Raw genomic sequence first — 71,148 nt, 5'->3', positions numbered from 1 at the left:
AAGCAAAGGAGGAACTGAAGTGAAGACCCTGGATGAAATTAGAAAACCCCACCCAAAATCAAGGGAAGCAAAAAAGGAAAAAAAAAACACCTTCTTCCTGAGCTGGTGGCAGGAGATGCCTGTCATTTCCAATCCTTCTTGTCCAGTCGTTCATATTTGTACTGAAAGGAGGTCAGAATGATAAGGAAATCAATCATTAACTTCATCATCCAGTATATACAACCAAAAAAATTAAAGGTTGTTAGCTACAAGTTCAATTGTTCATAACTTGAAACTCACTAGTTGGGACTGATAACAGAAACCTCAGTTTAAATACTATACTAAATGTCACTGCATACTTGCCGTTTCACACAACATGAACCGTTCTAACCAGAACCAATGAGTATTTTGTTGTAGTTGGGACTGATAAAAGGTTGTTTAACATGTGGGATATATAGAATACCTAATGGTTCTTCCAGTCCGAATTGATATTACATCTTTTGTGTAATTGTGGCAGACCGCGGCGAAGATGGGTATAATTAAATATTACTAAATAATATGATAAGGCAAAATCAGCTTCATAAGGTGATGATTAGTCATTGTTAAGTGTGACAGGTACCCTATCAATGCCGACAAAGTTTAACCGGAGAGATGTAATAATCACCATCATACACCAGAGTGTCATCAGTCATCACCCAACAGCTGGTCTTGATCTGCACCGGTACCACAAGAGGAGAAATGAATGATTAATTATTAGTACGTGTTCAATAATTCTGCAGGAAAAATAGTTCTTCGTTGACATCAAGGCAAATGAGAACAAAATGGGTGTGAAAATAGTTGTTATTGGAATTAAAATGGTGGAGGCTATTTTATATCTAATAAATATAACAAAACAATTGCACCAATCTTGTCATGATCATTGAGAAAATAAAATAACACGAACTAACCGTGGACTCTTCATGCACATGAAAGCTATATAGGAAAAATAGTTCTTTGTTGACATCAAGGCCAGATGAGAAGAAAATTGGGGAAAAAATATTAGCTGGTATTGAATTTAAATGGTGGAGGCTAATTCTATGTCTAATAAATATGAGAAAATAATTGCACGAATGCTGGCATGAATAGTCAAAAAAATAAAAGAAATAAACTGAACGTGAAGCTCTTATGTAAATGAAAAATGGTATATACCAGAAAAAGAAAAGGTAAGTATAATTATATTGAATCGTAGTCACAAATATATGAAGCTTATCTGCTAAAGCTGCTAGAGGGAACCTGAAAAGAACAATGGTTGGTAAATCAACTGCAAATGATACGAACAGAATATTCAGAACTGTAGCTTTATAGCGTTAGAACTAAATGAACCATGTAAGTCTATAAATGAATCACGTAAGCATCGCACGAGGTAAAAAAATACAAACAACCAAATATGAAGAGGAAATTATTGCGCCACAGTATTCAGAACTGCACTTTTATAGCGTTAGAACTAAACGAATAAATGGAAGTCTGAGATTGTGGTGAGAATTCCCAAAAATTCACAGGCCAATTATTGACAAGATAAATGGAGCAAAAACTAATCATTGATAGAATAAACGAAGACTACTTTAACCAAAATCAAAAGGGTGATATATTCACTGCTCAAATCAAAATATGGGTATACAGGCAGAATGTATGCATTAAGAGATGGATACAATAAAACATTGATATTGCCAATACAATGATGCAACCCAAACAATAGTATTATATGCAACATACCTTTGACCAGGGAAAAGTGTAGACAGAGTAAAAAGCTCAGCAAAAATCGCACCAACAGCCCACATATCTGAGGAAGTGCACTTGTGTCAGTTATATATTATTCAGCACTAAATGCATGCAATGAAAGTTGTATATGCATAACCACAAGTCAATATCATCTGTTTCTTGTTGAGATGGCATTAGTGTAGCACTGAAAATTAGTCATGACATCCAGACCAAGGAAATGGCAAATCAATATAGTAGTAAAATACAAGGTTGGGACAATAGGCATCACCAATACCAGGTGTCTAAGCTGACGACTGCAGAAGCACATGTGGAGCTCGATACCTTCATTTGACAATAATCCGGTCAAATTGCTGGATACATATTCACCAGTTAGAAAGAGAGAATTTTTGAACACAAAGTCAGCATCTGGTGGAAACATAGCCAGTATAATGAGAACTGGAAGAAACTTCTCTTGCCAACCCAAAATTAGCAATTTTAATAGTGCCATCTGTCACCAAGAGATTTTGTAGAGAGAGAGAAGAGTAGTTTTAACTTGCATGGTACATAGACAGCCTATAATGTAAAACAAAAATATAACAAAAGAATATACCAGGTTTGAGGTGGAATAACCATTGTTATGCATATATACAAGACCTTGCAGTATCTGCACCATAAAATTCCGAATATCCTCTTCTAAGAAAGCTGTTTGCCTTTCTCTTACGACATCATACAAGTTAAATTCCTGTGAAAAGAAACGCTCACACTTCAGTACATGCAGAAGCATCTTTGAGGAATCCATAGGGTTCAGTAGGAAAAAGTAGTTTGGATTTCATATGGATTTTAGAACATATGTAAATCAATGTGGTGTCACAACAAATGGCAGAAAGCATACAAACTATAGAACTAAAATAATTATAACTGCAAATATGTATGTAACTTCCAGAGCATATAATATGCATGGCAGTATGTTTTAGCAGAATCAACACAAAACTCTATAAGATCATAGCAGTGCAGGTTAGTAAAACATTATTAATTTAGCATTTTTTTTCTCATAAATAAAAATAGAGTATGATGTGAACGATTTCATACTAACCATGTTTTCAAAGATGAAGAAGAACTCGTGATTTTCCATCGTCACCTAGCTCCTTGAACTTCACAATATTGGGATGATTTAATTTTTGAACTGCCTACAGAAGGATGTTCCTCCTTTGAAGCTAACAACTTAAAAAACAATCACATTTGGTCGCACGTAACATATATCCATTACCAACAAGATAAACTACCTTCACTTCTCGCAGACTAATGCACTCTTCCCATTGGAAAAACTTTCCCTTCATCTTTTTAACTGCAACCTGGATAGAATTAAGGAAAATGTTAACATCATTACCCTGGTAAAATGTATATAGGTGCAAGCTTCAATAGTTAGTAATATGAAGTGAGCACCAGTCAACTTGTGCTCTTCATCAAGTTTTTTGAACAGTCCACAATATTCACTGTGTATACACGGAAGGACACTCATGCAAGTCAAGGTCTGATGGCTCCAATCTATCAATCTTCAGTAATCTCCAATGTGTTTTGGCAGTTTTAGTTCGAAAAATATAAAACCTCTGCAAAAAAATGTACTTGGTTAAGAATTGTGACCAGAAGCATAAGTTGCTGAAGAAGGAAACTAATCATGACCCTCAGTTTATGTTTTATTCGAGCACCTAAGCTGCAAAGATAGTGACTATCAGAGTGATTGTGTATACTGGTGAAATATTTAAAAAGAGATTGTGCGATAAGAATTGTGACCAGAAGCTTAAGTTACTGAAGAAGGGAACTAATCATGTCCCTCAGTTTATGTTTTATTTGAGCACCTAACCTGCAACGATAGTGACCATCAGAGTAATTGTGTATACTGGCGAAATATTTAAAAAGAGATGGTGACTGAGAATATTTTCACTGAACATCCAGAGCATAAGAGGACTACACACAAACGTAATTGCCCGTTTTGCTAATACTATGTTTTATCAGCAGTTTCATATGCCAACAAACTACCAGAGCTGCTAGGGATCCGATCATCACAAAAGTCCAAAAGAAGAAAAGCATGCAGAAACAGTCTGCCCTTCTGAAATGAAAGAGAAAAGGAACTGCACATTGCTCCATGCATTTGCCTTTCTCTAAAACTGTTTATTTGCCTTCTGGATCAGCAAGGATTCCAATATGATAGCTCGAAACTCCAAACCAAAGTAAGTAAGCATTAAAAAAAGCATCATAATACATGAAAGCTCCCCAAAATATCCCATGAAAACATCAAAGTCCAAATGTCCGCAAATTCCCTTAAATCCAATTAGCTAACTCTCTCTGTCCATCTCCCAAGTCACAACCATTAGAATTTCGAAATACTATTCACAAACAATTTTCAGAAACACTCCGTCAAGAGAGGAGAGGATGAGAGAGAGAGAGAGAGAGAGAGAGAGAGAGAGAGACCGAGGGGGGGAACTGATCGAGAGAGGAACGGACCTGAAGGTGGTGAGGGAGAAGTACTGGCTGTCGCCCATCGTCGCCGGCGGCTGCTCCTGCTCGGTTGGTCGGCTTCCGCCGCCGCGAGAGTGTGTGTCGGATGTGTGGGAGGAGAAGCCGAGAAGGTGGGTGGGAGAGAGAAGGACGAAGAGGCAAACGACGGCGATTACACCAGCCCGCAGAGACGGCTGGCTGAACGAACCCGGCCGAAGCGGCGAGGGATCCGGCCAGGGACGGTGCAGATCCGACCGGGCCAACGATTGCCGCGACCGCCCTCGCTGCCCCAGGCGGTCGGGCCGGCCGCCGGCTGCCGCAGCAGTTGGTCGGCACCGTCGGTAGGGCCGCCGCCGCCGCCGCCGCCACCCGCACCATCCGCCTCTATCGGCGCGGGCGCTGGCGACAGCACAGCGAGACGGCGCCGCTCTCGCCGGCCGCTGGGCGGGGGCCCGTCGTGCGTGCCGTTCGCCGCCGCAGGAGGCCGTCGAGGAAGTGGAGGGGGGCTAGGGTTTTGGGGGACAACCAACACAAGCGGAAAAACAGCGGCGGAGAGAGGTGCGCGGCGCCCAGAGCCAACACGCGGCCTCGGCAAACCCACAGGCTCGCAGCGGGCCTCGCGGAGGCCGCCCGGCCCGAGTAGTTAGGTGGAATGGAAAGGACGCAACAGACGGCGACGGCGGAACGGAAGGAAGAAAGCAGGACACAAAGCGAGCGAGCGAACGAACGACGTGAAAACAGTAACCAACGGCGCACTGTTCCAGGACACAGGGAATCGTGGACACCGCGAGCCTTAAAAGTATTTAAATTAAAATATAAATGATATCACTGGGTATGGAGAAGCTGGTGCCGGCACAGCAGTTTGTGCTTTTGGCATTCTGTAACCCAGCCAGCTACAACAACTGCAAGCTCGACCAACGAGTTCGTTCCAAGTTGCAAGGTTTTTGCGATCCCCAAACTTTAGTACAAGTGAGATTACTCCATATGCAAATTAATGGTCAAGTTACGGAATACCAAAAAGTGCACAAATGACTATACATGTTAGCTCGACCGAGCCAATAACACTAGTCACTCTTTGCATACTTTACGCCCCCATAGTATGCATGATTCTCTTTTGCTAGTATGATGATCAACTAGTATTACAAATCTTGTAAAGACTAGTATGAAACAAACGTATCCAAATTCTGCCATTCTATCTCACTTAAGATCTCGGGTTGAAATCTGTCTTCCTTAAGATTCATAGTTACTCCATCAAATACTACCTGCCATATCCAAATTCTGCCATTCTATCTTAGTACAGGTGAATTTTCGGCCACCTGACTATGAACAATAGACAGGATAACAGCTGAAAATTAAAGATCTAAAACTTTCACTTCAATTCATCATATCTCATTAACTATCCCTTTAGATACAATTCCAAGAACGCTTCGCTTCCTGCATATCGCCAATCTACTTCTGATTACCAACATTGAACAGGAGCTCTATGAATTATTACTGTATATGTGAGAATACAGTTGATTGTGCATGATTATAAAAGTCTAAGCATGCATGCACAGTTGAATCGTCTGGGATCATAGTTTGGCAAAACAGAAATGCAGATTTTTTTTCTGACACATTCAGAAAACAGCTACAATTATTTTGTTATGACAAGAGACCAAAGGCCATATCTCTATGTTGTAGATGACGGTTGAGCAAAGTTGGATAGCATTGAGCTATAATATTAATAGTATTATGCTAGCTCACTTCTGAAGCATATGAACTAAAATGGTGCCAGGCTTACTCTTAGGCCAATCAGTCTCTGAGAAATCCATGAAGGGAGGTAAAAAAAAAAAACTCACCAGTACACAACGTGAATACAAATCAACTTTGAGTTTGCCCAGAATAAGCACGATTACGGAATTTCAGGTCAATATGGACATCAAAAGTTATAAAGCCCCTTTAGACACATCTAAAGACAAGTTTGTCAACGACTACCTCCGCACAGCTAGGCATAAAACCATAAGTTCAACTGGTAGGCTAATTGTCATATCCCTTAACTCTGAAGTCAAAAACTGTCTGCGACTTGAATCTTCAATCCAACCGTCTGCCTGTGAACAGTGAACAGAATAGGTAAGAATGAACTGGTATGCTCATCTGCATCATGATTTGAGAAAAAAAAAATGCAGACTGACTGAGAGCACCTCCAAGAGATTTTAGATCACTAAAACCGACTAGAAAATATATCTCCAACAAGTTACCAAATACATTCCTAATATTTACTCATGTCTAAAGTTACCTCAATTGTATCCTAAATTTGGGGCAAAAATATGGGTTCCTAATACAAGTGATTCATTTTTAGATTTTTATTGGAGTGTGTAATTTTTATGCCTAATATTTTTTTAGATGAACCCAATACAAGTTTTTAGATAGCATAATATTAGCATTCTCTTGGAGATGCTCTGACACATTGAGAAAAGTTGTGTAAAACTAAGCCATCCTTTCCAGTGGCTCAGTTTTTAAGCATGATTGATACTAACACTCTTTCATAACGTAAGACTATAGAGTGTTGTCTAAATTCATATGGATGCTAATGAATCTACACATATATACAAACAATATATATTAATCAATACATAAATCTAGACATAACCAAAACATCTTACAATATAAATGCAGACTTAGCTTAGAATTCTCTGTGCTCAACCAAACTGACAAATGTGGTTAGCATACATGTAAGAAATCTGGTCATCTAGATAAGATAAGGCTGCTAAGTTACTACATAAACCATGTCAGTACTAGCAGGTAGCTTGAACAAAATGCAGCTTGTGTTCTTTTAGTAACATTAATGGGCCAGCCAACAAAAATCTGCAAGACAAACCCTAAATTCACTGCACTAAAGGACATCGCAGCTTTGAAAACTGAAGCATAACTTCAAACCTTATATGAACCTAAAGCTAAAATTAACAAGCAAAACCACCAAATACTTAAGAACAGTGTATTTCAATATTTAGTTCAGAAGTTGAAATTTTAGAAGGCACACAAACACTTTTACACGTTTACTTGTAACAGAACTTTACCTACAAATGGGAACATAATGCAAGTAAGATGAATGCATACCACACAAAATGCTTGTTAGCACCTCCATGTTTTAGCCCAGCAAACCCAAGAAAGCTTCGACTACTTCCTTCCTTGTGTCTGCACGACAGAGCTGCATCTTCACTTCATCTATCCTTTGTTTCTTGATCTTGGTTTCCAGGGTGCAAGCCTTATCATCACTAATTAACTCAAATGATCTCTTGAAGATTGACCCACGTTGATCCTGAACCTCCATTCTGTTCACAAAAGAAGCAAGGTTGGGATACAACCTCTCCAATTCAATAAACTCCCTACGTATGTTTGTTTCATTAGCTTCTCTGTGTAATACCTCTTCGTGATTTTCTCCTCCCTTACTATTAGTTGTAGCCTCCTTTGACATGACATTTTGTGTGTCCCCATCCAATCTCCCTCTATCGACCCTCCCCTTCTTAGTCACAACCGAAGTACCATCACCATGAGTGCCAATTGTGGTGGCCTCCGTTGGCATGGCATTCTGTGTCCTCCCATCCAATTTCCCTTTGTCAGCCTTCCTCTTCTTACTCACAATCAAAGTACCATCACCCTGAGTGGTAATTGTGGTGGCCTCCTTTGGCACAACAATCTCTATGTCCTCATACAGTGTATCTTTGTCAGCCTTCCCCATGTTAGTACCAACCAAAGTACCATCATCCTGAGTGGCAATTGTAGCTGTCTCCTTTGATTTACCACTCTTTGATTCTTCCTTCAATTTGTCTTTGTGATTTCCCTTCTTGCTTTTGGTTGGACTAGCAGTTGGAGCAGTCTCCTTAGATGATCCGATCTTTGCTTCTGCACCTGTTTTCTGCTTGGTGGCTTTCCCCTTCTTATTCTCTGCCAGAGTACCACCATTTTCATTCACAGCAGTAGCGTCTTCCTTTGAATCTCCATCCACCTTATCTTTCTTAGCCTGCACCTGCCCCTTCTTACTCTTTGTCGGGGTACCATTGTTCTGCGAGGCGAGAGCAGAAATAGCTTTCTTTGCATCCTTTCCCCAGATTTCCGATGATAGCTGATAAATCCTTAAGTCATCCTCTTCAGCCGGTAGGTTGCCGCTCTCTTCAAATTTCTTGGTTGTGGCCCAGTGACGATTCTTGAGACTCCGGACCTTCTCATATATGTGCGTATTCCTGATGTTCTTCCTATCAAGGTTATCACCAGCAGCGCCAATAATCTCATCAGCATTAGGCAGTGTGCCATGATTCTTAGAATGCGCCACATGTATCTCAAGAATCTTGATCGCGTCAGCTGTCGTCCACGGTGTTCTGGCCTTCCCAGACTTGCTTGACGGTGAGGGATCCAGCGCCGCATTCCCCGGCTCCACCTTGGACTTGGACTTCTTCGCCTTCCTGGACGGAGCGGTCTCCGCGTCAGCAGCTGCCGCCTTCCCCGCCTCAGCCTTGGCAGCCTTCTTGGACTTGACCGAGAGGGTGCGCTCAGGCGCTGCCGCCTTCTCCACCTTGGCCTTCTTGGCCTTGCCCGACGGCGCGGGCTCAGGCGACGCCGCCTCGGATTTGGCCTTCTTCGCCGCCTCCTTCCGCAAGGGCTCCGGGTTCTCGGGCTCCGACTCCGATGAGCCGCTGCCTGCCTCCCCCACCTCCTCCTCCTCGTGGGGGGCGCCTCCGAGCATCCGCAGCTGGAAACCTTGCACGTAGGTGTCCGTGTCGGAGTTGACCTCCGACGAGGCGGCGCCGTGGTCGCTGAGCTTCTGAGGCGCCGGGGCCGCGGGAGACTCCCCCTCCTCCTTCTCCTCCTCGCCGCTGGAGTCGTCGGAGGGCTCGGCCTCCGGAGGCGGCAGCGGAGGCGCGCGGCGCTTCCGAGCCATGGCTGGCTGGGGCTCGCTCACCGGCCGCTAGTGTTAGGGCTTTGGGGCGGCGGAGAAGGGGGATGGAATACGTGCGAAATCATTTGGATGATCATCTAAAACACTTTTATCTTTCATATCCATTTGTACTCCAACAGATCATCATATATCCTCTATATTTATTTGAAAGATTGGAGAGAGAAAATCTAAATATAGAGTTTCTCTCTCCAAATATGGATAACTTTTAGATGATGGGATAGATGTTCTGCTGGAGCTCAACTTTTACTCTCCATCCTCTATTTCTAAGATAGAGGATGGGATCCATCCTCTATTTCTAAGATAGAGGATGGGATGGAATGGATGAGCTGTTGGGGATGCTCTAAGCTAAGCTGGCTGGAGTGCTCGCTTTCACGTGGGCCAGTATGGCTAGGCATCAGCACAAGCGTTTTTAGTATAAAAAAAGATTTAGAAATAATTACACATATAAATACACAGTAGATCATTATTAAATATAGTTGCATGCGTAATTATATTTGACAATGAAATAATTAGCTCATTGCACAAATTTTATTTCTAGTATTCTAACAATAAATAAGCTTTATAAATCCTAAATAAAACATGTTACAAAGAATAACGACATATAAAATATTTCACATCCATGCATACTATTATTTAATAAATAAGTTAAAAAAACTCATATAATATAAACATATCTCATTTAATATAACAATAGTATTTCGTAGTAAAAGAACAATGGTACAACGAGATCTAAGTAGTTAGCACATGACAATATTCTTAGTATGCAGTTAATGATATTTTAAAAATAATTTATTTAATAATTGTTGTTCTAAGCTTTTTATAGCCATTTATTATATTTATTGGTACTGGCATTCATATAGTAGAAAATACATCCAACGTGTACTTTTCTTTTTTGATAAATAGTGTTGGTATTGCTCTATTTATAATTGATTGCCGTTTTTTAGTTTCCTAATAACATTTAATGCATCCCGTGTGAATAAAATTTAATTCTGATAGATACGGATAAAAAATAAAATACAACGAAAAACTCTAAAATCTACTCTAAATTTAAGATTAAAAATTTAAAATTTAGCTTATAAATATAAGAAAAAGTGAAGACATGGAATGTCCTACCATATTTTTGACGAAAATGTTGTACACACGATTTTTTCGTACAACTATCGTACGACTATCGACGGCGTCGGACGTGAGCGTGAACGTAGTTTAGTGAGCTGCGGTTGTTGGGTCGTTTAAAAGTCCAACTCTAGCCGAAGGTCCATATTCTGGCCGCGTGCGGCGGTGGCATTGCGTCGATTTCTCTTCTCGATATTACTCTATACTCAGCCGTGACTTTTCATCTTCTGCATTTGCTTTCTCACCCTAAACCCTCTCTGTCTCCTATCGGGAAAAATTCTGCTCCACTAATCGGGAAAAATTTTGCGGCAATCACAACAGAGTATTCACGTTGAAGCTAACATAAGGTATGAGAAATCCGTTGATTTATTTTTGCCTAAATTTTAGGCTCTAGTTTTCTAGGCCCGATGAACAATTATATTAATCTTGTTTTCTAGGCCCGATGAACAATTCTATTAATCTTTTATCTCAATTTGTTTTTCAACATCTCTTGTTTTTCCATGCTTGCAAACACATACATGATCATATTTGATTTGCTTTTAAAATTGATTTAATTTTCCTTGCCAAATTAAGGTAACGGGGACACCAATCTATGTTTTGATGATGAGCAAGATCATGTCATATCAGATGATATCTTTGCTGTTGAGGAGGTTGAGAGTGATTCAAGTGCTCTGGTAGCAGATAAAACCAAACTATTAGAGTCAGCCAAAGGTATGCTATTTGATAGTGAGGACAGTGCCACTTGCTTTTATAAAAGTTGTGCCCGAAAGATAGGATTTGGTGTGATAAGAAGAGGATCCAAAAAAATTGAGGATGGCAAGGTGAGATATTTCACACTTGCTTGTAGCAGACAAGGTAAGGCACAATACACATCAACGAATAAATTCAAGCCTAACCCATCCACAAGACAGCAGTGCCCAACTAAAGTTAACTTTTATCTTCATGATGAGAAATTCTGCATTAGCACGCTTACTCTTGACCATAATCATGCTGTAAGTCCTAGCACGCAAGACATCTCAGATGTCACAAAGAACTTGATTTGCAAGCTAAGAGAAGGCTAGAGTTGAATGACCAAGCAGGAATTCGTATAAACAAGAAGAGATTTCAGTTCTCTAGTTATGCAAGCTGGAGGCTATGAGAATCTTCAATTTGGTCAAAAGGATTGCAGGAATTATTTGCAAGATGTACAAAAGCTTAAGCTTGGTGCTGGAGATGCACATGCAGTTTATCAGTATTTCCTATGTATGCAGTCCAAAGATCCAAACTTTTTCTTTGTCATGGACATGGATGAGGACTCTCGACTAAAACATGTTCTATGGGTGGATGCAAGAAGTAGTGCTACTTATGAATCTTTTTCAGATGTTGTGACATTTGACACTACGTACTTGACTAACAAGTACCATATGCCATTTGCTCCTTTGTCGGTGTAAATCATCACGGGGAATCAGTTCTATTAGGATGTGCCCTGCTATCAAATGAAGAAACAGAGACTTTTGTTTGGTTATTCAGATCATGGTTATCATGTATGTCAAATAAAGCACCAAACGCCATAATTACCGATCAGTGCAGAGCAATGCAAAATGCTATTATGGAAGTATTTCCTGAAGCTCGACACAGATGGTGTTTGTGGCATATCATGAAGAAGATTCCTGAAAAACTTCGTGGGTACTTAGAATATGAAGATATTAACTCTACATTGTCTAATGTGGTGTATGATTCATTAAACAGAGATGATTTTGATAGGGGATGGATGAAAATGATTGATGAATTTAGCTTACAGGATAATGAATGGGTTGTCGGGTTATATGATAATAGGGATTTATGGGTGCCGACATATGTGAAGGACACATTTTGGGTTGGGATGTCTTCGTCGCAAAGGAGTGAGAGTGTGAATGCCTTCTTTGATGGTTATGTTAATGCTAGAACCACACTTAAGCAATTTTTGGAGCAATGTGACAATGCACTAAGAGACAAAGTAGAGAAAGAAAACAAGTCTGATTGTAAATCATTCCAAGAGGCAATTCCTTGCATTACTCACTATGAATTTGAGGGGGCAATTTCAGGTAGCATATACCAACAAGAAGTATAAAGAATTTCAGGATGAGCTAAGAGGCAAAATCTACTGGTATGCAACTCTTCGGAAGACAGAAGGGTCGGTTCATACTTTCAGTGTCAGAGAGGACCGAAAAATTGGAGAGCAAAGGATTGTTTCAAAGTTACTTGTTTTGTTCAACCAAGAGGATTGTGACTTGCACTGTGAATGTCGTCGTTTCGAATTTCGAGGGATCTTGTGTAGGCATATCATTTCCATACTCCCTCTTGTTGAGATAGAAAAGGTCTCTTCCAAATACGTAATACAACGATGGAGAAAGGATTTCAAGCACAAGCACACATTTATTAAATGTTCCTATGATGATCAGCTTGATACGCCAATTGTGAGGCGTTTTGATACTTTGTGCAAGCGTTTTAATGAAGTGGCAGAGAATGGTTCAGTTTCAGATGCATTGTACAACATAGTGATGGATGGCCTAAATGAATTGCAAATAAAGATTGATGCACACCATGGCAGCAAGAAATTCAGCAATATCAGCAAAATGAGAAGAATAAGGATATGGTGCCAAAACAAGGAAAAGTTGTGCTAAGCCCAATATCAGTTCGTAGAAGAGGTTGTCCTCCTTCAATGAGAAAACAATAAAAATTGGATCAAGTGGTAAGGAGATTGAGAATGAAGAAGCAACAAGAATCTACAAGTGGAGTACAAAATCGAAGGAGAAAGATAAACAACAAAAATGTTATGTCAAAAGATAGTCAGATTATCAATATTCAGAACTCTAGACAAATGGAGGTAATATCTTTATTAAAATGTGTACAACATATTCTATTCAGTAGTATTAAGTAAATTTTGAAGTGTGTACTTTATTAAAATATTTCATCTCTCTATCCTTGTTATTAGGTAAATTTTGATCATTGTTATGGTGGAGCATATGAGGCAGGCAGTGCAGAGTAAGCTGCAAATGAGTTTCAGGTACTTTGTGTGATTAGATTTGCCATATATAATTTTGCATTGTTGTAATTGTTTTTACAATATTGTTGTACAGGGATTCCAATCAAATCACCCGGTACAACCATCTCACATTAGTTCTTACATGGATCTTCTTCAGGTGCTAATTTTCAGTGTTGCCTTCTAGTATAAATCAGTGCATAGTACTTTCCCCTAACTTGTTCCTCTGTTCCTTTTACTTTTGCAGGGAAAAGGTGATCTAACGGAGCTTCTATCCCAGCATATCAATGGATGAAAGAGAGAGCGATTTTTTCCTGCATTACTTGTGATTACAAACTAAACAACATTTGCTTGTTTATATTTATTTAATGTTAGACAGTATGTTTGTGATTTTGGATTTCACTTTACCTGTATTTTGAATGTCACTATATCTGTATTTTTTTAATCAACTGATTTTGGCTATGAATATGGAAAATGAAGTTGTGGTGCCTTGCTTTTCTGGTCAATCATTTTTTTTGCTCGCATGTTATAGCTTTTTTTAGAGAACTTGCATTCTAGGGCTGTGAGAATATAAGTGGTTTCACATCCTGAAGGCCTAAACTAATCTAACATCTGGAGTTGAATTGTATTGGGCTACATCATTTTAATAGCAACCTAAGGTCCTAAGCTATATCGATACATGTTCTTAGCCATACTAGCCTCTGTGTACTGGGCTCGTTGTACGCAAGCAAACAACGAGGCCCAGCAACTTGACACCGTCATTGCTCGTCGTTTTAGCGTCCGACACATCAGTCGGATGTATAGCAGGATGCTATTTGATAGTATTATTTAACAAGACCACATGAGCAAGAGTAATGTGGTAGAAAAACATTGCCATGCTAGAGAGATGTTTGTTTCTAAGGACTTATTTTTGTCCCTAGTCATATCAGTTGTTTGGACACTAATTTAAAGTAATAAACATAGACTGATAAAAACTAATTACATAAATAAAAGCTAATCCGCGAGACGAATTTTTTAAGCCTAATTAATCTATAATTAGCAAATGTTTACTATAGCATCACATAGGCTAATCATAGATTAATTAGGCTTATTAGATTCATCTCGCAAATTAGTCCGAGACTATAGATGGGTTTTATTAATAGTCTTTATTTACTACTTTAAATTAGTATCCAAACATCCGAGGCTAAAAAGTTTAGCCCCATCTAAACAACCCCTAACTCACATGATGTTATTTGACCACATCAGCATGAGGACATAACCAACATATTTAGATCTAGAAATGAGTTTTGAGGAGATTTAGTTTACTTTTTTTAGAAGTTCAAAAAAATTAAATAAGAAAAATCGAAACCGTGCACTGCCGGTTTTTCTCACCCAATCGTGTAGCCGGGCGCACTAGTAGAATCCTTCACCCCGACGAGCCAAAAAATTGAAGAAAAAAAATTATAGAAAACCAATGCTTTAGAGCAGATTTGGTAATATCACTAACTAAAACTGGCATTAACACATTATCTACCATCAATATATAATAACATAACCATACAATAATTACATATAAATACATACTAATAAATAAATAGTACACAATTAATACCTATCCCATCTCTCATACAAACATCATTAAGCCCACCTCTCATACAAACATCCACTTTTCTTCGCTCTGCTCTCTTCTTTCCTCCGAGGTAAAAATCTGAATGGTAATTCTTAAAGCCCGCTCACAGTGACTGCTAGGAGCGTCCCATATAAAAGAACAAAACAACGAAACAGCATGCATGTGATGCATTGAAAGCCACAACCCTAGATTATGCAAAGAGTCCTTTTTTTCTATGAACAATTTATTCATTATGGTGTGTTACACAATAAATCTAAAGTTCTATATTACAAAATTTACCACAGTTGATTCTCTATGCATAAACAGCAAAAGTGGAATCAGAACTATCAATTGTTATACTGGCAAGTTACAAGCGGTAGAAGCTAAGAACCTGCTCATACTAGACTGCTTGATTTCGATATTCTTTGTGACTCTCCTAAGTCATCAAGAAATCTGCAATTCGTCAGTGAAACCATCAATAGGCATTATTGTAATTTCATATCAATTCAGAGTTATTGCACAATATCAAAAGTCAAAACAGAAAAATAAACTGGAATTCTACATATCCCACTCCATGCAAATGGGAATAATTGCAAAGAATGTACCTCTTCGAATTTAGAACCACTGAACCGCCAAGAAAGAACCGAACTCCAGGATTTGCTGCATTATAAAGGGCTACTGATCTTGCTTCCTCATAAGTCGTCCCTCCAACAATGAATAACACCACATCTTGAGGCCTGTGAGGAAAGCATCAGTCAGCTAGTACTCCTAAAAATTAGTCTATATTTTGAAGTAAACCATATTATTGACAGCAAAAAAATATTAGTGGATCGAACAGAAAATAAATTGTACTGATCTGCATTTTGCATGATCCCTGGAGATAATTTAGTGTTTTCCACACGTTTACTCAAGGGTGGCAGGACTCAAGTCCATTCAATAAAGTGAAGTTTGAATTAAAGAGTTTAGTTGCACATAACTACAATTGGCACAGCATAAACTTGAACTAACCTATTCTGCTGGAAATGATTGCCAACAAGTGGATAATCAGCATCTCGTAATCGTGCCTTTACAATTCCTTCCATGGTCTGAATGAGAAGAGGCTGATGTTGGGTGTATACATTCTCAACGCCCTGAAACCAACAAGTGCATAAGAAAGATGCTAACATTACATGTACCACAAGTGCAAAGGCAAAGTTATATCTATTTTTTTTTGGTCTAACCTTGAGTCCGCGAGCCATGTTGCGGGCAATGTTTAATAGGTCACGGTTCCCATATAAGTCACCTGTTCTCTTATCAACACCAGCCTGTTTGAGGAGGAATTGAACTAGCTGCACACAAAGTACAGACAGTGATCGGTCATGAAGGTCAGTAGAACATGACCCATATTGTATCTGGTAAAAACAGGTAGCCACCTGAAGAGGCCCCAGTGATTGTGTTCACTTTACATTAGCACAAAGGTTACAGCTTTAGTTCACATAAAGTACCAAGTGAAAATCCTACCCAAACCTAGTAAAAGGATTACTTATTTTGTTCAAAAGTGAAAACACTTAGCAACCAAAAGAAATAAATGGATAGTCAAACCTGGTTAAAAAACATTACAATTCCAAATAGATTTTAGTAGTCTTTGATACTGAAAATATTCAATCAAAAGGCAGATCAGTGCTCCCAGTACATCAAGGATGTTTTTACAAGGGACGTCCATGACTTGAACAAACGAGATAAATTACTATGCACTGAAGGCACATATCAATGATGGCTGCACTTATTTAGTTGTTATGCTTCAAACTGTGGAACAAAAACTAGCTTCCAATAAGAACAATTATAAAGAAGATGAACAGCAAAACATGTGAAATAGAAGAAAACTTAGGTAAGAACATGATCTACCACAAGAACTAGTTAAAGGTACATACCCCTGATTTGTATTTAGCAGAACGAGAAGCCAATTTATTGAATAGTTGCATCAACTGAACTGGGCTTTCTTTTTCATACCTCAAAGCATAGAGCATTACTAACCGTAAACGGTCAATATCAGAGACACTTTCATTGTTTAGCAAGGTAGTGACCGCCTGCAGAAAATCAACAGGTGAAATGTGGAACAAAACCATTTATACATTTTTAGCATCAAATTGGAAGGGACAAAAAAGTTTAGAAGTCATAACAAAGTCTACTAATATAACGAAAAGGTAAAAAGCGGCACAAAGAGGTGCTGCTTTGATTGCTGAAGCTAATGTTAGCGAATAAAGCAAAATAAACTATATTTTACTTTTTAAAGAAAAATGGAGCTCTTAAGCAGTATGTGGAAGACAGCAACTTTTTCCAATGCACACAACCCATTCAGTAAGGTACTCAATCCAAAAGCATGAAGACAAGTAGTGAATATATTTTAGAAGAGAAAATTGCATCTATACCACAGCCTTTGAGTTGGTACCAAGTAATACTACATAAATATTCCACCTTCCATCTATATACCATAGGCTATGTGCATCTCCCATAATTTCTCATTTTGGAAATGGCATTAGCACGAATAAAGAACTTTAGTAGTGAACTATGGCGGTGTACAAATAAAAAGTCTTCAAGAGTGAATATATTTCGTCGTGAGAACTGAGACTATTGCACATATAGAGATAATAAGGACAATTTGTCCACAGCGCCATGATATATTTCGGTATTTCCTGTTCATCAAATAAGTACCTCAAAAGCAGCTGCCTGTCCACTTGTACAAGCTAACTCTTGTTCTGTCTGAGATATTAGCATAAGCTTCCTTTCCTCCACAATTCTGCTCATCTCACTGACCAAAGCGACATGCTTTGTTACATTTCCATGAGTCTTCCGATATTCAGGGTAGTTGCTCAGAAATTTTGACATATCACCTAAACCATTAAAAAACCAAGCCTTTAGAGATTAACACCAGCACACTAAAGTTGCAAAAGGCTGTTGAAAATGTTTTTTGCAGTCCATTGAGAAAACAGCCTATATTTCTCATGATTATTGTTCCACCTCGTATTTCCCCCATTCTGGTCAGCAAATGTCTCCTAGGTGATGTGTGGGCACACACGTAATCAACAATTGCCTCGTAAACTATTCAAAACAGTTTTACCAGTTATAATAGGTTATGGTTTGAAACCCACCCGATACCCTGACTGAACCACAACAGCTTAGCTAGTCCAAACCACCCCAATGCATTGACCAACTCTCAGGGATCCAGACTAGCCCAACCCATTTTCCCACCTGAGCCCAAACCAAAGCAGCCCTTTTCCCTCGTATGGGTTGAATCCATCTTCCCAAATCATTTCAGGCTTTCAGCCACACCTCAACCATTCAGCCAAACCCATCAACAACCTGCTCCGTGGCCATCCTCGTTGGCCATGAACTCAACGGCCACGTGCAAGACAACCGGATCTAGCCACTGCCGCTGTGGTGGAGAGGACAAGAGCCTGCCACGGGAGTAGAGGAGCACCTAGCACACAGCAACATCAAGAACTGTAAGGGCAGCAATATATGCGCTGCTAAAGGAAGACTGAGCCCATAAGCGTCAGGCACTGTCCAGGGGTGTAAACGTAAACGGATGAAGTGGGAGCCAGCAAGATGGCAAAAACTGGGAGCACAGCCAGGGTTTGGAGCTCCCCTTCTCCCCTCCATCCATCCCTCTAGAGGCGCAAAATGCAAGCAAGAGGCCCATAGGCAGTGTGCTGACAACTCAGGATGGCAAACCCCCAGGAAGATGGCAGTGGCATCCAGGAGTCAACCTGAAACCATACCCACATGGACTGTTCATACCATATTGGGCTGAAAATTTCTAACCAAGACCAAACCATTTCCAGCTTCACCCAAACAGCCCCAGCCCATTTGCATCCATCAAAAGCCAGCCCAAATTGAAAATAAAAGCATTAAACTCACTCCCACCTAAACCAGTAGCAGGTCTACTGGTGAAGGCCTCTTCCGAGGACCAACCAGCATGCATGTTCAGCAACCCATTTAACCCAAATGCACAGCACAACAGGTGCAGACCCAGGTTTCTCCTAAGGCCTAGGCGAGCCCATGGCTTTGGCTGAACCTCAAGTTGCATGGTGAAAATTCCAGAACATAGTGGCCTTCGTTTCCTAGGCCTAGCCTTAAGTCTGGGTCTGCCACTGAAACCCAAGCACCTCGGCAGAAGGAGGTCATCAGCTTAGGCCTGGCCTCAGTTACAAGCATGTTTTAAAATTAAGTAGATTTCATGGCACTCTAGGTATTAAGGTTAAAGTTGCACACAACCAGATAGGTTTTGGCAAGTATTATGGTCCTAGAATTTCACAAAACAACTCGCCACTATAGAATATTAAAAAAAATACCTAACTTGGATGGTTACACCGATCCAGTGGATAAAAAACTCAAATTTTGGGGCATGATTTAGAACTCATAAGAATAGTGGCTTAAAAAAATTGATGAATGGAATGGTCTTGCAAAACTCTAGGGCCATAACTTGAACCACAATATGTGGGGCTTGTGAAAATCACTCTTTAAAATATGAGGCCAAAAGACAAAAAAAAGGGGAAGAACACAAAAATGTCAGTACTCACAACTCAGTACATATATGATATCTGCATGAGAAAATAAAAATATAAAGAACCAAAAACTAACATGATAAATGAATGTTAGCAGCATTGTCGAAAGACAAGCCAAATCAGCTGAAGTGAACTAAGATGAACATATCTAAGTATATATTATGTATGCTAGTATAACGTAAAAAATGGAAGCATAGGGTGCTGAATGTAACAAAACTAGGTAACCGCTTCCTTCAGGGGGATTCAATTAATTCTCCCTTGTATGTGTCACTCGCATGTGGGTCCTGGGGCTACATGTCAGTGATTTTTCCTTTCTTTCATAGGAAACAAGAAAGGCATAATTTTCTTACTTATGCTCTGGATATTCTGGCTGGTCTTTGAAAGATGTTGAAAGTCATCTACCATTCTTTTGATATTCATACCAAGATCACCAAAATTTTCGAACATGTTAGCCCTAAAAAAATCATCCTGAACAGATGACAGAACCACCTCCTGCATAAGTATATTTCAGATGGATCAATATCAAAAAAGGATGCATAATTTTATAATGATATGAACATAAATTCAACATTTTGATAAACCTTCTGGTCTTTAGGGACATTAGGATATTCCCTTAGATCAACTTTATTATTCTCAATTCCAATAAGTTCATGAACCATTGCCTGTGCATGTAAAATTGCAAGCAAATTAACACAAGTACATCTGAAACATGAAAAATAATGGAATTTACTTCTTCTATGATACCTGATATGTCCACTGGTTAAGTAAAGGGGTAACAGGGTCATCCCTTCTATCAATCACCAGCAACAAGGAAGAGTTCTCCGTTCGTCTAAAATCAAACAAGCCACTTTCCTGCTCATACATCAATCTCTGCAGGTTCCAAAATGCAAGTGATTAAGGATAAGTTCCATATTAGTGGCTATTTTGAATATATTAGAAAATTGCCTGATAGAATTTGATCATTTTCGGTGGGACACTTCGCATAAATTTTCTAACTGGGCATAAGTAGGTAATATTCACATTTAAGGAATTAAGGGCCTATTCGGTTTGGAGGAAAAAAATAAAGGATTTGATTCCTAAGGATTAATTCCTATGGAAGTCACGTTCAGTTTGCAGGAATTAAGTATAGGAAAACCAAAGGAAATTTTCATTTCCTACAAGTTGTAGAGAGAAAATATAGGAAAACTTCCATCCACTCAAACCTCTTGGAAAAATTTCTATGGATTGATGTGGACATGCACTCCTATTCCTCCAATTTTCCTATTCTTATGGGTTAAATTTCCTCCAAACCGAATAGGCCCTAAGGGTGTTATGTGCTTGGATAGTAGAAGCCTAGAAGGGTACCTGGGTAGGAAATGAAGAATTTAGTAGTAAAATGGGTGGGAACAGGAGATGCATAGAAGAGAGATTTGACAGGAAGAATTGGTGACTGAGTGAGGAATAGGGAGAATTATTTTCTAAACACCACTCAATTTCCAAATTGACTGCTCTATGCTCTTTATAGGAACTGACCTAACAAATGAACGCTAAAGAAGTAAAGATACTTAGTAACTAGAAGAAAATAAACAATTTGACTGCACAATTACTTGGACAATTTGCTAACAGGAAGATAAACCTAGTAACTAATGAAAGTGCAATCAGGAAGCTAGAAGTGCCCAGGACTGTGCCATCGAAAGCAGCTAAGATCAGCTAGTAAGGAAAGAGATAAGATTCTGTTTCAAGCCAGGGAATAATTGATATTTGGTATTACAAACACTATTTCTATTTTTTGAGTTAACAACAGAAGATATGCCTAAATAACAAAACACAAATGTTGAGGTTTCAGAGTGGTATTCCAAATATTCTTTTATTCTGGCATGCACACAATTTTATCAAAAAATAAACACAATATTGCAAAGTTCTCATTATTAGTTTATATGTTCATAGTATCCAAATAGACATGTTTCACATCGGCAGGGAACTCACCGCAGTTTCTTGTGCAATCCTTTTTGCAACATCAGATGTCCTTTGGTATCTAATAAGAGGACGACGCTTGAGAGCCAGGAAGACAGAAGCGATGCCATCAACAGCCCGATCACAGAAGCTCTGCATGCCAGGAGGATCCACCACTGTTGGAAGCATGTAGACGTGGTTATTGTGTATGTTGAGTGTGAAATGGTAAGGGTCGATGGCACAAAAGTCAGCATAGAACTCCTGGCAGAACAAAGCAAAACATTCATATAAAAATCAAAACTCCCCACTCTACTCTCAAGAAGTTCATTGCAATAAGATAATAAAACCAAACATAATATTTACCTGAACTTGCTGCACAACCTCCTGCTCATCAGAATCAGCAAGCACCTGAATTTGTGGAATCTTCAGTATATTGGAGAAGACTGCAAACAATAATTGAACAAAAACTCAATACACAGAATAATAGATCTGCACAATATTAGACCCACATAGAACAAAACTACTGATTATAAAACCCTAACACCTACCCATGCATAACTTGAAACCTCTACACAGTAGATAGACCACAAATTGTCCACACAAGAGCAACTAAAACTCAGTTAGAAGAATTTCTACCGGTCAAGAGCAGTGGAGGTGGTTAAGTTGGGATCTGTCAGCGTTTTGCCGGGATCCCTCAACAAGTAGGTTGTCTACCAAATTGCCTACATTTCTCATCCTAACCAAGTCGTAGGAAACGCAAGTAGCACACGGGAAAAGGAAACACCACAGGCAAGGGTACACTGCAGCAGATGGAGGATCGATTACGCACATAGGTGGTACTCGGCGAATCGCGGGGCGGCGAGATGCCGGCGGAGCTTCTGGACGTTGTCGGAGGAGGGGCGGAGGAAGTAGACGGCCTTGAGGTGTGCCATCGACTCCCTGGAGCTGGAGGCGTTGTCGACCGTCTCCACCAGGAACACCTCCTTCCGGAGGAGATCCGACTGGCTGTACACGACGCTCACCATCCCGACCTGGAACGAAGAGCACGGATCTGGTGAGGGGGGGGGCGACGGGATCCCCGCCAGAGGGAAGAAGAGGATGCTGCCGCGTACCGTGTCGGGGTCGAGGACGAGGACCTTCATGCCGGGGATGTCGTGGAGCATACGGTCGATGTAGTCGCGGACGAGGGCGATCAGCGCCATCGCTCGCTTCCTGCAGCGCCCTTGGTTCCTTCGGTTGGTTGGAATGGGCGGCGGCGTGGCGACTGCGAGGGTTAGAGGGGGGGGGGGGGGGGGCGGCGCCGGCGTGGTGAGGGGCAGGGAGAGCAGAGGAGCGGATGCGAGAGGGGGGAGATCGCCGCGTGCGGTGAGGGCAAGGGTCCGTCGGTCCGTCCCTTGGTGAGGCCGATCTGAAGACGATCTGGGACGTCCGTCCCTTGGCAAGGGTCCGTCGGGACGTCCCTTGGTGATTACCAAGAGATGCGAGGCCTGAGTTTTTGGTGTTGGGGCACGGTACATAACGGTAAATTTGATCCCTGCCAAGTGCCAACATAAATATACTGATATGAAAAAATATTATTACTATTCAGATTATTATCTACTCTTTAACATATTTTCTAAACTTAGAGCCGTTATGTTGTCATTATGTTTTGTTCTCTCCTAATATATTTTTAACGTTGTAGTAGTCAATTACTCAATTCCATCATTCCTATACTACTTATAAAATATGGATTTTTATAACTTAGATACGTTGGTCTAAGGATAAGCTAGCGTGCAAGCGCGGCCAGGCTTGGTAAGGGCATGAAGGCAGCCTAAGGAGGTGCACTCTAGCCTGCTCGCGAGCATGCACGAAGGTGGCCTAGGTCGGCCATAGCGGCCCACTAGCACACGCGTGCGGTGCACGTGGCATGCTGCACGACATAGCGGCAAGACGTACAACACACGGTCCGTCTCCAACCCCTACGTGGTCAAGCTTGTCGCCCTCCGTCGCATGCCCACTCAGTAACATATAAAAGGCTTAAGTCCATGTTACCTGCAATATCTTACTCCTTTTTTAATCCATGTTTGTTTGCTCCCTGAATCCCTAATTCTTTCATCCTAGAATGTAAACATCGAAAGACTTGCAAAAGGTAGAGTAAAGTTGATCGAAAGCGCTACATGCTACTAACCTACTTTCTAAACTTTTTTGGTACCATTTGACCATAAGTATATATTTTGATTAATAACTATGAGTATGTAACCATACTCTTGAGATATGTTTTTTTTTTCCGGTTACTGAAATCTACTTTGTTTCTACCCATGTTGTGGCCACGGTGCTAGTATATTATTAAATTGTTATCGTAAAAATCAGATAATCCTTTATTTTTGGCTTAAAAAGAACGCAAGCACTGTAGTTTTTCCTCCTATAACATTAACCTATGTTTAACAACGTAAAAATACTTATACTTTAAAATGGAGCATTCCTGCTTAACTTGGTTATCACAGTGCATTGACTGTTTTGTCACGGTCTCACGACTCTAAAGTAGTACATGCGCGTCCCGGATGCTAGCTAGGCCGGGCCAGATCGGCAGTCACTCCCAAACAGGAGAAGAGCTCACCGGAGCCAACTCCCGAATTCAACTCGCTCGGCACCGACACAACACGGCGAGAACGTAACAAACTCCTCTGCAATGGTGATGCGTTCATGCGATGTCACCCCCAAAATAAATAAATAAATAAAAATCTGAAGAGAATTCGCCGAGGCAAATTGTTTTTTTCAAAATTCCAAATATTGGGTGCAAATCGAATCGCGCCATCCAGCCATTACGAATATACAATAAATCAATGTAATACGATTATTTAAGTACGTACGTGCATGGAATTAATTCTACATTCCAGATATGGTACGTGATGCTACAGCGAGAGGCCGGAGAGGAAGGAGACGCCGGTGGCCGGCAGCCAGGACGCGCCGGAGATGAACCGCGCCACCGTGAACCGCTCCGCCTCGGCGGAGTCGTTGATGACGCGGTGGCCGGGCCACGCCACGCGCCCGGCGACCCCGGCCCCAGGCCCGTAGTTCATGTACTCGCCGTAGTAGAGCGTGTCGAGCGCGAACGTGGCGTTCCACGCCAGCCACCCCTCCGGCGGGATGTGCCCGGCGATGTACGACATCATCACCACCACCCTCGAGTAGAGCTTCCACGGCCGCCCCAGGTACGTCGGCGCCAGCGCCTCGGCCGGCGCCACGGCCGGCGCCGGTGATGCGGGCGGCGGCGGCGGCGGCGCGAGGTCGGGGGCGGGCACGACGCGGCAGGCGTGGATGACGATGCCGGTGCTCTGGCCGGGGTCGCGGCGGTTCTGGGCGGTGACGGTGTTCTTCTGGCCCGGGAGCGGCGCGCGGGCCCAGAGGTTGCAGCGCTGGAGCACGGCGGCGGCGTTGCCGAAGACGAAGTCGACGGTGCCGTAGACGTCGCAGTCGCGGTAGAACTGGCGGTTGGAGTGCGCGTAGAGCGTGTCCTGGTAGCCGACGACGTTGCACCGGTAGACGGCGGCGCGGTCGGCGCTCACCCGCAGCGCCACCGCCTGGTGCTTCGCCGGCCCCGCCCAGTTCTCCACCGTCATGTCCCTCATCATGAACCCTCTCCCCGACGCCGCTGCCCACACACACACGCATAGAATTTTAATTAGCTCAAAAGCAAAAAAATTAAACTGCTTCTTGGTAGTACGAAATTTGCAGCAAATCTCTGTCAAATTTGAGCGTCGTTTAATGAACGGGACCAAATTAAGAAAATGCAGCAGCTCGCGATCGCGACGTGCCATGTCGCGCCATACCCCGCTGCAGCCTATCCAATTTATGAGTCTTTTCTGGTTCAGTTTTTAAGTCCCCCACCCACTACGCCATGTCCCCACTCCATTTCTACCGTTTCGTTTCAGCAAATTTACCACCTTTTCTGCGATTGTCTAGTCATCAGTTGCCATGTATACAGCAGTTATTGGTAAGTAATTGTCGTCGTCTTCGTGGTAACTTTATAAGTAACTTTTAAGATTTTAGATACAATGTTTAGCTATTCGTCTTATTTAAAAAAATTATAATTAATACTTTTATTTTTATTAGATGATAAAACACAAACAATACTTTATGTCTAACTAATTTTTTTAAAATTTTTTAAATTTTTTTTAAATAAGACGAATAGTCAAACGCTCGACACAAAAATAAAAAAAATGGTTTTTTATGGACAGAGGAAGCGCGGTAGGACGGTAGGAGAGTCTAAATGGAGAAGCAGAAGAGATAAGATTTACCAATTTGATAGAACTGATGTATGAGATGTTTTCTGTTGTTGGTGTTGTATCATCTTCCGTAGCATTGAATTTTGTTGTTTTTTCGTGTAATCAAATGTCTACCGTATCTCTCTCATCTTTCTCAAATAATTACCATTGGATAACTTGGTCTATCTACCATTGGAGTATATGCAAAAATCAGTACACATACTAATTACTAAAGATAATCAGGGTAGTTTCTTGAGTCGAAACACTAGTTTGCAAAAATGTTCGACGAAATGACGATGCAGGGGATAATATCGTACCGAAGGTGGCGGTGTGGAACGTGGTGTAGTTGTCGGCGACGCTGCGGCCGCCGGACACCACGGTGACCCCCTTGCCGTCGCCGACGAAAACCAGGTTCGTCTTCTTCCTCCCCACCTTCACGTTCTCGTCGTACCGCCCGGCCTTCACGTGTATCACCGTCCGCCGCTCGCTGCGCTCCGGCGCTGCCTTCACCGCGTCCGATATCGTCCTGTGCGTCCCCGTGCCGTCCTTCGCCACCACCAGGTCGGCGTTCTCGACCAATGGCTCGGCGGGGCCCAGCAGGAGCCTCCGGTCCCTCGCCGTAAGCCACCTTGGGAAGAAGCTTCTCTTCCTCTGTTTCTTGCTCTTGCCTTTGCCGTTGGCGCCGTTCCAGACGGGGACGCCGCCGAGGCCGTCCTTGCTGTTGGCGCTCAAGGTCGCCGACGCGGCCTCCGCGTACATTGCGAGGCAGTCGCTGACCATGGCGCGGGCGGCGGCGAGGTGCGGCGTGGCGACCGCGTCGGCGGCGATGCCGGCCTCCTCGAGGCTGTCGGCGCAGGTGTCGTGGTTGGTGAGCGCGGCGGAGAGCCACGTGAGCGCGTCGTCGTGAGCGGCGCCCGGCTCCCCGGCGCCGGCCAGGAGGTCGAGGGAGTCCTCCAGCAGCTCCGCGCAGTCGTCGTGCGCCGTGGCGGCGAGCGGCGACGTGTAGCCCGCCGAGAGCGGCGTCACCCCGGAGGCCGGCGCGACGGCGGCGCCCGTGAGGGCATCGAGGGCCTTCCCCACGTGCACCGCCGTCGCGTTGAGCGCAATGCGTAGCCGGTGGTGGCGCTCTACCGCCTCGGCCACCAGCGCTGAAGCCGGGAACGCCGCCGCGTGCGCGCGGCCGCGGCAGCCGGAGAGCGGCAGCAAGAAACAGAGGAGGAAAGCAAGGCGGAGGCGAGCAGTGGGGTGGCCCATGCCGAGCTACTATACCTACCTACTTCTCGTAATCTGGAAGCCAACGAGGTGGTACGCTACTGCTGCTTCCAGCGATGGATGCTGCTCCGGTCGGGGCGGCGGCGCGCGCGGCCCATTTATAGGACGCGGGGGGCGGGTGGGTGGCGAGAGTGATGGGACGCGCGGCGCGCGGCGCGGGCGAGCTGGAAACTCTTGGATCCCCGCGGAAAGGCGAGGCAGGCTACGCGCTATTCCGATGGTTTGCCGTCGCCTCGCCGGAGAACGGTGGGTCGTGTCCGCTTGGTTTGCTCGCCCGCGATGTATCCACGGGCGCGGCACGAGAGGAGAGCGGCGCGCGGGCGGGCTTGGCTGGCTGGCACACACAGCGCATGCAGCAGCACACATGCCACGCGCTGCTTGTTTTGGCCCGACCAGCTGCCCGGCGCCCACCGCGCGCGCGCTAGCGGTACTGTGGCGCGCGGTCCGGTCGTCTCGCCATGCGACGAGAGTACAAATCCTGGTGTGTGTGCACCTGTGCACGGTACACCGCTGTTACGCTCAACTCACCACGTGCAATTGTGATGTGTCGAGTGAACCGACGCGTGGGTTAGGTCATGTTTGTTTCCACGATTATTGCAATATAGATTACCGAGCTAAATTTTCTGTAACTTGGACTATTTATAACTGATCTAGATAGTGAATAATAAGGACTGTACTCCTGGAGAGGGGGACTCGGCCTGGACTTGGAGGCCGGCTGGGTCGTGGCCTCGGGCTGGCCCAGCGGGGAGGAGGGAGAGAAAGGAAAGGGGAAGCAGGCCGGCGCCAGCGGGAAAATGGGCCTGAGATGGCCCATTCCAAGGAGGGGGGTGTGGGGTGGGGGGAGGAAAAGGAAAGAGGGAGTTTTAATTCCTTTTTCCGATTTTTAATTACGGCTTAACCCTTTCTGGTAAAGTGATATTTTACTTAAAATCTTGTTAGTACATTTCGATGTCTGTGGAATATCCTAAATTATTCTGGCCAGCCGCTTCCATTTATGTAGATACTTTGAATTAGGGATTTGCTCCTGATTAAATTAAACGAATTATTTGTAACAAATTATTTTGGTTAATTGGGCTAAATAAGAACTTTGGGATGTGACAATCTAGGACAACCGTCATGGTGTGCTGATAAGTAGCTCCCAGTATTTTGTAATCCCAAAGGCAAGAAATTATAACAATATATGCCTTTGGGTGTTCGGAACACAGTTAAGTCCTCATCTTCCGAGGCTAGTTTTATTTGGTTATAACCTGAAAAGTCATCCATGAAAAAAAATATTTCATGCCCCATGGTGGCGTCAATAAGAATCACAGATAAAGAGATAGGAAAAAAACATCCTTTGGACATGCTTTATTTAGATCTCTAAAATCCACACATACATGTATTTGGCCATTTTTCTTTTTCATCGAAACAATATTAGAGACCCATTTAGGCTATTTTTGTTCCCTAATAAATCCAGTGTCTATCAGTTTATCAACTTCAATTTTGTAGGAACCTTCTTTGTGGTTGCTTGACCAGTGGGATGTCTTTTTGCACAGCTAGCCCATGTATTACGACTTCAGAACTTAACCCTGGCATCTCCTCAAATGACCAAGCAAAGACGTCTTTATTTGTCGAAAGAAATTTATGGTATTCCTTCTTACTCTCCTCAGATAAACGTTTACTTATAAAATCGGGTGAGGATCCTCAGGTGTCCCGATATCAATTTTCTCTAACTCATTGACGGTTGGTTGATTCCCATCATCCATTTGTGGTGATGCCACCGTCGTGCCAATAAGCATGGACGAGGTCATGCAAACCTCATATCCTAGTCCATATTTCTTATCTTTTAGTTCTTTTCCTTCATGCAACGCTTTGAGATGTGTTTGAGACAGTATTTTCACAAATGGTGCAAGCTGCCCCTGGCCGTCGCATAATGATGAGCTAGCAAGGGTGTCATATCCCATTTTTGCATCATGTATAAAACTTTAGCATCATATAAAGAAATTGGCAAACAATTACCTTTCATTTGTTAGTGTGATATGTGCAACGATTTTGTTTTAATTTCTACTTGTATTTGCAGTAGACTCCCTTAGTTTATTCTGAGCTTCTTTTATTTAGTGTTGTATCAAAGGAGATAGGGGTATTGGAAATTCGATACCTTAATCAGAGGATGGCTTCTTTATTATACGGAATATTGGGTCACCATCCTTTCTCTGGTATTTTATTCAAATGAGATATTACATCATATTTGACCGACACATTGGGAGGCAGGTCAGCCACTTCATCTGAAGCTACATCCTTGCTTCTAGGATTTTTAGGAGCAGGTGGACGTACATCAAGAAGTTGATGGGCCGATCTAAGCTGAACTTGATCAACTTCCAATGATTCATTGTTTGGGAAGTACAATGGTTCACCATCTTCTTCAAAGATTTCGATTGTGTGGATATCGAAGTCTTCTTGTAAGTCGTCATCACACCTTGCATCTCTTTGATAGATTGCTGGCACAAAGAGTAGAGGCTCCACATTGACTATCAATCGCTAGAGCGTGCTTCGCCTTCTTCAATGTTGTCCTCGCTCTTGGGATCTTTGGTGAGTCGAGCAGGTGGGTCTTGTGGTGATGTGACCATGCCTACTATGGATACCACCATTGCTCACATCATTGATGAACAAGAAGATATCAAGATCAAGTCCTTCGAGTGCTGGAATCCGATTCGGCCACCTGATGCAGCGCTGAATTTAAACGGCCGCCAAATCTTCATACGAGCTACGTTTTGGGTCTATGAGTACTTGGTGGAAAGATCTTGGAGTCCTCTTTTCAATGGATCCAGCCCCATCATCAAAATCCATCCAAGTCGTCCACAAATGAAGAAATATGGTGCTGCGTCACCTGTCATGGGCCTTTGGGCTTGTAACTTTGTTTGGGACCCCGGCCCAAGAGGGGCCCAAGTGGAGTGCGCCCCAATCTGGTGGAGCACGACCCTAGGGCAGCCTTGGTCGTCCTCCCACCCATATAAATAGCTAGGTACCCCTTCAGGGTTTCTCGGATTTTGATAGATTAAAGTTTAGCCTTTGCTACTTGCTTGTACACGTGTGTGTTGGCGCAACCACTCGGATACTTGTTCTTCGGAACCCCAACTTATCATTTGTATTTAATTCCTATTGGTAATATTAGATTGCTTTTATCTTGTTTTTGCTTGTTTCTTCGATTTGCTTGCAGGAATAAGGTTGATTTGCACCGGCAAGATCAAAAACCCAAGGAGAGGTGTATCGATCGCTAAGGTGCAACACAACGTCTTATACGGTTGTAGTCGGATCGTTAACGTTTCTCTCAAATCGTAGTTATCCCAACTCACCAAAAGATCGGGCCACCCCCGTGCACATCAAGTGGAGTGTAACCATCTATTGTAAGCTTATGTTTTAAGCCGGTGCTGATATGTTTGTTGTTCTTCGCTATATTGTTCATAACCTGGGAAAATTATATGGGAAAACTCAGGCTTTGGCATCAACATTTGTTGTCTATTAAGACAGAGCCATATTTGAAGATGCACAACTCACCGGATTTCTCTCGATAGTGGAAATGTTGGCTGCCATCCTTTTGTGTTTCATGAAACTTTTTAGGAGGTCTGCATCAATCGTCCGTTCATCAACCAATTTCTGAATAATATTCTTCACCACAAAGCAATCCTTGAGTGTATGACACAAGATGCGATGACAGTGACATAAATTTGGCCCATTGACTTTGGACGGTACAATTTAACTAAACATGTAATTTCGGCAGTCATTCTATCATGGGCATTCTATCAAACACCTTGTGTGCAAAATAAACAAGAGATCATTTGGAAGAAGGTCACTGATCCTGATTATGTTGGGAGTTCATTGAACCAGTGTACCTGCACCGGCCCACCGCCCCTAGAGGTCGACGCAGGCTCGCAGCCCTGAGCCCGACACATTCCCTCTGTTGCTCGTAGCCGAAGCAGCTCATAACGCCAGGTCGCTACAAGCTCGGGGAGGCCTCCCTCTACTGCCCTTGGCCCAAAATTGGCGCCCTTGACCTCGACGGTGGCTGGATCTTGCCAAGGGGATGGCTAGAGTGGAGGACGAAGGCGTGAGGGAGCTAAAAGATGGGGAGGAGTGGATGAGACGGTGGTTGACGGCGTCCACAGAGTGGGAACAGAGGAGCGTCGCTGGATCGGGAGAAAGAGTTGATGCGAAAGTACAATATACCCTCCCACCAACAGAATGTAATCAGTAACTCCCTCTCGCGGGGGCATGGTACCACCCGGTACCAACCAATGTCAGTCGTTAGATATTGCTAGATCAACAGTTAGGATATGGTACTGACTCCCCCTGTTGGACAGAAAAAAATCTCTTTTTATTTAGAAAGTTCCATTTTAGGATTTTTTTAGTGTACGGTAGCCGTCCAATGCATGTCATTTAATGGTCTAGATGAGTTAATATTATGGCTTTTGGATTGTGTAGTAGTGTATTAGAAAGTTATTATTGAAAAAAAATTCTATGTCATTGTCGTATATAATTAGTTAAACGAAAGGTATTGTCAATACATCTGATAAATAGACGCATCAAGGAGAGTCAAGGGGCCTAGGGTGGCTTGGACTAGCTTGGCTCCGCCGCTGTCGCCGACCGGCCGGTACTGCCGAGGCCTAGTGTGGCTTCCAGATGGCTTCTTGAAGTGACGCCTACTCCATAGCATACAAGCATCCCTTGGAGACCATCTTCTGGTTGCTACGGCCGCGTTCGGAGGGAGCCCATGAGTTAACTTATGCGCGATACGAAAAACGTAGTAATAGATTAATATATAATTAATTAATTATTAATTATTAAAAATATAAAATATATTAATATTATTTTTTAAAACAACTTTCCTATAAAAAATTTTTATAAAAAATACATCGTTTAGTAGTTCGGGAAACGTGCGCGTGAAAAACGAGAGAGGCTTAGCTACCTAAGCTGTGCTGCCGAACGGGGTCTACGTCAGACAAGGGTTCATCATGCTGCTCATGCCGGTTCTTCCTCGAGCGGCTGAAGGACAGGGTCGTCCGGCAGTTGCACATGACCCAGCAGATCAACAAGACCACATGCTAATTGTTTCAAAATAGTTCAAACTTTTGTTCTAGTTATTTGGGATTTTACAATAGAATGTCTGTTATTTTACAAGACCACTTTGTTCAATTTGGGATTTTATAGAAGGGGATATTGCATAATTGACCATATTTTGAGAGTTAACTGTAGATTTGACATGTTTTTTTTCACGTTGCAGTTTTGACCCCGGTTTTAAAATTTGAAGCAACCGTCTGATCCTAATCTGTTAAGTGAGCGTAACGGTGTTAAATGAGACATAAATAGATGTTTTTACCCTTGCATATTTGACCATACTTTGTAAATGTTTATTGCACGTTTGGTCCAATTTTGTACACCCATCCCTTGTAACAAATAATTTAATTGTAATATTTGATTTATGTTTAATATTTGAGACATATTTGATTGATATTTGATTGAAGTTTGATTAAATTCACAAATTGTACTAACATTTGAATTAATTTAAAAATTTTTTTGACATGATTTTGAGCTGAATTTAGAACAAATTTTAGTACAATTTGTGAATTTAATCATCAAATATCAATCAAATTTGTCTCAAATATTAAACATAAATCAAATATTACAATTAAATTATTTGTTATAAGGGGTAGATGTACAAAATTGAGCCAAATATGCAATAAGTATTTACAAAGTAGGATCAAATATGCAAGGGTAAAAACGTCTATTTATGTCTCATTTAACACCGTTATGCTCACTTAACAACAGACTAGGGTCAGACGGCCGCTTTAAATTTAAAAACGGGGGTCAAAACTGTAAAGTGAAATAAGATCAAATCTACAGGCAGCTCTCTAAATATGATCAGTTATGCAATAGCCCCTTTATAGAATGAGACATCACAAGCAAATTTTAGATTAATTGATGTATCCATTGTATAGGCCACGGTGAAAAAAAATGAAGCTTCTGGTTTTTGTTCCAGTTGTACTATGAGCGTTTCATTATTCCAAACCGTTGTACATCCTTAGCAAAATTTAGATCGAGTATTTAAATTTATCACGTCAACAACACAAGTTTGTTCTTGGCTGAGGCAAATCTCGGAGGTGGATGGGAGGCGATGCCAGAGCTGGATGGATGAGACGGAGATTGTTGCAGAAAAACGAGCGGCAACGACGTACGTTTTTTTTTTTTTGCGTTTTCTCAAAACCCAGTGGCTGTTTGGATCCGGTGACTGTTTTAGTCCCTTGTCATATCGAATGTTTAGACGTTAATTAGGAGTATTAAATATAGACTGATAACAAAACTAATTGTATAAATAAAAACTATTTCATTAGACAAATTTTTTAAGCCTAATTAATCCACAATTAACAAATGTTTACTGTAGCATCGCATTCGTTAATCATGGACTAATTAGGCTCAATATATTCGTCTCGTGAAATAATCTAGAGTATGAGATGGGTTTTATTAATAGTCTATATTTAATATATCTAATTAGTGTCTAAAGATTCGATGTGACATGGACTTAAAAAAAGTCCTTAGGAAATAAATAGGCCCCAGTGTATCGACGACAACAGTGCTGAACATCTCTACTAGCAAACTCAACCCAATTAATTTAAATTAATAAATTGACCCTCCACCTTACTTAAGCAAATGATAAAAATATCCGTCAAAATTCACCTATTACACTACTGATTCTCAAGTAAAAAGTACCATAAAAGCGCCCAAGATCGAACTTCCTTAGGTCAGCAAAAAGGCCATAACTCTCCATGGCCAAGAAAGAATATTCTTTATTTTGACGTTAAGTAAGAGTTGGCCTCATGATGACCATGGTGCTTTAAACTAATTAATCTGAAGTCCGTTTAAACCCATTTAAATTACGATGGATTAATAATTTTTTCGAGAATCCGAAGCCAGGGAAGGAGCAGTGCCAGGGCTCGGCAGGCTTGGGCTTTGGGCCGATCTCACGCGAACTTGAGTTTTAGCCCAAGAACGGAAGACCTGCGGCTAAAAAAAAGAAAAATGACTCGAACGGGTTACCGATTTAACCGAAACTTCGAATGATTTCTATTCGGTGAATTATTAACTCCTAACTAAACCAACACGATTTCTTGTAATTAGATTTAGAAAGCGATTTATTGGCTTAGGGTAAACTTGGGATGTTACACCAATCAAATTTATATTTATATACTCATGCGGTTTGATTTTGCATATATTTTTTTCCAAAAAATGTAGATGATTAATCAACTTACAAAATTAATAGATGATGATAATTTATTGGTTAAGGATAGTAGCTCTATCATTTACTTGTGGGTTCTTTGCGGTAGCCAAAATTTGATTTTTGAACTTAATATTAGAGTTGATCTTAAGGTGTTTTTAATGTAGTTTATTTTTTCTAGCATCATCTTCTAAATTGCTAATAACATAAATAAAAATGTTTTAGTCATCAATTACTTTTTGCTGATTTGGTTCTTTCCTTTCTTTCATTTTCTTTATTTTAGTTTTAAATTTTGTATCAACGTTATTTATCAAAATTTAGAATTAAAACTAAGTTAATACTTGGTTTATCATGTTAGTGATCTGTATTGTGCGACTTCTAGAAAGGGTAAATGACTATACAATATGCATGTGTTACAAGTAAAATAAATATTTACTGTCAAGAGCCTATAGCGGCGAGTTGGTCTGGTGCCCTTAAAATTATAGAACCGGACCTGAGAGGGAACATCGTGGCAAGCCGAACGTTAACCAAGAGTGTGCCAGCTGTTTCACTGGTTCACAGTGGTTCGGATAAGCATATATATTTGGAGATGCAAGCCTGAAGTTAACTCCCCCTCACCCACGTACCCTCCCCATTTATACATTCTTGTTCCATTTGATCATTATTTAGGAAACTTAACAGCTTCTCTGCTCAGATTAGCCCATATCTCTCTCTCTATATATACATGTACTAGTACTGCTCAACCTGGACTTGCCTCATTATTGTACGTACAACTATGCAGGCAAGCTGCAGCGACAGGATTGGATCGAGTCTGCTTTGCCAAACTGATTTTGAATTTTACTGCTAGAAGAAATTAAGTTACCAGAGGATACATAAATTACTGATCGGACTTTGTGAAAGAGCAAGAGAGTTAAAACAAACAGGTGCTTGCAGGAAAAACACAATATGTTCTTTGCAACGGAGGAGAATACGAGTTATTCGACACAATATTAACGATCTACTACCTCTGTCTCTGTTTCATGTTATAAGTCTTTCTGGCCTTATCTAAATTTATCAATTGATAGATGTATATAATTTATATACATGTCTAGATTTATTAATATCCATATAAATTTAGACAACGCCAGAAAGACTTATATTATGAAACAGAGGGAGTAGAAGCAACCATGAAAAGAATGATCTATTGGACAACAAAATTAAGAAGACGCCTAGAATAGATAAAAAATAATTACCATACATACGAGTAGCTTACTATTTATTTTTTTTTCTTGCTGTCTTAACGTTGTTAAAAAATTATAAAATCTAAAATCATCGATCTTGGACTTTTCGATCCCTCCCGGCCCTAAACTGGTCGATCTTATCGCTGCCTGGTGCTAGCAGGCTGCTAGCCAGCTAGCTCCTGCCAAACAAATGAAGTGCTGGTAGAGCAGTAATATAAATGTACGTACGTCTAATCTGGGGCAGAGATGCTGTTAGTCTTTTTGCAAATGAAACGGAACAAATGGACTACTGCTCCAGTCGAGTTGTATTCTTGCTGTGAAATGTAGACATGGTAACATGCGCTAGTCTACTCCAGTTGTATTCTTGTTGAGAAATGTACTGCACGTGGTAACATGCATATGAATGAATGCATATACATGACCTGGCTGGCAGGATGGGGAGACTTTAGGAGGTGTTTGTTTATTCCAGATTTTGTTTAGTCCATGTCATTGGACAGAAGTATATATATTTTTTAAACTCTCTCGCCTCGCTCTACTCTCCCCTCTGCGTATTTTTTGGGAACTCTCTGATCTCCTCTGCATTTGGTCTGAGATCGACCGGCCGATCGAATTAACCAGCATTTGTTTGTCATATTATATCTCGTTTTTTCTTTATTTTTTAAACTATAATAATATACTTGATCCATTTCTTTACATTTGTTACCAAGAGATATTCATGTTTAAAATTTGATAATTCAACCTTTTTTGAAAAATACTTAAAATACAGCTATAGATAATCAAAATACATTACGTACTAACTATATATATAGTATGAAGCGTTTATTCATAATAATCTAATTATTTAGAAACTGTTAGCTGTCAAATTAGTGCGACTATATATATGTGTATATGTGACACACAGTAGGTAAATTGGTGACAACTGAAAATGAACTGATCAGGGAGTAATGAGGATTTGCACGGCGAGACGAGACGAGATGCAAGTGCATGCATGCAGCCGATCCATGGACGGACGGACCAGCCTTGTGCAACACGAGCGAAAGCATGCAGTACAACGTATCGGCTCGCTGCTCGCTCGATCGATCAGATGACAACACACACGTACGTGCGAAAGAACGGAAGGAATTGAAGCCTGTGCTATATATGTAGTATAAAATGTCAAGCAAGCAAGCAAGCAAAGCATATATCCTAGCCTACGAGCCAGCTCCTTCCAACCAATGGAGTAAGTGCGTAGTAGCTAGGTTAGCAGTTAGCTAGTCCGGCCGGCGGCGCGCCATGGTGGGCAAGGGCAATGCCGCTGCCCGCCGCGCGCCTCCGTGCGTCGTCGCCCCTCATCCTCGCTGTGATCCTACTCATCTCCAGTCTGTTGGGCAGCTGCTGCTGCCGCTCGCACGCCGCGGCCCCGCGCCGCCTCTTGGCCGGCTTCCGGCCGGCGACGACTGACGCCTCCGGCACCGGTCGCTGTAAGATGCATGCTGACTGGCTTACTTAATCATCTATAAACTTACTTTTTCCCTTAAACTAATTTTTACACCCCCCGTAACTCTGGTTGGTTTTGCATGACGTACAATACAAGACGGAGATGCCCACTTGGTTGATGCTGCTTACCCGGTCAAGTGGAGTCCACGTACTGATGATCATGCGCCTCCTAGATCAGCACACGCCATCTTTGCTCGTCATCAATCGAGTAAGTGTGTATATATATTAGTTACACAGTCGTTTTTCTGGTACTAGTGTGTGTGTCTATATATATATATATATAAATCTTCAATTTTCATATATATATATATATATATCTTCAATTTTCAATGATTAGTATTTAGTACATCACTTATATATACTGACTACCCCATCACTCTGTCATTACATGTATGACAAGATGGTAATAAGCAATTCACTAATGCCGCATACCCAGTGAAGAGTACACGTACCGTTCCGGGGTCCACACCACCACCACCAGTACCACCTGTCTTGGCTTCTCTGCTACCGAGTAATTATTCTCTACGCTTGCAGTATATTTGATGTCTATTATGTCTAACTAAAGCTATATATCCTAATTAATACTAATATATTGATCTTATAACTGAACTATATGTCATGCATAGAACACGATGATGATGTTGCTGCGTATCCAGTGAAGTGGAGTCCACGCCACTGCCCGTCTCTGCTCCCCCCAACACGCCGAGTAAGGGTATATATCCAATGGTCGTCTTTTGCTTCCAAAAACGAAAATTTTTCATTAAATAAATCTTTTTAGTAAGTAATTTTATTACCAAACCACCGGGCAAAATTTTTCTAAAACTGAACCTTTTGGCTACGCCAGTATGAGTGACGTGGCAAGACAACATTGCCACGCCGCCTAATCGGCATGACAATTGCCACGCCATTGTCGGTGACGTGGAAAGACAATGTTGCTAGCCACGCCACCGATAATAACGTGGCAAGCCGTTTCGCCACGCGAATGTTGGTGACGTGGCCGAAAGGTTTATAGGGTGAAAATATTTTCCCCGGAGGGTTATTAATAAAATTATTTATTAAAAAGGTTTAAAAAATAAAAAAATTGTCCAAAAACTACCCCCTCCGGTTACATAACATCATTTTCAACAAAGATAAGACCAAACATTTTTTTAGCTTTGACTATAATAATTTTATAACATTTACATAAGAAGTAAGCATGGAGACTATTATAAATTAATCTTAAACAATACTTCAATAAACTCATTTGTTTGTTAATAATTTTACATAATCATATACTATAATAGAAAACAATGATCAAAATTAATTATTTTTTAAAGACTGTACATCCTTGTCCAAAATAATGAGTACTATACACCGGAGGGAGTAGTAGGGTCACCTATTGGTCAATCGCACAAAAAAAAACTAAATTTATCTGGTCGATTTTGTGAAACATTAGATTGAAATCAAATGGTAACAAACAAAACCAGAAAAAAAATTTGGACAGCAAGCACAAATCTTGAAACATATGTACGAAAAATTGATTGACCGTTAATTTAAATTTTTTTGAGGGATTCATGACAAATAGCAAAGCTGCACCTGCACTGCATATCATTTTTGCTGCCATTTAAATTAAATAACCCGTAAACATCTCCATGACATATATAACAAGAAGACGATGGTGGCCAGTACACTGATGCTTCATACCCGGTGAAGTGGAAACCCGATGATGCGTCGACACCACCACCTGCCTTAGCTCCTCTTCTGCCGAGTAAGTATATATATATATTGAAGGGTTGCATTGCACTTCTATCCAGGATATTAAACGGTGGGGGTTTCTTTTAACCCCCCAATTACTAGTAACTAGTCAACAGATCAATTAAAATAAACCCGGTGATTCTGTTGTTACATGACAAGATGGCAATGCCGCCCTTCATTGATGCCCGCCTACCCGGTGAAATGGAGTCCACGTAGTGTTGCGCCTCCTAAAGCGCCAGGCATCTTTGCTCAACAATCGAGTAAGTAATAATAAGATAAGTCATGTTATGCTATATATTTTTAGTAGTACTAATTAGTAATTTGAATTAAATTGACCTGGTCACTGATGCCGCATATATATACATTAATTATATATATCTATACTACTTAAAAAATGGTAATGGTGGTGGCTGTCACCCACCAACTAAATTATACATTAAATTATATATTGTCTTACCAACTACTTTTTTATTTATATAAAATATTCTATATATTGGTTCTATTTTTTATCTCTAAAATACAAGATGCGAACAATACTAACATGCATATATGCATATAGTTCATATTTCTCTATAGCAAAGTATGGGTATTTGGCTAGTGTATATATATATTTGGCTAGTGCATATAATTCAGCCGAGTAAGTGTGTATATTGAAGTTCATTGTACGCTACAGACGGCAGTTTGTTTACCATCTACTATTGTAATACTAGTAATTAATTCAAATTACCCATATATATGTATGTATATGTCATCACAAGGCGGTGAAGATCAATTCGCCGATGCTGCATACCCGGTGAAGTGGAGCAAACGTAGTGATGCGCCTACTCCGCCGACTACCTTAGCTCTTGATCCTGACCTGGCTAATCCTGGTAATTAAGAATGTAGATTCTGTAGGAATTTTAGCTGAATTTGCAAGGATTAATAATCCCCTAGCTACTCATGGTAAGATTGAATTCATATGCAGCAGGCCAGAGCAGCGGCATACATGTCCGGCTCGGGATGCTCTTCTTGATGAGGAGTCTGTTTCCTGGCGCCGTCTTGCCGGAAGGCACAAAGTTGGCACGCGACAGCACCGCCACCGAGGTTCATCTCCAAGGCCGACGCCGACACCGTGCCGTTCGACTACCGCGACCTGGACACCATCCTTGGCATGTTCGGCATTCTTCCGGGCTCCGACAAGGCGTCGCAGGTCGCCGACACCCTCCGCACCTGCCGCAATCTCGACTCCGGCGAGGACCTCGAGCCACGCACCTGCGCCACCTCCCACGAAGCGGTGGTCGAATTCGCCGCCTCCGCGCTCGGCACTGCCGGCGGCGGCGCGCCGCGCGCCGCCACCACGATCGTGCACCACGTGGGCTCGGCGTCGGCGTCGGCGAGCCTCGCAGGTACGTCGTGGGGCCTGGCGGAGTCACCCAGATCGGCGGCCACGCGGCGGTGGTGCCCTGCCACCCGATGCCTTACCCGTACGAGGTGTTCTACTGCCACCGGCCCAGCGACGTGGTGGCGCTGAGGGTTGAGCTCGTCGCCATGGACGGAGACGACGACGACGCGCTGGCGATGGGCGCGACCGCCGTCGCCGTCTGCCACACGAACACGACTACCTGGGACGGGCGTTACTTCCACATGCTCGGTGCAAGTGCAAGGCGCGGCGAGCCAATATGCCACTACATGCCTAAGAGCTATGTTCTCTGGCTGGCAAACTGAATTATGTGATGTGCTAGGAATATTATTTCGCTAGCTAAGTGTGTATGCGACTATCTATATATTCAGCTGTTCATCATGCAACAGCTATGTTATCTGCTCTGCTCGACTCCTTGCGTACAAGATCTAGTTTTTAGTTGTAAGTGTGAACCTACTTTTGTTTGAATGTTGACTTTGGGAGCAGAGACCAGGTTTGAATCCATTTTCTATATTTTAAGATTAAAATTAGTACCTAATTCACCGGACGTCGTCATTTTCAAACAATCCGATAAAACTCAAACATAAACTGAGTAGGATACCTTGCAGGGGAAACCTAAAGGAAAATGAACCCAAATCAACTTGAATGGAATATTTTTAACAGAGGGACTGTTTAGAAAGGTATCCAAAAAGATGAAAAATAACAAGATTACGGGTACATATGACTTACAGGGTTGTATGGTTAGCTGACACCCCTATGAAATGAGTATTTTTTTCATCCTCAAGGAAATACCATCAAGTATCACTGTTTTGTTTTCTATGTAAAATTTAATATCTTTAGTATCTAAAATATCAAGAGGTACCAATTTTTATATAGAAAACAGTGGTATCTTTTAGTAACTTCTCAAAGATGATACATTGCTCTTATGAAATATTCCCTCCCATTTTTTTACATGACGTTGGCTAGTTCAATGTCGTATATTTAAATATGGAGGCAGTACACCAATTCATTGCATACTGTTATACTGTACTGAACAGGTAGCCATATGTACTGAACTAAAACATATCAAGATGTGCTACGCGAATCAGCTGATGGTCGTGCCTCCAATCCATGCAACACAGGACATGATTGACGACAGCAATGAACAGAATTGAACAAACATATCGAGTTCATCTTACAGCTGCATGTTAATTGTCCCACGTCACCCAAACTGAACACTAATATGGCCTCCAATGACTTGATATTAATTCTACTGTAACTAGAAAAGTGAAGGTTTTATCCAAACAGTGGAGGGCCAATTCAGCCATGGCGGAGAATCCTCTGCACAGTCAATCCATTGCAAGCAGTCGGGAAACGGCGGGGAGGCGAACGGGCGTTCAGTGGCGGACCCAGAATTTTTTTAAACATAGGGTTTAATTAGTTGAATTTATATAATTTTGTCTTTATCTTTTAGTTTTTAACGTTTTAAAATAAAATTTCAATGCATATTTAGGATCAAGAGTAGGGTTGTATCCCTATCTACCCTACTCCTGTCTCCGCCCTTGGCGGTTGAGAGGCAGTCGGCTAGGTGCTTGGCAGGGAGAGAGAGAGGCACGAGTGAGGAAGGAGATGGAGGGCGGCGGGCTGGGCTAGTCCGGAAGAGAGAGAATGAAAAGGGTTATCGTGACATTAGAAAGGAATAAGTTTACTTGAGATCCCTCAACTTATCGTTCAGTCTGTTTTTTGTCCTTGGACCGTAAAACCGGATACAATCGGTCCCTGGACTATCAAAACCGGCGCAAAAGAGATCCCTTGGCGGTTTTGTCTAACTTAACGCCTACATGGCTAGTTTAACTAGGTCTCCGTCCCATGTGGCATTGATATGACGCTTACGTGGCAATCACATATCAGAAAAACAGTGGACCCACATGTCCCACATGGCTCCACCTTATTTATTTCTTAGTTTGACTATGACAATAGGATTAACAACATAAAACTGTTAATGGGGAATTCCGTATATGCTGTCGAGTCGATAATAAGACCTGGTCACTATTGCATCAGGTACTTCTAATATGATCCCATAGTATATTCTGATACAAGCTTGAAAAATAGTGATGTGCTGTCTTCCAGGAGTTTTGCTGGCGAGCCTTGCTCTGCAATTTCACCTGTTTTACAACAGCATGGAATTAAAATGGGAGAATCATGCATTAATTTTTAGCCTAGTAAACAAGGGATATATAGGACTAACCGTTGTCTAGGAGAATGACCTTTTCACTATCAAGAACCGATGTAATACGATGTGCTATTGTAATCACCGTGCATTCGAAAAATAGTCTCTTTATGGTTTGCTGGATCAGATTGTCAGTTATTGGATCCACTGAAGAAGTTGCTTCGTCCAAAACCAAAACCCTTCTTTTCTTTAAAACCACCCTCCCCAAACAAACAAGTTGCCTCTGACCCACACTCCAGTTGCCGCCATTTTCTGTAACTGAATTTCATAGTAAAAAGATCAGTTGCTAATCTTGACATTGTAGTATCACTATATTCGAACATTCTAATAAAGATATAAAACCTGCAGCATCAAGCTTAAGCTCGTTCCTTCTAACTTCATCGCCGAGATGACAAGAGTCCAATGCTTGGATAACACACACCCAAGTGAACTCTTTTGGCCGTGGAAAATATAGCAAATATAAGTTATGCATTATTCTTTTGCAAAAAAAGTATGATAGATATAGATGTGCATTAAAAATGGTTGTAAATCTAAAATCTGAAATACCTCCCAGATTTTCTCATCGCTATACTCCCCTCAAACATCACAGGATCTTGTGGAATGATACTCAGTCTTGTTCGTAGGTCATGGAGTCCAATGGTGCAGATGTCAAGGCCATCTATCAACACTTGCCCAACACATGGGTCGACAATGCGGAACAGTGCTTGGATCAAGGTAGACTTGCCATTGCCTGTTCTTCCGACAATACCAGTCTTCATTCTTTCCGGCAAAGTGCATGTCAGGCCTTTCAGAACAAAAGGCAGATGTGTTGCATATCGTACCTGCACCGCGTACAAAGCACAAACAATTAAACAATGAAAGAGGATTGCAGCACTACATTAGCGGCAGGGATTGTTCAAAACTGCCACTAATAAAAGGGAAAAAATATTGGATGCCGTTTTTTTGAAATAAATTATAAAGAAATAAAATAATTAATAATGGTACTGTTTTCCTTATGTTTCTCATAAATAAGATTTCTATTTGCGAATAGATGTGACTGCAACATTCTAATAAGCGAACATATATAACAGCAGAGTTTAAGAAACAAACATGGAGGCTACGAAGCTCAATTTCACCATTTGTTGGCCACTGGCAATTTGGTCTACTTTCAGATATTGTAAGGGGTGGTTCAGAAGGAATAGCCATGTATTGAAACATTCTTTCCACGGATATCATTCTATTTTCCAAACTACAGAGCCACTGAACGCCGCCGCTCGAGCCCCGCCGTCGATCTCCCTCACCACCGCCCGTCTTCCGCGCCGGCCCCCGTCACCTCGTGTGCCTCCCACTCGCCGACCCCGCTGTCGTCTCTCCGTCGCCGGTGAGTACCTCCCTCTTTCCCCTCCTCCTTTTCCCCTCCGAGCCGGCCGTTGCTGGGCCGCACGCCGCCGCCGACCCCCGTCGTCGCCGTCACCCTCAGGATGCCGTCGCAAGGCCGCCGCCGCCCGCGCCCGAGCGCGCCCATGCTCGTCGCACGCCATCGCCATCGCATCGTACCGCCGCCCCTCTCCCCTCTTGGCCACGCCCTCGCGTCGCCTGACCCGTGTCATCGGTCACCATCGTCGCCGCGTCACCGTCGCCGTCGCCGCTGTCGGTCGCCACCATTGCCGGTCACCGCCGCCGCGCCGCTGGTCCTCTCCTCCGCCCGGGCGTCATCGGCCTCCCTCATCTCCTCTCCCCTCCCCTCCCCTGTTCGCTGCTACTGACCGGCGGGACCCACCCATCGGCCAGCCCCTCCTCCTCGTTCCCCCTCCTCTCTCTTCGGGTCCCACTCACCAGCCTCCCTCGGTCTCCCCCTCTCACCGATAGTGGGGACCACATGTCGGCGCCGTTTCCCCTGGGCTGACGTCAGCGAGCCTCTTTATTGCGCAATAAATCAATTTAAGATTTTTCCTGTTTAGTTTAAAAACCCAGAAAACTTCTAAAATTCATAACTAATTCATCTAGTCTCCGTTTTAGCCCATTCAAATTTCATTAAATCTGTATAAATGCCAAGAATCCATTAAAAATAGTTTCTTTACTATTTTAGTAGAGTTTATGTCTGTTTATTTATTTTTGTGTTTTGTCGCTTAGATTCGAACCCCCCGAAGCTCCCGTTTACTTCGAGATCATCGCGGAAATCCCTCCTGAAGCTGAGCAAGGCAAATGGCACGCCCTTTGACCATATTGATCCTATTTACTGTCAAATTCTCGCTTATTTAATTCAAACATGCATTGTTTTACTTAAATTATTTACCGTACTTTACTTTACGTTATTTTCTGGGTTCAACCAATTATATTATGTCGTTGTTTATCCTTTCTTTACACTTGTTGTACCTGGGGTAACTAAAGTAGTTTTGGTCCTAGGCTATGCTTAGCCCTGCTTAGAACAAGTAGCACATGGGTACCCTTAATCACCTTTTTGACTGATTTTAGCTAATAATGATCCATTACCTGTCAGGGTTAATTCCAACTAAAATACTGATAATGGTGGGTCGTGGGTGCATGGTTTTGAGAGTCGCACCCATGACAATTAAGGACCAGTTCACGGGAAACCCTGAAAGTAATCTAGTGCTAACCACATACCGAAATGGGTAAGGTGAGATTTGAAACATGACTTCGAACTATTTGACGTACCAAGGCAAGGGTGGAGTATGAATGGGAGTCGTGGTGTAACGATGGCCTATGCTGCTTCCCGATTCACCAAGGCATAAGAGAGGACTGCCCGACTTGGTGTAAAGAAGGGGGTGAAACCTGAAGTGCGGTGCAATTAAATAGGGAGGGTTGTGAGACGGGTCCTATCACGGTCTCCTTTCCAGTATGTCATGGTGGCATGTTGGCGCACGTTCAAGTGCAGTGGAGTCGTGTCTTGTGGGTACAGTAATACACCTCTGATCAGAGTATAATCTATTCGAATAACTGTTGTCCACGGTTATGGGCGGACTCCCAGATTCACTGTGATTAGTTGAACTATTAATAACTTGGGTAATCTGGTTTTCACTTGGCCCTACTGCAATATGGTGTAACGTTGAGTAGGGGTTAGGCCTGTTGCAACGTGGGGTAACGTTGAACGGCGTGTTGATACTTTATTCAATTGCTTTATTTAACTGTTTTGTTAATTTAAATCCTGTCATTATACTTAAAGCTCTATTTTACCTGAATTGCTGCTTTTGTGCAACTAACCCTAGCCTATCCTTAAAATTATCTATATGCATTCATTACTCCCTTTCCATGCTACTTGTTGAGTACGTGGATGTACTCAGCCTTGCGTTTTTCCCTTCAGAAGTTGAGTACTGTTTAGATGGGGGCGATTCTGAGGTTTAAGGCTTGTCCGCCGTCGAGGTGCTGCCTTTGGATGGAGCCACACTACGTTGGAGCCAGAAGCCCTTTACTTTTCTTTCCGCTGCATGTTGTTAGAATTTAATTACCTTTTATTGTTGTTTTTAAAAATGATTGGTGATGTAATCAACATTGTCTATTGGTGTATCCCGGCTGGTCCTAGACAGGGATTTTAATACACAATAATGTTCGAAAATTCGTGTAAGGAATTTCTGAGCGTGACAATATGCCACTGGAAATGACCCGTTACGGATATAAGGTGATCTGTAACGGGTCGTAATTATGGGCCGTTACGGATGATCTATAACGAGATAGAACCACGACCGATTACGGACGAAAACATGTGATGTGGTAGGATTATTTCACTAGATAAGGGTGTATGCGATCGACTATCTATATATTCAGCTGTTCATCATGCAACAGCTATGTTATCTGCTCAATTCCTTGCGTCCGAGAGCTAGTATTCCCTGTGTTTCTCCGTGTAATACTTTTTAACCTTCCCAAATTTGGATTTTTTTTTTACAGCGCACCAAGACTGTTCAGACTGTCCATTTTGTGTTGATCCAATGGATCTGATCCCTTTTACCTCATTGGAGGTAATAGACAAAAAATGGAAAGGGAAAAAAATTCTTCAACTTGCTATAAACAAATTAATGTCTATAAAGTAAGCAATTAATGGAACGTTGTCATTACCATATTCAAAATTCTAATTACAAGATAGCTAGCCGATACTTTTATATTTTTCAACTTTGTACGCGTTTAAAGCCTGAATGAGAATTCTGAATTCTATTATCAAATTAGCATAATTCAATGTTGCATATATTTCAGACTTACATGCTTATGAAATTTTTAAATACTTTGGAATCTAAACTATATTTAATTTCTTTGCAGATTTCATAATTTTGGATTTTAAAACTGCAGCCCATTTGATTTAATTTGTAAAATATAAATTTCTATATATGAATTTTAATTTCATATCTTACCATGATTTCTTGTGGAACTTTGAGTACCAAGAAAATTTAAATAACCACTTGTATATTTGAATTAATAACCTGCAAATGCATTTGAATTGTTTGAATTTCTGGAATTTTTGGACCCCAAATTTCTTGCATTTGGTTAATAGTCATTAATGCTTTCTTTTTTCTGCTTTCACCAATTAATTAATTGCTGGAAATTTATTTACCATTACACAAAACAAAGAAAAATGAATGGCTAGGATTTGTTGTTGGGTCTTACCACCTTAGAGGTAAGAAGGAGCACTTTTCTAGGAGTTTTTAAGGTACCCTTCGGTTTTTAAGATAATTCAATGCCAAGATAGGTTAATAATGTAGTGATTAAATTATGTAGTAGTATGTTAGATAGATAATATAGGTAAAATTTTTTATGTCTTGTTGTAATTTTCTAGTATTTGAAGTGTATCGCTAACTCTTCGAACGGGGCTGGCCCGCAGCACAGGATGCTGCCACCGCCGCCGTCGGGAGGCCATCCCGCGCCTCCGACTCAGATTGACTGATTCACCCGGCGCCGCCGCCCACCCACCCATTCACACCAACTCCGGTGACGGCCATGCCCACCATGGCAATCTAGCTCTACAACCTCATCCGCCCCCGTGTGTCCTCCTCCTCCACCCCCGCCTCCGACCCCCGGTCGTCCTCCTCCTCCGCCGCCGCCTCCGCCGCCGTGTCCTCCTCCTACGCCGCCTCTCCGCTACCACCGCCGCAGCTTCTCTGCCGCTGGCTCCGCTCCCGCGTCCTCATCTTCCATCGGCGTCTTTTTCCCGCCCGGCCACCGAGCACCACCCTTCCCCGCCTTCGAACCGTGCATTCTCCACGGCGGTGATGGTGTCCGGCATGGTCGTCGGCGCCGAGCTGGGCGAGCTACCGGAGTTGTGCGCGGCCGAGGTGTAGCCGCACCTGGACGCGTCTCGCGGCTCAAACACGTGTTCCGCGGCCTCGCGGTGGCGGATTTCTGTAATCTTGTCATCGCCAGCGCGTGCTCCGGTCAGATAGGCAAGTAGCAAGTATTTTTGTTCATTACAAGTTTGCAACTTTAAACTATGATTTACATTATGTTTTAATACAGGTTACTGTAGGATTGATGTTTTACAACACTCCATAATAAGACCAATAAAATGGAGGCCCCAAATATTACATGGTAAACTATCTTGCAAACCAGTGATTTGCAACAGGTTATCAACAATGGAAAATATCGGAGTGCAGGAAAATAAAGTTAAGTTTATGAGCTTTTTTATCATCCTTGAAAAAGTATCTCAAGGTACTTACTTTTTAGTGTAAAAAGTATGGTACTTTGAGATACCAAAAATTTGTATTAAAATTCTGGTTATCTTGAGGTATTTTTTAAGTATGATAAAAAATCCTAATTTTATATACACATACCGTGAATGCCGTCTCTGACGCCTTTAAAGATTCTAAAATATGCAGTCTCATGTTCACAAATTTGTTGCAATGAAGCAGTTGTATTTGAGCATTTGCGATGATCTAAGCTTACAATATGAGAAGAATGTATTCGTTCAGACATATCAGCGATGTTAATCTCCACGGCTTGGCTTTCTCCCCTCATGGCCCTGCAGCCAAATGTAATTTTTTTTGATAACGAGAATTAAACAAAAATTGACTCAAATCAATGTTACTATGTATATATCTTATCATATCATACTACAAGAATGTAAGATAGTGCAATTTATTAGCCCACAAACTGCAGGAGAAAAATAGAAGTCCAGTAGACATTCAGCCCCTAGAAATATGAAATGATAGCTCTGTGCCACCCACTACTATCCCACACCTGGCAAAGTGGGGATCAATTTTTGATGTCAATTTCCTTAAAACCCATTTTCTACTTATAGGGACTCTGTTAATTTTCATGCTGATTGTTTGCATCCGTTGACAAGTTAACACGGAAAACAATATGAAACTTTATAAAACAAATATTCTTGTGGCATACCTTCAACACTATGTTATTCTGATTATGAATATCTTCTTCTATCTCTAGTAATGGTGGTGTTTCTTTCAGCTCTGCCCAACCCATATTACCCTTTCTAGGGTTAATTAGATCATGTTATTATAAATTTAACAGTTTAGAAAAATACCATTATTATTCGACTAATCCTAAGAATGTCATTATAATTTCAGAACTATTCAAAATATGCAACTCCATACCCTTTCGGTGCATTTTTTTAAAAATAGACCATATTACCCTTATGTTATTCCCTATACCCTTTGTAAGCGTAAAGGGCAATTTGGTCCAAAAATGATATATCTTAAATAGTTCTAAAATTATAATGACATCCTTACAATTAGTCGAGTAGTAATAACATTTTTCTAAACTGACATATTTGTAATCACATGATCTAATTAACCTTATTTTCTACAGAAATCTAAATCGACATCTAGAGCAGTAGAAACAGATGTTTGGTGTGCCCCATTACTCATAACATCACTAGGATGTTCATTATGTGTGTTTCTTGCTCGAGACAAATCAGAAATGCATCTGCTATGTCTTGCTTTTTCTGAAGTTACATGAATCTCTTTCGCAGGTAGCATGTTTTCCATTCCTGCATGGACGATAAATCTCCCATTATTGTGCTTTGTTTTTCTGAATGGTGTTCTATTCCTGACATGTTCACTTCCAGATTCATCAGTTGGCGCATTCAATAAATCTTTCAGGATGAGCAGGTTACAAGTTGGTGCAGATTGTTTCCTACCCGGTAATTTTGCATTGTTGGCAGCTAATGTAGGGAGGGATTTAGATATATAAAAATTCCTTATGTGCCAGCTTTTACAGTAAATCCCTGTTTTTCAACCATCTTTACTAGTAATACCAACGGATTTTTTAAGGTACCATCAAATAATTAATTATGAGCCGTCCATTGCTTTGGATCAAACGGATCTAATTTTGATATACCATGCCGTTAATATCTGTAGTAGAAATTCTATAAGGGTAAAATTTAAACTAAAATATATAAGCCTATGATAAAATTATGTGTCATATATTATTTAAAAATAAATAATTGATAAATCTATCTTAACAAAGTTTAGAATAAAATATTTAATATACTTATAAAAATATATAGTTAGATATAAATTTTACTACAGTTGTAAGTAAACTGTACAATAACATTGTCGTTGATTTATACTTGGATTAAGAGCAACTCCAACGGTTCTCTTTCCCCACTTGGCATCTCTGTTTTTTTGGCTTTCTAAACTTTAGCAATTTATCATATCCTCTTGTTTACGTACATATATGAGAGACGGGGTTTTACTTGGCATCCATAAAAATAAAAGAAAAGTACGACGCCGGTTTCTGTCGCACCTCGAACTTTCATCGTGCGGTTTTTCTTCTGCCAGGCGCCGTGCCGCCGCCGTCGCCGGACATTGCGCCCCCTGCCGCGCCCAGCCCCACGCGACTGTGCGCCTCGTCGTCGCCACTCGGCGCCACGCCCCGCCCGCGAGCATCGTCGTCACGTTCAGAGCAGAAATCCGACGCACGGTCTAGCCGCATCTCGTTGCATCGTGCGCGCACGGTACGTGCAGCAGCAGGGGCGGATCTACAGAGTATACCACGTATGCACGGGCATATCCTGTAATCCAATAACATATATCCCTATATATGTGTATTTTAAAGAATAAAAAATTAAAAATATACTTACCAGTTTCCAGCCTCTAGAACGGAAGACGTAGGAGGCGACCGCGAGCGTCTAGCAGTTGAGCCACCTAGGGCCCACACGCCTGCTCTGCCTCCTCTACCTCTACGGGCCCATGGCAGGCAACACGTACTTGTGACTTGTGATATTTGATTACTATTTGTTCAATTGTTTTCGGTCTTTCATTAAAAAAATAACTTCTAGTTTAATTACAATTAATATCCTAAATCTTCAGCACGCAGGCGCTGTGAGGTTAAATATTAATATAGCTTTCGAAAAATATATATTGTATTTATGGATGATTTCAACTTAATACATGAATTTAAACCTTAACGTGATGCTTAATGCATATATATTAAATCATGTTATCAATTTTTAATTATTATCGATTTACTAAAATAGATATGTCGAGTTGTATAGATAATTTTTATGCATACCCTTAGCTGAAATGCTAGATTCGTCACTGTGCAGCAGCATCAAGCAAGCAAATTCCAACGAAATTGGCCGCTGCATGCATGCACGCCAGCCACAGCAAGCTAAGGTTTGGCTCTGCATGCTTCTTTCACATCAAGGTCAAGATCAATCGGCGAAATTGCTATATCCACACGAAGGTCTGCCAGGAAATTAAAACCTCTGTTGTTCTTTGCTGTTGTGCTACAAACATACACGAGTGGCGGCGCGGCGTGGGACGGTGGTGCGGGACGGCACAGGAGGGACACGGGACGGCGCGAGGAAAGCAATGGCGCAGCTCCGGGTTGGTTGGATGCCATCTTCCTCTAGTCACGTCAACTACCAACGGTTAAGATAACACTGTTTTCTATGTAAAATTTAGTATTTTTTATGTAAATTTGCCATCTTCTGGTACTAGGAGTATCATCTTAAGAATAAAAAAAAATACTCTAAAACTAAATTTTCTTTGTTATATTATTTACAAACTTGCTAAAACATAGGATTTTAAAAAAACGAAAATTGGCTCTAACGTTCGACTAGTGTATACCATCTGGTTTCCGATTCGTGTCACAATAGCTTAATCGGATTCGGATGCACCGCCACTCTTTTATTACGTCCCGCCAGACAGAATCTGACAGTTGAGACGAGACGAGCAAATTACTCCCGCCACCCGACGCCGCCGCCGCCGACGACCATGGAATCACCTGTTAGATTGAGTGTTGCCGCCGCCGGAGGAGGAGGTAGCTCCGATTGGGCGGAGTTGTTGGAGGACATTCTCCTGACCGTCATGGAGCAGCTGGACATCCCGGACCTTGTACGCTCCGGCGCCGTTTGCGGCTGGTGGCGCTCCGCATCCGACGCCGTCCGCCGCGCCCGCTTCCCCCTCCCGTCCTCGGCGCAGCAGCTCCCGTGCCTATTCTACGCCTGCAAGGACTGCTCCCCTGCCGCCTCCGCCGCCGTCCACTGCCCCTTCACCGGCGAGTCCGTCCGTGTCCCGTTCCCGCTCGCACCTGTCGCCGGCCACGCCGTGGTCGGCGCCGGCCATGGCTGGGTCGTCACCGCCGACGAGAACTCCAACCTCCTACTCTTCAACCCCATCACCGGCGCCCAGGCCTCTCTACCGCCCATCACCGGCATCCGCCACGTGGAGACCGTCGCCGGCGAGGCGCGGCGGGACTGCATTTACCACCGGGTGGTCCTCTCCCGCAGCCCGTCCTCCGCCGGCCCCGGCGCCTGTGTTGCGCTGATGGCGCACATGAGCTACGGCGAGCTTTCGTTCGCCAGGCTCGGCGACGAGCGCTGGACGTCGATCTCGCCGGACGAACACCCCCACCTCGGCCGAAGCGCGTGTGGCTTCGGCGACTTCTTCCACGACGACGACGACGGCATATTCTACGCGCTCCGCTTCGATGGATCCATCTGCACCTTGGACCTCAACGGCGACTCTCCCGTCGTGAAGCAGATCACCGGCCGAGTCCCACCGCTGTGGTTCCCTCCGACCGTCTACATCCTCCGCGCGCCATGGGGTGACATCCTTCAAGTACGGAGATGGCGGCGTTACTTCGACTTGGTGCTGCAAACCGATGCACTATCATCATCACACCTTACACTTAGTCGTCTCAAGGTAGACGACGACGGCCTGAAACCTATCACGCGCTTCGACGAACTCGTAAATCCATATCGGGAGCTCAGGACGGTGGACATCGAGGTGCTCAAGGTTGATTTCGATCGACGAAGCGCCGTCAAGATGAGCAGCTTGGATGATCACGCTCTCTTCCTCGGTTACAACACCACGATGTGCCTCTCGACTAAAGATTATCCGATGCTGAAGCCAAACTGCGCATACATCACCGACGACACGTCCGAGTATATCGGCAATCGCAAGAACGGCTGGCGAGAGATTGGCATCTGGGACATGAAAGCCAAGAGCTTGCAGAGGTTTGAGTGCGCCGAGGATTCGCCGCCATGGCTGAATTGGCCCACCCCTGTTTGGATAAAACCTTCGTTTTTGTAAGTTACAGTAGAATTAATATCAAGTCCGTCCGGCCATTGAAGGCCATATTAGTGTTTATTTCAGTTTTGGGTGAACGTGGAACAATTAATAATATGCATGTTATTTTTATCATGGATTGTAAAAGTCATATCTTAACTTTATATACATATAAATAAAGATTTTATTTATAAATTATTTTTCTTTGTAAATACGTCGTTTCGTTTTTTTCTTCAAAAATCTATAACTAAAGATGACCTCCTAAGTGTTCACATGTTATCATGAGAATATGATTGATACTATTGTCCATAAACTTATGATCTAGTCATCCATGAGCACACCTTATACAACAGGTTCATTCGTATGACTTAAAGCGATCGAGTGACCAGTGTTCATCGGTGAACCATTGGACCCCAAGTATGCCCACGTCAGTAGCTGTAGCTCGATGCTGTGGAGAGGATTGGTAGATATATATCTGCTCACATACAAGAAACAACTATACCAAAATGTCATGAATTCAAACCCAAGCCTTGAATTTTTCACTGAAATCTTGTATTATTCCCTGCTTGGAATGTTCCTTCAAAGAGCTCTTTTAAGGTGCCCCCTCTTACCTCTAATTTGAATTATGCTAATTTGATCATAGAATTCAAAAATTCTCATTCAGGATTTAAACACGTACAAAGTTGAAAAATATAAAAGTATCCCCTAGCTATGTTGTAATTCGAATTTGGAATCATGGTAAATGATAACGTTTCATTAATTGCTTACTTTATAGACATTAATTTGTTTATAGCAAGTTGAAGAATTTTTCCCGTTCCCTTCTTTTGTCTATTACCTCCAATAAGGTAAGAGGGATCATATCCTTTGGATCAACACAAAATGGATGGTCTAAACAATCTTGGAGCACTATAAAAAAATCCAATAACATATATATGGGCACTATGAATTTAGAAGATCAAGGCCAGCAGGCAAAGTAAATAACTTAGAGCCTTTGCAGTCTGCACCGACTAAGGATGTGTTTTGTTATGCTTTTGGACATCAGGATTTTTGATCCCCTTGCACACGACTTTACCACCACACCATTAATGAAATGTAGTAAGTTGGGTGCCTTTTTTTACACAATACAAACTTATATACTTAATAGCAAAAGAAAATTCTTAAAATTAACTCTAAATTAAGGCTGAAAATTTAGATTTAGGCTTATAACTATAAGCAGAGCTGAAAAAGATGATGTTGCATGGGAGGTAGGAGACGTACATGCCGTATTTTATGAGAGATTTTATGATGTTTGCGAGATACATGAAGGTAAAGGGAGGTGGAGCGACGTGAGTTGATGATCTGCGAGGGCAAGGTACGAAGAGAAAAAAATAGTAATAGGTGGCATTAATGTAAATACAAGTATTAGAAGGGCATAAGTGTCTTCCATGCATATGAAAAGGTATGGAGAGGTATTACTTTGTTACGTTGTATTGTTTTAGAGACCGAGTTACGTTCACTTCATAGGTAGGGTTTACATGTTTTTAGTTATCATACGAGTAAGTCGGGAGGTAGAGAGAATTGAGGGCTGGCACATGCACGTGGCCGGAGTTAGGGGCGTCGGTAGAGGTTGGGCCGGAGGGAGGGGTGGCGGAGGAAGAGGAGCCAGAGGAAGTGGTCTAAGACTACAGTAGTTCGCCGTTGGCGGAAGTAGTCCAAGACTGCATATGTTCGTCGATATCGATATATAATAGTAGTATAGTTTTGTTTTGCAAATATTCATCTTTGAAACTGTTTTATTGCTAGTTCGGTACGTAAATCTTCTCAACTTTTTTCTTCTTTCGATCTGTGATTACCCGATGATGTCTCGCGTGACATAGGGGCGTGACCGGAGGTTGGTGTGCCAGCGGAGGGAGGGGCAGCAGACAAAGAGGACTCGGAGGAAGTGGTCCGGGACTGCAGAGTTTCCATCTCCGTGGTTGAAGTAGTTGATTGGGTCTTTTCCTTATTTTTCTATGTTGGTGTCATGCAATCTACTATGTACATGCTTAATCTTTCTTGTTTTTAAAACAGACATGCTTGATGACCAATTACTAAACACATATATATTGATTAAAATAATATATATGAGGCATGTATATAATTTAATGTATATACATTAAAATAATAAACATATCCATTAAAATAAAATACATATACATTAAAAATATAATTAAATTGGTATATTTCTATTTTATGCTTGGAAATCATAAGAAAAACATCATAGTTCATCAAAGGATGGACCCACCAAATCGTCGTTTAAATCGGTGACTAACTGGAAAGAATTATCAACATTGCGCAAATATGATCTATACCACGTAAAATAGACTGAAGTTTAGAAACCGACGAAACCACAATGACCGAAGATTGAAACCCAAATAGTATACAATGTAATTTCTATCCGCACCACGTAATTTATATTTTATGTTACTTCCAAACCTACTGGCGCGGTGTCACGCCTAGAAATTTACACCAATTTCCGAACAATTGCATGTATTAAATCTCGGTCTAAGAATCAACCCGAGTACACACTATGAGAAATCAATACACAGTTTCACGACTTAAAAACAAATAAAAACAATTATCTATCGAAATATAGCGGAAAAGAAAAACAAGACTAGAAACATCTAATCTTCAGCTTGGCGATGATGACTCCACACCACAGGCATTCTTGACGGCCGCGGACTGAACCTCACTTCAACCTTCGAAAGTACCTCCATCTGACAAAGGCTTTGGCACATGCTCTGGTGGGGAAAAATTAAGCAAGGCTGAGTACGAACCACGATACTCACCGACTAACACCCAAGAGATGAAGAACAATGAATGCAATAGGGAATCAAGGATAGCCTAGGTTAATTTTGCATAAGTAGTATTTATTTAGCAAAATAAAAAGTAAAGTAAACATTTGAAATAATCATCCACTGTCCAACGTTACACCACGTTGCAATAGGCCCAAACCGTTGTCGAACGTTACACCACGTAGCGACAGGGTCAATCCTCTGCCCAACGTTACACCATGTTACGACAGACCCAATCCACTGCCAACGTTACATCACGTTGATAGGGTCAAACCAATTTCAAATTAATCAGGTTATTAAGGTTCAACTAATCCCAATGAGTCTGTCAGTTCGCCACATAACCGTGGACACGACTATTCGAATAGTTTTACTCTAATTAGAGGTGTACAACTTTACCCACAAGACATGGTTCCACTACACTTAAACATGCGCTGGTGTCTTGTAGTCCATGTGTAGCTGACTACAATTTAGTAGCCCACCTCTCTTCTCTCTCCTCTCTTATCTCTATAAAATATGCTTATAGTTGGCTTATAGCCTGCTATTGTACCTGCTCTAAGACTTTTAGGGTTTTTCGAGAACCGGTCCTTAACTATCATGGGCACGACTCTCAAAACCATGCACCCACAGCCTACCATAAGCAATATTTTAGTTGTATTTAATTCATAACGGGAGATTAATCATGATCAACAACTGCTATAAAGTCTATCATTAATTATTTAAGAACATGTGAGCTAGTTGAACCAAGCATGACTAAGCATTGTCTAATCCTAATTCTAGTCAAATTAACCCTGAGATGACCATAACAATATTTGGGAAATCAATGGATATAAAGGTAAATGCCCAATAGATAAACATATAAAAGTAAATTTACATAAAATAATGCATGTTTGAAATTAAAGCAGAGAATTTTATAAATATAGGTTCAATATGATCAAAGACGGGTGCCACTTGCCTTGCTCTGACCCACGAGGAACTTTGGTGACGATTTTGAGGACGATCGGCGCTATAATGGGCAAAAAAAACCTACGACAAACAGGCAAAAACAAGCTATAAAGCTGAGAAAGAAACTATTTTTAATGGATTATGTATTTTTCTGGATTTAATAAAATTTGAATCGACTAAAACGGAGACTAGATGAATTAGTTATGAATTTTAGAAGTTTAACTGTATTTTAAGCTAAACAGAAAATCCTTAATGAATTTATTACGTAATAAGTTGGAGGAGTGACGTCAGCATTGGAGGATGTGCTGACAAGTGGGGCCCACTGGACAGTGAGACAAGGGAAAAAGAGGGGCTGACAGTGGGGACCAATTCGCAGAGAAAGCGAGAGGGAGAAGAGGCTGACAAAGTGGGCCCACAGGCCAGGTAAGAGAGGGGTGGGGAGAACTGACGGGCTGGGCCCACCCGTCAGTGAGAGCAAGAGAGGGAGAGAGGACTGGCGCTGACCGAGCGTGCGGTGGATGGCAGCGCTGGTGGGCGACGCGCGAGGGGGGGGGGGGGGGGGGGCGGTGCGATGAGTGCCAGCGGGGGCGCATCTACGACGACAACGGCTCGGCACGGCGGCGGCAGCAGCGCGGCGACGGGCGGCAGGTGGCTAAGCGCGTGTGCGTGCGCTCGGCGGCGACGCGTAGCGCTAGGGCAGCGGCTGAGTGGCGACAAGCAGCGGCGACCAGCACGCGCGGCAGCGGCGCGCTAGAGGCTGCGGTGGCCAAGAGGGGCGACAACGCAAGGAGGTGACGGCGGCCAAGGCCGAGCAGGGGTGACGGTATGGGCAAGCGGCGCGGCGGCGGGGCAGCGCCGACGTGGGCGTGGCGGTAGGGGAGGAAGGGGAACGGGAGACCGAGGCGGCGACGAGCGCGGCCGAGGATAACGGAGGGAGGAGGAAGGAGAGAGCGAGAGCTCACCGGCGATGACGACGTCGAGGAGGAGGAGCGACAGGGCGATGCTTGGCGGCGGGGATCGGCGTTTGGCGGTGTAGACCGACGACGCGACGATGCGAGAGGCGACGCAGAGGTAGATCGATGGCGAAGCGGCGACCGAGCGGCAGTGACGGGCGGAATTTGGCGGCGAGGGAGGCATAGGAGGAAAAGGGGAGGACAGCGACACGACTGGGGGATTTATAGGGGAGGCGACGTGGCGGCGGCGCGCGGATTGCGGCTGACGGGTGCGGCCGTGATTTGTGGCGGGATCGTGGTGAAATCGCGGCGTGAGAAGAGCAGCGGGAATTGCGTGTGCGGGATGGCGCCGGTGATCGCGACAGTGATTGCGGGCAGCGCGCGCGACATGGTCGGGAAGCGACGGGGTCGCAGCGCATGCGTAGGCACGACGCGACCGAGCGGCAAGGCAGAGGCGAGGCGCGGCCGCAACACGGCGGGCAGAGGCGCGGGTGCGTGCAGCGACAGCGATGTGGCGAGGTGGCGCGACGACGCGAGGCGGCTTCCGCTAAGCGTGGCGGCGAGACGCGATGCGGGTGCGGGGAGCAGCAGGCACACGGGCAACGCACGCGCGGACACGGCGGACACGCGGGAGACGCGCGCGCGAACTTGGCAACGGCGAGACGGCCCCTCGGCGAGGCGCGTGCGCGGCGAGGCAGGCGTGCTGGTGCGGACGCGGGACGGAGGGAGCGCGGCTAGAGGACGGGGACGACCCCGACAGGTGGTGTCCACCTATCAGTGAGCTAGGGAGGGGGACGCGGCCTGGACTTGGCGTGAGGGGAAGGGGATCGGCTGGGCCTCGGTGAGCGGGAGAGAGAGGAGGGAGGCGGGAACGAGTGGGCCGAGAGTTGGGTCGGCCCAGGAGGAGGGGAGTGGAGAGGGCTGGTCGGGAGAGGGGGAAGTGTGGGCCGGCGGGGAGGAAAGGGAAGGAGGGGAGATGGGCTGCCGGCCCACCTGGCTGGAAAGAGGAGAAAGAAAAGACAGAAAAGAAAAAAGGGAAAAAGAGAGATAGAAGGAAGGGAAAAAGAAAAAAAAGGGGAAAAGGAAGGAGAAAAGGGGAAAAGAGAAAAAAAGAAATTACCTCTAATTTTGCCAAGTTTTATTGAATTTATGTAAGCAAATTTTATTCTCTGAAATTAAAATTAAATCATGTTAATAATTAAAATGCTTTTGGGACATTTTAGAATACCCGAAATACTTCCAGTTGATTAAATGAATTTATACACTATTTTTCTCCTAAACTTTAATTAATAATTTATTTTTAAATTATTATTTAATTAACTTTTGGCTAGGGTAAAACTCTGGTCGTGATACGCGGTACCTCACGGTATCTTCAAATCCACTTCCATGGTAACTTCCAATACATTCTTAATTTGTTGGACATAATTGCCCTTATGATCAATTACCTTTCATCGTGGATCATATCTGCCATTTTAGGTATGAAAACACGGTAAAAAGTCTGGTATTTTATACACCACGAATACCGACCGAATTGGAGTATTCTGACAGCATGGGCTAATTTCTTACGTGAGACGGCGGTGGGTGGGATCTACCATCTGCTTCTTTCACTGGCACATAGACCCCGCATCAGCTTCTTAGCGAGGGGGTGAAAGGTTCGTTATAGGCCGGGGCTCACGCTGCCCCCTTGCATGGTTTGAGATTTGCTTAGGTCCAATAAAAAATATCTTGAGGTACCAAATCGTTTCTTCATCATTAGATATAGCTAAGTAGAATGTGCACTGTTAGATCTAACGATCAAAAATAATTTAGTACCGCGAGGTATCGATACCTCAAGTTACTTTTTGTTGAACTGAAGCAAATCTCGCATGCTCCGCCGGATTTGTCGTTGAACGCGGATGAACCGAAGCGGGTCTCGGTCATTTTTTAGAGTTTTACTCCCATCCTTGCTTCTGTACCTCAAGGTACCGGTATCTCGAGATACCAAATCGTTTCTCACCCTTGGATCTAACTATATTGTAGGATGTGCACTGTCAGATCCAATGATCAGAAACAATTTGGTACCGCGAGATACCGATAACTCGAGGTACAAAAGGAAGGGTGTGGTGTGAGTAAAACTCCATTTTTTTATCATCCCATTTCTTGAGTCTCCTACACGTGTCACTTAATTTATATTAAGAATGTATAGTACAAACATTAGGAATTTATATTGTGAATAAGGAATTCACAATATAGAAGAAGTACATGTAGTGGGTCAAATCCTAAGTAACACTACGCATAGGTAAATGAATTTTAATAAAAAAAATTTAATGAAATCGTTAGGTACGTGCGGTTGGTTTCTATCTGTCTGACCGTGTGTTAGAATACGCATTTACGGATTATGTGTACCCCAATCGGACAAAAAAACATCAGAATGCAAGATACACGGTGAAGAGGAAGCACCGCATACCAAATGCAAACGTTTGCCACCATCGATCTGTCACCAGCAGGATGTAAAAATAACTTATCCATTGGCACTGAAATGCAACGCTGCCTTTTGAAATGCAGCTTCTAACCTGTTCAGATTTTGTATGCAAGCAGGGCAGAAACATGCATAACGGGCAAAACACTAGTACTGTTACATGACTCCAAAATGCGTACTCAAGCTCACAAGATGAGTCATCGATCACGATCGGCAAAAATACATCAATCAACAAAGCAAAGATGCATGCATGACGCCACGAAACTGGCAGAAAAAATATGATCGATCAGCTAAACTGCATCTCGACCAGAAGGAAATCAACATGCAAATTAAGCAAAAATATGCTATGGACCAAGTTGATCTAATGCCAGGACACCGTACTAGTGCGATGCTCTGATTAACAAACAAATGCAAGCCAAAATGTTCAATGCTGATCCAGTACTAGTTCATAAAAAAAGCAACCAAGAAAATCCCTCTTTCCATGGGATGAAAGGAACCCTCGTACACAGCGATGTCAGCTCAACGACGAACGAACTAAACTCTCGGATCGACCGCTACCGAAAGGAAAGGAAAAAGAAAACGCCCGTACAAGCAAACTCCGATCAGCAGCAGGGTGAACAGAACCGAACAAGACAGGACAGAGAACATGGACTAAATTGCTAGTTGGGGTGCCTACATCGATCTACCTGGTTGCTGTCGTGCTTGCAAGATGGGAACACGGAGATGATGGAGGTGCGATGGTGTCGCAGGATCACCGGGCTGGGCATCGCTCCTCACGGAGCGGCGTCGTCGATCACCTGGTGCACGATCTCCTCTTCGGCAGCGATGGCACTGCGCAGGATCCCCTTGAGCTTCCACGCCTCCCTCATGCGCCTCCCTCGGCGCGGTGCCTCGTTCTGGCAGAAGCGGTGGATGCGCACGGAATGCTGGGCGTCGCCGATGGCGCCGTTCAGCCTCATCTCCGCCACGACTGCGCACGTAAGGGCGTGGCGCCGGCGGTAGCTAAACTCCTCCCACGCCTCGTAGTCCTCTCCGATGCCGATGTAAGGGACGCAGTCGACGAAGAGTGTGCGGGCGCGATGATGGTCTTCAGACACCGCCTTGAAGATGACCAGGACGTCCCAGAGTGTCCCAGTGACCGGCGGCGCGATGGCGGACACGCTGGCGGCGAGGTCCATGGCGGCAGCGATCGCCCCTGGGAGCACCGGCGCCTCGGAGAACACGCTGGCGACCAGCTTCGCGGACGCTGCGAGGGTGGCCTCCGGGTCACGGCCATTGAGCGTGGGGACGACGGCGAACGCGTGGGCGACGACGATCTTAGTGTCGTGGATGTCCTCGCGGACCAGCTCGGCGGCCTTGTAGAGCGTCGCGCGTCCCACACGCACGGTCGACCACCCGGCCACCTCCAGTTGGAACCCGACAGTCACCAGTGCGGCGGCCGCCTCCTGCGCGGTCGCTATCGCGTCCCTCACCTCGGCTGGCACCGCCGCCACAGCCTCCGCCATCTCCGACGACTCTCTCAGTTTTTGTGCGTGCGTGCTTCTGTGCTGTGCGAGAGAGGGAGAGAGATTCCGCGTTCGTTTCATGCCGATATTCCCGGCGTAAAAAAAAAGTACAGGATTAATTAATTATTAATTATTAAAAAATATAAAATAGATTAATATGATTTTTTAAAACAACTTTTTTAATACATCGTTTAATAGTTTGAAAAATGTGCGCGTGGAAAACGAGAGGTTACCTCCCTGGCCGCGGCGCGGAAAACGTAATAATAGGTTAGTACATGATTAATTAATTTTTAAAAAATATAAAATAGATTAACATGATTTTTTAAAATAACTTTGTTATAGAATTTTTTTAAAAAAAATATACCGTTTAGCAGTTTGAAAAATGTGTGCATGAAAAATGAGAGAGGTAAGTTAATGCGTGAAAAATGAGAGGGGTAAGTTAACTTACCTCCTGGCCGCCGAACGCGGCCATGTGAGAGCCTGAGAGGTAGGAGACGAGCCCCGTATTTATACACCACGGATACCGGGCGGCGGGGTGGGATGGGCTTGACGAGATACTGGTATTTTGACGGCGTGCTACGGTGGTGAACTGGTAATTTGTCGATGAGATTTACCGTCTGCTTCTCTCACTGACAACATGGACCCCACATCCAGCTCGTTGGAGACGGCGCGTGACGAGGTGAAATGTTCGTTACAGGCTGGCCCCACACTGCTCCACCGTGTGCGCGAAGATTGCGTTGATCGGGATTCCTCGGTGGGAGATAATTGCTATTTTGCAACAAAGGTCTTGTTTAGTTCTCAATTTTTTTAAAAAATATCATATCAAATTTTTAAACATCTAAATAAAAACATTAAATATATACAAACAAAAAACTAATTACATAAGTACGGAAGAAATCTTAAGACGAATTTTTAAGCCTAATTAGAAAGTGATTAGACATAAGTACTACAGTAACCAATATATGCTAATGATGGATTAATTAGGCTAAAAAATTCGTCTCGTGGTTTCCGGCCGGAATCTGAAATTTGTTTTGTAATTAGACTACGTTTAATCAATATGTATCCGAAAATTTAATGTGATGTTTTTGCAAACTAAACACCACCAAAGCCGAGCGGATTCACTGGAATGGCCATGGATCCGTCGGCTTCGCTAAAAGGTCTCGTATCCGGTGGCTTTGCTCTAAAATGGCTATTATAATTATTTTTATTCACAAAAAAATCTAAGTCAACCAATCAACAAAAATTATGACCAAATTACCCTCCGTTAATTAGAGAAACCCATTTGGATTTTTTTTGCTCAAGACCGGCCTCTCTCTCGCGTGCGCAGGCGACGAACAGGAGGCACGGCGACTCCCTCGCCGGCGAGTGGGCCCCCGATCGCCGCTGGCCAACTCCCCCGCCGCCCCGCGCCTTGGTCGCCCGAGGCCGACCCCTGTCGCGGCGCACGTCGCCGGGCGTCGGCCGGGCCCGATCTGTGACCTGGGCGCACCTCGCCACCGCCGGCCGGTATATTTTTGGATGCTGCATTTGATAGCAAGTAAAGAAGTACTGATCTTGGCTTCATACATGCATTTCTTAGAGAAAAAAGCTACTGATAGAACAATTTTGCAATTTGTATTGTCAAAGTGAGCAGATCAGGTCACAAACTAACCATTGGCTTAAATTTATACAACAATTTCGCAGATCAGGCAACAATGTCATCACCAGAAGAACATTTCAAAGAAAGACAGCTTACTAATATCGATATGGCGTTACCTACTACGCGAATCCCTGATGCATGTTGAACAAGATTGCAAACGGCCTCCGAATTAGGAAACGAAATTATGCATCCAACTTTTAGATTTCAAGAGCAACGAGAAATACTACTTGCCGCAAGCACAAAAAGACAAGAAGGCAAAGCACGAGAAGGCTGAGAGATGCTCACCCTGGTGTGGATGAACTCCTCGACGCGGCCGTTGGGGAAGCGGCCGAGGAGGCGGGGGCCGTGGCCGTGCCGCGACATGCACTCGAACGTGCGCACCTCGGTCTCCCTGTCGAAGAAGACCTCCACGCCTTCCCTGTACACCCTCACCGGCTGGGCGGGAGGAGACGCCGAAGGAGGGGACGCGGGGGCATATGCGGCGGCGGAAAGGCAGCGGTGGACGAGGAGAATGAAGATGTGGATGTAGAGGTAGATTGCAACTGGGGGCATGGCCGTCACCGGAGTTGGGGTCAATGGGCGGGTGGCCGGCGACGGCGTGTGAGTCAGTCTGAGTTGGCGACGGGACCGGCGGCGGGATCCTGTGATCACCCTAATCCCCGCTTAGGGCTATACCCTTTAAACACTCACAAATTACAATAATGCCATAATATTTTTTTATCCATATTGCCCTTCTACTTCATTAGTATATAATTTAATCACCACACTGTTAGCCTATCTCATCCATTGGATTAGACTTAATGAACAGCTCACGTACACTAGACTTTACCTTAAAAAAAATCCCAAAATACACTTTAGGTTAATCTATATCCTAACCATTCTCATACTTAATCCTTCTATAGCAACCCAAGATAATAAGACGCCAAAGCTTACAACGTTGTTTTGATACTCATATTTATGAGAAAGTAGTGGAAACTCAAAATGATGCATTGTAAATAATGCATAATATTCGATCATCAGTCCCTGATTGGTCGATACATTCAAATCTTGATTGTCAAAATCTTAATTAACACTGAGAAGCTGATGGTGTTGTAGGAGTTTCTTGATGAGCATGGTATGCTTCAAGGTTGTGACAGGAAATGTGTCTAGATGAGCATAAGACATCAGTCCTACCAAATTTTGGGCCACCAATTAATCAATCGCTTACAAAAAATTAAATTCATCAATCGATTTTACAAGATGTTAGATTGTAATCGAACAGAATCAAAGGAAACCTATCAAATTAACACGTAAGCAACCAACATATATTTTCAAACAAATCTAATGAATAAAACCAATTAATTAATAAATTTAAAAATTTAAACCATCGACAAATAACAAATCTATCAAACTTTTTTTTGGCACCCACTACCTATTGAGAAAGAATCTATTGACAAAGAATCGACTGAGGGTATGTACAACACTGAAACAATGATGGTCTATATATATTTATGTTAGATTATTTCACACGGCATCATTAACTCAACAAAAATTAACTCAACAAAAACACAGTTATTGTCTCTTTGTTCATCTACAGTTGGGGCACGTATTTTCAAATTGTATGTAATATTTTCTAGAGATAAACGTCGTACATTGGTTGCACGCGAAAAATAGAAGACAAAAAATAATTTGTTAAATATTATACTAACAAGCAATTACAACTTGACTGTGTTTAGCATCTGTGTATATCAAATACTACGTAGACAACTGTTGTGGCTGCTGCTCTGCCTTACTCTGTGTTAAGAATCAATCACAGATATCTCATCACACGGATCGTCAAGGGGGAAGAAACACAGGATTAATCACATAGATTAGTTAAGAATTAGTAACATGGATTAGTGTTAATCGTTAGATTGGATCCATATTTTTCTGTTTACCCCTTTTATAGAAACCGACATTCTGCCCTGTTGACGTTGGTTCAACATTTGTATAAATAGACAACATCAGTTGATAGAAAGCACACAGTTCATTCATTTGTTTCCTCTTGATTACACCCACTCAAAACACGTTATCACGATCATATCAAGAAGAGACGAAAGAACTCCAAGAAGGTGAGGATGGATCCTGACTCACCGTCGATCATGACTGCCATCCTTCTCGGCGTTCCCCTCACACGCCGCGCTCCACTGCTTGTCAATGCCGCCTGCCTGGCGGAGAACCGTGCGCAGCACAGGCGCATTTTTGGCCGCCGCCGTCGCCGAGGTCGCCACAGTCGTCGTCGTCCTCGCCGTGGGCGTGGCAACCGCGCTCGACGCATCATCGCGGACACCCAGCGCCGCGAAGCCGGCAACGCACCAGCACCGGCCGCATCGGCCTCTTCTTCGATGATGGCGACAGCAACCACCCTTCCGGTGCCGCCTCCTCCGCCCGTCCGCACCCGTCGCCAACTCCGGGATCCTTCTCACTGGCGGCTGGACCAAGGGAGGGCCCGGCACCATACGCCTTCCTCGAGGCCGGCCAGGCCGGTTCAAGCACAACCACGGCTTCACCAGCTTTCCCGGCGGCACACCCGGCGGATCCGGCACCGGCGACTCCATCGGTCTGGGAGCGTCGTGTTCGCCGCCGGAGCAACACCACCGTGGAGTACGGTCTCCGTCCGGGCTCCTGGACTTCAACACTCCAGAGGCTCTCCAACGAAGTCCGTCCATGCAGCTTCAATGGCGAGGCCGCTCCCTCCGGCGAAGGGGGCTTCTATCCTCGCTAAAAAGCAGCAGAAAAGGGGGAGAGGAGGAGGCAGTAGTAGGTTGCAGACATGCAAAGTAGAGCGAAGGAGACGAGGACTGCTATACTAGTACTAATTAAAGCCTCTCTCACCCGTGAACTTTAAATGCTGCACAAAGACCGAAACTTCACATGGGCATCTAGCACTGCAGGCTTTTTATTCCCTAATAGTACTAGTACTTTGTTGACTATTTAATTGTTTAACTTGTAATTAGTACAGCAGCCAAGCACTAACAAATCCTTTGGGATTCTTATGTAATTAGCGCTGCTTATTGTGTTACGAAGTAAAATAATACGCAGTGTATGTGTGGCAAGACATCTAAGAGCAAGTTCAATAGTATAGCCAGCTACTGGCTATAGCTCATTTTATAGCCAATGCTAAAGCTAACTACTCATATAATAGGTTGACTGTTAGCAGACTACATCTAATAAATAAAATAATTAATTATAAGTAGTACATATGAGTGTGTAGGATCAAGGGTGAAGTGTATCATTGCAGCCATTTTATTGTGACATTAACATTTGTATGCTACAAAGTAGTCACGAAATATAACAAAGTTCACACACTTCAGACCACATCAACCAAAGTTTGTGTAGACCACATCAACCAAAGTTTGTGTTATGAGATGAACAGTAGTAGTTCTCCATAGTATTAAAATAATACAAGGCACTACAGATAATTGAAAGACAATAGCAACCAAGTAAATTAATGCATAATATCCTCCCAGGTCTAAACAGAAGGACATAGTAGTGCAAGATTAAATAACCGACAAGGTAATAGAGGATAAAGCAAAACGTACTTAATGGTTCACAAATCCAAAAGTCACACAAACAATGTGACATTAAGCAAAATACATAAATATGATTTCCAATAGATGAGATAACGATTTCTTCATCATTCGTGTACGTACGACCCATGATTGAACCATTGCATCATACGACCATTGCCTGAAATATCATCATCTTGCTAAAAAAAAGACAGATATATCATACGACACGTTCATCGTGTGCTTAATAAATGAGAAACTATTAATCATCTTTTCCATGCAACCACAATAAAATAAGTAACTACTGCATTCTTTTTCCGTAGTACAGGATAGGATAAATATGATGAAGGAGATATTAATTGAGTGTGACTTCAATGCAAGTTTATATTAACGGTGATGAAGGAGATATAAATATAAACAAGTTACTGCAGCGCGAGTTCTTTCAAAGAAATAGTACAGAGATAATTAATTGAGAGACCCATGACCATTATGTGACAGTATATCCAAATACATAAACAAGTTCATTCAGTATGAGTTCCACATGTAAGAGCAGTAAGAGAATGATATGCTACTGTCTCCCAAATAAGAAGAGAGAATCACTTAACTATGGTGGCAAATAGTCTAGACTAGGAGTAAATTTAGTTCATACAAGTTACCTGTAAGAAGTGCAGCACCATGAATTCTACAGCAGAACATGTTCCTAAAATGCATTAGACAAGGGTTAATTGACAAATCTATCTTTCTCTCCGCGTGGTCCCTCTGAATCTCGGATTTTCGGACCCTCTCCTATCTCAGAGCCAAAATCACAGCTCACTGGCCCTGGTGCGAGACGGAATGAAAAGTTGGTTCATCTAGGCCCTATTCAACGTAACCAGTGGTGACCCCAATATATAACTAGTTCACGTAGGCTTAAACTAGCATTCGATGTGGTCCAAAACGTGGATGAAAGGTCGATCGGTGAGGTGGTTAAAACACACCCCATTAAAAATTAAGTGTGGTAAAATATACCGTTTTGCAAATCAAGAGGTGTATTTTAAGACTAGGCAAATTATGTAATAGTTGAAACCAAGTGATATTGATTTGTTTATTTTGAAAAATGAAAAAAAAAACGCATGAAGATCCATTTAATTTGTATGACCGTGTAAATGGATAGGATGGAAAAAAGAAGAAAAACCAATGATTTCAAGAATCAAAATAGAGATGACAGGTCTGGGCCATATACTGACCTACAGCTCCCCGTGACGGCGAGACACCACAGTACCCCACCCGCCGGCTGGCTCGATCAGCGCTGGCCGCCGGCCTCTCGCCTTGATATATATTAGCGGCACCGCCGGCGGCCGGCGCGAAAGCAAGCAAAAACTCGGCGAATTCACCTGCTGCCTGGGCGCAGCTGCGTCGTCGAAGTCGCAGGCGCAATTGCCTCGCCCAGATGAAACGCACGCAGAGAACGCTCTCGTTCGATGTCACCTGCAGGCGGGCCCTTGCGCGTGACCGTGTCCGCTACGCGCGCTGCTCAACTGAGTCCTGAGTGCCCAGCCCAGCCCAGCCCAGCCCTCCTCAGTAGGGTTTCGTTGTAGATGCTTATCCCATATACTACTCCCTCCCTCTCTCCCTCCGTTAATTTTTCACATGTTTGGCTATTCATCTTATTTAAAAAAATTTACATCATTATTAAATTTTTTTATATTATTTATTTATTATTAAATATGCTTTTATGTATATATATATAGTTTTACATATTTAAAAAAATTGAAATAAAATGAATGGTCATGTTCAAAATATCAATGGTATCAAATATTTAAATATTTAAGTACATACTATATACGTGTGGATTAGTTCTTTTTTTCTTTACCCCAGCTGTAGTCCAAAAGTTTGTCTACACCATCCAATAGTGGTTAATGCGCTCTTTAACTTGCTAGCTGTGTAGACTTCAAAAAAAAAAAAACTTGCTAGCTGTGAGCATGATTGCCTAATTAATGAAAACAATATCACTTGCCATATAATATTCGAATTATAAGGGCATGTTCAATGGTAGAGCCTATCATGGGCTCTATCTAAAGTCACGTTAGTAGAAAAAACTTTTCATACAAAGAATAGTCTCTCAAGCTGACTATAGACTAATTAATTCCTCGTTTGCATTCCATCTAGTCAGCGTTTCTGATTAGAGTCAGCACACATACAAAACAGATTTTATGGTTGTCTCCTTGTTTTATGCGCCAAGAGTTGATGTTTTGCTGACTCCATGCATAACAACCAACTTTCTCTCTCCTATCGTCTCTCTTCCATGTCAGCGAGCATACAACAATAGAGACGACAATTAGAGACCTTTGTACGTGCCCTAATGTTCAGCCAAATCTTTTCAGGTGGAGTCAGATATGTTTTGTTAATCGATATATATCATCTAGAGACGTGAAGCGTATACAAACATAGAATTAGATACGGTTTTTTAATCGATACCCTAAAATAAATTGTTACTCTACTTTTCTTTTTATCCACCAACAGGTAACGAAATTCTCTTCCATAAATGCTAATAGTCAATTACGAGCCATTATCGTGCATAACAATAATGTTTCTCTTTTCTCTTGCTCTCTAAACAATGTCATCATTTTTGCTTATGTGGTGACGAAGAGAATCAAATAATAAAAGTCTTTTTACAAACCCATAGGGCATGATCAAAGATAGAGCCTAATATTAACTATTCTTTTATCCACATCATTAGCAAAACTTATCATATATAAACGCATGTATAAAGGTGGATGCAGGTACGCTCTCTTAATCAGTAAATAAAATACTTCATTTGTATTTTAATAGATAACTTTGATTTTTTTATCACATGTTTGATCATCCATCTTATTTACAAATTTGTATAAATATATGAAAATGTAAGCTAGAAAAAATATAGTAATAAATTCAATTAAAAATGATAATTACACAAGTATTTTCTGAACAATAGAATGGTCAAAACTCAAACGTACAATAAAAAGTCAACATCATCATGTATTGAAATATACATGGAGTATTCTTTATTATACCTCTTTCCTTTTTATCCGTCCCATGCAATAAAATTTTCTAAGTCATTGTCGTGAATATCAACAACTTTTTTCTTTCATCCCCTCCCTTTTGTCTATATCATCATATTTGTTTGCATGGGTGAAGCCAAAATCTGATTATGAGGAAATTCATATTGACTAATAATTATGAAAAAACACAAAATATATGTGATAATACAAAAGAAACAGTAGATAGTTATACCGCATATGAAACATGCATATTATAAGCAGTGATAATTTTATACGAACTAAAAATCTAGGTAAATAATTAGATACAAAAATTACACATAGATAAAATGAGAAATAAATTATATATCTTTCAGTTATTAACTACTACATTCGTTCCAAAAAATAGCAAAAAATTAGCTATCTATTTGGTCGAGCATTTTGTCTAAATACATAGCTAGAAAATTGTCATATTTTAGAATGGAGATATAGTAGCATTTTAGAAATTTAAAATTAAAGCGAATAGACAAATTATACATATGGATTGAGGTTTATTCATAATTAAAATATTAGTCAACAACTTATGCAGACAATATATAATTATTATATTTTTAAATTAAAATACACTAACATAATTATTTTTTTTTGGAGGAGAGGGGGTATGTTGCGGGTAGGGATGAAAACGGCTTGGAAATGGATAGAAACCACCTTTACCGTTTCTGTTTCTATATCTTTTCTAGAATCAGAATCGAAATCAGAAACCTCGGATGCAAATATAGAATCGAATACGAAAACAAGATGAATACGAATCGATGGTAAAGGAAATTTATCGCACTATAAAAACCCTCAAACCAAGTTTTTAATTTTTAGATAAAAAATTCCAAACATTAGCAACTAACCATACCGCTTTTTATCATTATAACAAAGTTCACAGATCACTTTGTTAATGATTGTCTCAATACCAAATAAAGACTATAGTTTATAAATTATTAAAAATTAAAATACACATATCATAGATTATTACAAAGTTTCTATATCATATTACAAAGCAAAGTGTAAATCGTACAAGTTATTACAAAGTAAATTGTTTATGTATATGTTTTGACTAATTAAAGACTTAGCATTAACTTGCTGAAGTGGACTGGGTTATTTAGTTCAATATTCTAGATTTAGATTTATGGCATATAGGCCTATAGAAATTCCGAAAAAAATTCTAGATAGTCTCTGAGAAAATTCCAAAAAAAATTTCGACCAGTTCCGATTTCCGACAGACAGTGCCCTGGATGTATTCATTTCTGTTTCCTAGAAAAAAATTCGAATCCATTGTCTCTGATTAGTTCCAAAAAAATTACGGCTGGCAATTTCCGTTTATAAAAACTAGTCCGGAATTCAGAAATATTCCGAACCATTTTCATCCCCAGTGGTGACCTACCATTAGGGGAGGCCCTTGTTTCCTTATGTGGTGATAAAGAGAGTCAAGTAATAAGTATATTTTTACTCTTATATGCACACTAGGAAGATACCCCCGTGTTGCAGTGGTAATTTCTACCACCTATTATTTGAGAAAGAATCACAAATAATTTTAAAATAGATACTCGATATATATTATTAATTTAGAGTATAAGTCAAACTGTTTATTGAATATACTAAAATCATTGCTAAAATACGGTGAATATAATAAACGTTAAGATGTTCGCAGTCAAATGATTTAGGATGAATGTGGGTATTTTCAAGT

At 42.4% G+C, this 71,148-nt stretch overlaps 6 protein-coding genes and 3 long non-coding RNA genes across 10 annotated transcripts in view; 2 read left to right on the top strand and 7 right to left on the bottom strand.

The window, feature by feature from the left end:
- The window catches only part of LOC102704947, a 6,330-nt gene extending 1,595 nt beyond the window's left edge, over positions 1-4,735 (bottom strand). The window contains exons 1-10 of the long non-coding RNA XR_005811073.1: positions 4,219-4,735; positions 3,160-3,323; positions 3,000-3,068; positions 2,810-2,903; positions 2,327-2,458; positions 2,012-2,087; positions 1,732-1,798; positions 1,168-1,251; positions 599-692; positions 1-161 (exon numbers count right to left, since the gene is read on the bottom strand). The exon at positions 1-161 is cut by the window's left edge and continues 1,595 nt beyond it. This is a non-coding gene — a long non-coding RNA (uncharacterized LOC102704947). The remainder of the gene's footprint in view (positions 162-598; positions 693-1,167; positions 1,252-1,731; positions 1,799-2,011; positions 2,088-2,326; positions 2,459-2,809; positions 2,904-2,999; positions 3,069-3,159; positions 3,324-4,218) is intronic.
- Positions 4,736-5,769: 1,034 nt separating this feature from the next.
- LOC102704485 (nucleolar protein dao-5-like) lies at positions 5,770-9,195 on the bottom strand. Of its 2 annotated transcripts, none has more exons than XM_006647111.3 (2): positions 7,309-9,179; positions 5,770-6,299 (listed from the first exon to the last, which is right to left on the bottom strand). In XM_006647111.3, exon 1 carries the CDS (start codon positions 9,125-9,127, stop codon positions 7,340-7,342), a length of 1,788 nt encoding a protein of 595 aa, XP_006647174.2. In that variant the 5' UTR covers positions 9,128-9,179; the 3' UTR covers positions 5,770-6,299; positions 7,309-7,339. The 2 variants fall into 2 exon arrangements, with proteins under 2 accessions (XP_006647174.2, XP_006647175.2); XM_006647112.3 differs by lacking the exon at positions 5,770-6,299 and having other exon boundaries at positions 7,378-7,523; positions 7,616-9,195.
- A 5,640-nt stretch (positions 9,196-14,835) lies between these two features.
- On the bottom strand, positions 14,836-22,585 carry LOC102716759 (vacuolar protein sorting-associated protein 45 homolog). Its single transcript, XM_015834023.2, has 13 exons — positions 22,436-22,585; positions 22,153-22,354; positions 21,687-21,766; positions 21,357-21,584; positions 20,136-20,261; positions 19,973-20,053; positions 19,742-19,883; positions 17,539-17,717; positions 16,758-16,913; positions 16,068-16,175; positions 15,856-15,977; positions 15,453-15,584; positions 14,836-15,300 (listed from the first exon to the last, which is right to left on the bottom strand). The coding sequence occupies exons 1-13, from the start codon at positions 22,523-22,525 to the stop codon at positions 15,243-15,245; spliced, it is 1,704 nt and encodes a 567-aa protein (XP_015689509.1). The 5' UTR covers positions 22,526-22,585; the 3' UTR covers positions 14,836-15,242.
- Positions 22,586-24,102: 1,517 nt separating this feature from the next.
- Positions 24,103-26,872, bottom strand: LOC102716478 (pectinesterase-like). Its single transcript, XM_040521202.1, has 2 exons — positions 25,885-26,872; positions 24,103-24,954 (listed from the first exon to the last, which is right to left on the bottom strand). The coding sequence occupies exons 1-2, from the start codon at positions 26,819-26,821 to the stop codon at positions 24,215-24,217; spliced, it is 1,677 nt and encodes a 558-aa protein (XP_040377136.1). The 5' UTR covers positions 26,822-26,872; the 3' UTR covers positions 24,103-24,214.
- A 9,721-nt stretch (positions 26,873-36,593) lies between these two features.
- Positions 36,594-40,219, top strand: LOC102716193 (BURP domain-containing protein 4-like). Its single transcript, XM_040520430.1, is given in 6 exon segments — positions 36,594-36,772; positions 38,675-38,775; positions 39,274-39,384; positions 39,480-39,576; positions 39,578-39,884; positions 39,887-40,219. Coding segments are annotated over 6 exon segments (1,128 nt in total).
- Positions 40,220-41,841: 1,622 nt separating this feature from the next.
- LOC107303619 lies at positions 41,842-43,303 on the bottom strand. The gene is made up of 5 exons (XR_001549577.2): positions 43,213-43,303; positions 42,670-42,944; positions 42,466-42,555; positions 42,142-42,381; positions 41,842-42,058 (listed from the first exon to the last, which is right to left on the bottom strand). It is a non-coding gene; the product is annotated as an uncharacterized LOC107303619 (long non-coding RNA).
- Positions 43,304-51,284: 7,981 nt separating this feature from the next.
- LOC102715919 lies at positions 51,285-52,604 on the top strand. Its single transcript, XM_006648488.2, has one exon. It carries the CDS (start codon positions 51,285-51,287, stop codon positions 52,602-52,604), a length of 1,320 nt encoding a protein of 439 aa, XP_006648551.2.
- A 2,618-nt stretch (positions 52,605-55,222) lies between these two features.
- On the bottom strand, positions 55,223-63,554 carry LOC121053476 (probable choline kinase 2). Its single transcript, XM_040520429.1, has 2 exons — positions 63,176-63,554; positions 55,223-55,339 (listed from the first exon to the last, which is right to left on the bottom strand). The coding sequence occupies exons 1-2, from the start codon at positions 63,440-63,442 to the stop codon at positions 55,223-55,225; spliced, it is 384 nt and encodes a 127-aa protein (XP_040376363.1). The 5' UTR covers positions 63,443-63,554.
- Positions 63,555-66,354: 2,800 nt separating this feature from the next.
- On the bottom strand, positions 66,355-67,840 carry LOC121053657. The gene is made up of 3 exons (XR_005811195.1): positions 67,644-67,840; positions 67,074-67,117; positions 66,355-66,617 (listed from the first exon to the last, which is right to left on the bottom strand). It is a non-coding gene; the product is annotated as an uncharacterized LOC121053657 (long non-coding RNA).
- Positions 67,841-71,148: the final 3,308 nt, after the last annotated feature.

This window comes from Oryza brachyantha, chromosome 2 (genome assembly GCF_000231095.2).
Source record: "Oryza brachyantha chromosome 2, ObraRS2, whole genome shotgun sequence".
In the NCBI taxonomy this organism is placed as follows: Eukaryota; Viridiplantae; Streptophyta; class Magnoliopsida; order Poales; family Poaceae; genus Oryza; species Oryza brachyantha.
This window is presented reverse-complemented; position numbering and strand designations above follow the sequence as displayed.

Bases quoted from the DNA above. Each gene is read 5' to 3' on its own strand.
- LOC102716478 (XM_040521202.1), bottom strand. From the start codon at position 26,821: ATGGGCCACCCCACTGCTCGCCTCCGCCTTGCTTTCCTCCTCTGTTTC. The intron at 24,955-25,884 runs GTACGATATTAT...GTGTGTGGGCAG, and splicing joins GTTCCACACCGCCACCTTCG to CGGCGTCGGGGAGAGGGTTC.
- LOC102716759 (XM_015834023.2), bottom strand. From the start codon at position 22,525: ATGGCGCTGATCGCCCTCGTCCGCGACTACATCGACCGTATGCTCCAC. The intron at 21,767-22,152 runs GTGCGTAATCGA...TATTGTTTGCAG, and splicing joins ATTCGCCGAGTACCACCTAT to TCTTCTCCAATATACTGAAG. The intron at 19,884-19,972 runs GTTTATCAAAAT...ATACTTATGCAG, and splicing joins ATGTCCCTAAAGACCAGAAG to GAGGTGGTTCTGTCATCTGT.
- LOC121053476 (XM_040520429.1), bottom strand. From the start codon at position 63,442: ATGCCCCCAGTTGCAATCTACCTCTACATCCACATCTTCATTCTCCTC. The intron at 55,340-63,175 runs GTGAGCATCTCT...TTTCCCCACCAG, and splicing joins AGGAGTTCATCCACACCAGG to AGCATGTGCCAAAGCCTTTG.
- LOC102704485 (XM_006647111.3), bottom strand. From the start codon at position 9,127: ATGGCTCGGAAGCGCCGCGCGCCTCCGCTGCCGCCTCCGGAGGCCGAG.
- LOC102715919 (XM_006648488.2), top strand. From the start codon at position 51,285: ATGGAATCACCTGTTAGATTGAGTGTTGCCGCCGCCGGAGGAGGAGGT.